General features: G+C 31.7%; 4 protein-coding genes across 4 annotated transcripts in view; 2 read left to right on the top strand and 2 right to left on the bottom strand.

Moving 5' to 3' along the window:
* The first annotated feature begins 14,281 nt into the window (after nt 1-14,281).
* Nucleotides 14,282-33,851, top strand: LOC134686338 (uncharacterized). Its single transcript, XM_063546010.1, has 6 exons — nt 14,282-14,416; nt 21,532-21,675; nt 25,064-25,210; nt 26,929-27,210; nt 30,360-30,503; nt 33,613-33,851. The coding sequence occupies exons 1-6, from the start codon at nt 14,296-14,298 to the stop codon at nt 33,657-33,659; spliced, it is 885 nt and encodes a 294-aa protein (XP_063402080.1). The 5' UTR covers nt 14,282-14,295; the 3' UTR covers nt 33,660-33,851.
* A 6,075-nt stretch (nt 33,852-39,926) lies between these two features.
* LOC134688004 (protein draper-like) lies at nt 39,927-48,717 on the bottom strand. Its single transcript, XM_063548470.1, has 5 exons — nt 48,649-48,717; nt 47,890-48,016; nt 46,159-46,284; nt 40,905-41,030; nt 39,927-40,378 (listed from the first exon to the last, which is right to left on the bottom strand). Exons 1-5 carry the CDS (start codon nt 48,715-48,717, stop codon nt 39,927-39,929), a joined length of 900 nt encoding a protein of 299 aa, XP_063404540.1.
* A 7,369-nt stretch (nt 48,718-56,086) lies between these two features.
* LOC134686337 (multiple epidermal growth factor-like domains protein 10) lies at nt 56,087-61,456 on the bottom strand. The gene is made up of 5 exons (XM_063546009.1): nt 61,087-61,456; nt 59,124-59,249; nt 58,734-58,859; nt 57,403-57,528; nt 56,087-56,658 (listed from the first exon to the last, which is right to left on the bottom strand). The coding sequence occupies exons 1-5, from the start codon at nt 61,427-61,429 to the stop codon at nt 56,207-56,209; spliced, it is 1,173 nt and encodes a 390-aa protein (XP_063402079.1). The 5' UTR covers nt 61,430-61,456; the 3' UTR covers nt 56,087-56,206.
* Nucleotides 61,457-67,894: 6,438 nt separating this feature from the next.
* Nucleotides 67,895-72,089, top strand: part of LOC134686336 (uncharacterized) — an 8,504-nt gene continuing 4,309 nt past the window's right edge. The window contains exons 1-3 of the mRNA XM_063546008.1: nt 67,895-68,074; nt 70,198-70,347; nt 70,921-71,076. Coding sequence (XP_063402078.1) covers nt 67,933-68,074; nt 70,198-70,347; nt 70,921-71,076 — 448 coding nt within the window. The 5' untranslated portion in view covers nt 67,895-67,932. The remainder of the gene's footprint in view (nt 68,075-70,197; nt 70,348-70,920; nt 71,077-72,089) is intronic.

Here is a 72,089-nt window from a genome sequence, read left to right as displayed (position 1 = left end):
CGCTCAGTTTTATTTTTTTTACCCCGATTTTGTTTTTTGTCCATGGATTTATGAGTTTTGAACAGCGGTATACTACTGTTGCCTTTATTTATATGCTTATGTGGACGATAAAGAATTGTGTGTGAGAGTTCAACTCTGTCTTTATCTTGATAAATAGTTTCACCTGCTCCGTTTCACAGAGAATATCGGATATGTTCCTTATGTCGTTACTACAATCCCATTCCCTAACACAAATGTGACCTACCAAATTAGACCATTTACCAGGTTTGTAATATCACGACCAACACTGCGGGTGCCACATGTGAAGCAGGATTTGCTTACCCTTCAGGAGCACCTGAAATCACTCCCGGTTTTTGATGGGAGTTTTGTTGCTCAGTCTTTAGTTTTCTATGATGTGTTTTGTCAGTTTATTTTTGATCTATGAATTCTAATGTCCCTGTCCCTCTGGTATCCTTCTCTTCTGCAACACATCATAACACTCAGTAAAATTCAGAGGGAAAGGGCTAAAACTCTGAGGATTCATATGAAGCATAGGCTTTCGATAAATACACTTAATTCAATTGTAGCAGTCAGCGATCTGATAAACTTACGGCATAACTGTAAAAAAAAATGACGCATGCACCACCAACAAGTTATGATGTCTATTACATCCAGACATTATATTAGAAAAATCTAATTATATACTAAGGCCACACCAATTTAATTTCTTGTTCGGATTTTTGGACTCCAAAATTTGGGGCGAGCTAGCGATTTGAAAATTTTAATAAAAAAATATTTAATTTGCAAATTCTTGAGGCGAAGCTTGAAAAGTAAAGGCGAGCGATTATATTTTTTTTTGTAAACATAAAATAGTAGGTTTTGACAATATTAAAACTTGATTTATCACTTGTACTTTGAAATTTCTTTAATTTCTGAAGTATTTTTCCCCTATTCACCAAGAAATAATAAAATCTGGTCTATGTATGTGTGACTGACAATGAGACAATTATCCATCCAAGTCATAATCAGTTTGGGGGCAACCCCTTAATGCTATAAATATCCCTTTTACATGTTTTATGAGGGATCAAAATAACAGTATAAGTTATAATATATTTGTTTGTACAAAAGGGCTCATATTTTCTCAAAGAACTATATATCTATCTGGTATTAAATGGTCAAAACATGTCCACGAATTTTGTAATATTCCTGGACTTTAACCTTGTTAAATTAACACATTTACTTTAACAGTTTTTAAGATTATTCTAAATTAGTGGACCCCTCTTTTAGAAAAAAGTTATTTAAAATATGATGTAACTCTCCTCTTTTTGAGTACAAAATTCTAAGTTTTCAAAGGTTTTGTAAAGAAGAACTTTACAAATCCTTGGTATTTCTATTTTCTTTTCTACATCAGTAAAATGACTCCTTGTCTGAGGGAGGGTTTTTCTCAACCTGATAATAACAAACACAGGTAAAAGTACAGCCTTTTACACAGGGCTTTGATACAGACCAAACTGCAAGCTATAAAGGACTTCAAAATTATTAGCGTACACAATTCGAACAGGAAAACCAACGATCTAATTTGTATATCCAAACGGGAAAATACCTATGAACGACATCAACAAACGATAACTGCTGAACGACAGGCCCCGGAATCAATCAGGACAGGTGCATAAACATGCAGCGGCTATGGATAGTTTTTTTTCGCCAGCATTCAATATAATTGAAGTTGAAAGCAAATCCTTCAGCAGCACTCCCACTTTGGATAAATAGGTTTCATGCTGAAACAAATATTCTCACAGATATTTACACAGTGTGGTGGGGTGCTTTTATGTTTAGAATCGTTATATACAGGTTAGACTGTGATTTAAAAAACAAATGTATTGTATATTGATATCTTTTAATAATATTTACAAAAAAAACGTGCGGGAAATGGACATGATTACATTTCCGGATGCGGGAAGCGGGAATAAAAAAAAAAAAAAAAAAAAAATCTGTTTTGAAAAAATAGGTGCGGGTGGGTCCGTCGAACAAGGAATCAAATTGGTGTGGCCTAAGATATATTTAAGAAAATGTGATGATATCATTTTTTTCATTAATATGAATCTTACTGTCAGCACAGGTTATTCCAATCCATCCAGGCAAACATGTACATTGTCCTGTCACGTGACTGCAAATACCGTTTTCATATTCACACTGCTCTTGACAGTCATTGCCAAAATATTGAATGTCACATGCTGCAAAGTAAGACTTTTCATGTTACAACCAGTAATAAAATCTGCAGTTTTTATTTTAAACATAACTATATAACTGAAATTGTCTTAAGGTTAATATGTTTGTGAATAATGATTTGTATGATTATGATATTCATTCGATATGCAGATAAAACTACAACATGTAATTAACATGTTGTATTACTGCAATATATAGCAACGAAACGAAAATAAAATCATCATTGATTTTCTTTGATAAGAAATAGTCAACAAACGCCTTACTTTTCAAGCGACAACAAATTATGAGTGATAGTATATAAAGTCATATCTTTGTTTAGAAATTGAAAATAAACTTCTAATTGTTTAGAATATCCGTTAAAGTATTGAGAAAATTGGTTAGCTTATTCTGTTGAAATGGTAAATAAATTTAACTTAATTTATATCACCAAGACATTTCAGATAAAAAGGAGTAAAGTCAGGAAAAATTTCGTAAAATTTATGATTATTTACAGAATCAAAGTTAAAAGTTTAGAAATTATAAACTTCTAACAGTTTAGAAGCTGTTTTTTTCATGGCAATATATATAGTGGTAAAAAGAATTCAAGTAGTTTGTAGTTTCAAATTTAAGATATTCATTGGTCATGTTGGTGCCGTTTATAGCTGACTGTGCGGATTGGGTGTTTTACACATTGTTGAAGGTTGTACAATGTCCTATAATTGTTAAACATTGTGTTCTTTTGGTTACTTAAGAAGAATTGTCTCAATGGCAAACATACCACATTTCTTGTTTTATATATATTGGAGCATTTACATGTACCTGTACCTAAACAACAATAAACAGCTGCAATGTACATGTTATTGTTTGCCAGTTGTATAGTGAATTTTGAAAGTTTTGTATGACGAATCTAAACTGTGATTTATACCCTCAACATCTAAAATACAAATGCCTTTTTTCGTTGCAGGTTTTTTTGCAAAGATTGAGATGTTTGTATTAAGAATGTTTACGCTTAGTTATCCATTGATAAGAAAGACTAGATAATCCCAATCGGAAAGATATCATTGTAATGTTCAAAGCGATTGATTTAGTTTTAAATCACTGGAGATATTGAGGAAATCAGCGGATGTGTCACAGAGAGAACGGAAATATCAATTAAATAGCGGTAGAAATAGAATAAAAAAGAAAAAATAATCATACGTGTACTGCAGTTGGTTCCGGTCCAACCAGGAAAACATGTACAGTTTCCAGATACGTGATGGCAATCAACATTCTCACAACTACATACTTGTTGACAATCGTTACCAAAATAACCAGTGGCACAGGCAGAAAAACCAAAGCGACTACAAAAATAATGTGATTTCCATATTTTGACAAAATGGTTATAGCATTTATATAAAGAAACTGCAAACCACTATATAAAATATAAAGCAGATCCAATTATCGTATTTTAAGTACCAAAAAATATATGTCTCATTAGAAATAATACTAGAATGAAAAAGTTGGAAATTTAAAATCAGATGTTTTAAGTAATGGTCTGACAACAATGTTCGAGGTTGATATATACATGTACCTTTGAAGCCTGTCATGCTCAGTACTTACTCTGGTTACATTCTCTACCTGTCCATCAAATCAAACAGTCACAATTTCCGGTCACATGGTCACACACGCCATGCTCACAGTCACATTGTTGCAGACAGTTAGCACCAAAATATGGATACTCACATGATGTATAATAAATTGTTTTTGAAAATGAAATACATATTGACGGATATTCAATCTGATTTACTAAGAAACAGTGTAATTAAAAGTAAAATAATTGTTGATCCGTAATGCTCTTCAACTTTGTTCTTTATTTTACCTTTTTAATTTGTTTTTATTCGAGCGTCATCGATAAGACTTTTGTAGACGAAACGCGCGTTGACACAAATACAAAATATCAATCTATCTATGACGAGTTTATTATACACGAACCACATTTATATATAAACGAAAGACAAGAAATCAAAACTTTTACCATAGCACAATAACACATGAATTTATGTATAAGTGTAACAGCCACTTTGTTCCGTCAGTTACTTTGTTCCGGTGGAACTTTTAAACTAGTTATTTCGTTCCGATGGAACATCCCAACTAGTTGTTTTATTCGGAGTGCAGTCCAAAAGTTCCGGAAAAAAGTAGCTAGTTGAAAAGTCCCGGAACAATGTAGCTAGTTGAATAGTTCTGACGGAACAACTAATTAGCAAAATTTAAGTTGTATTTCATAGCTCACATAAAACGGAATAAGTTGCATTTTCATGCAAATTTAGTATTCATAGTATCCTCAAGAGAGGGAAGAATACCCCCTGTTCATGTGGGTACTTTTAAAAATATCCATTTCAGATTAATGTATAACAATAAATTAGAATTTATTCCGTTATTTTACTTTGTATCAATTCTCCAAATGGAACTTTGTGACTGGTTGATAAGTTTCGTTGGAACTTTTGGGCTAGTTTGTTAGTTCTGTTTTTGACTAATGTGCCAAAGTGGAACTGTGTGACTAGTTGGTAAGTTCCTTTTGACTTTTGCAATCAGTATCTTGGTTCCCCTTTGAAAGGTTCCAATAAAATATGTTGTGCTTTTACTTTGCATCAATTCTCCAATGGAACTTTGTGACTGGTTGATAAGTTCCATTGGAACTTTTGGGCTAGCTTGTTAGTTCCGGTTTTGACTAATTTGGCAAAAAGAAACTTTCTAACTAGTTGATATGTTCCGTTGGAAGTTTTCAAATTGTCACTTTGTTCCGGTGGAACTTTTAAACCAGAGGAAGAACAAAGTAACTAGTTAATAAGTTCCTCCGGAACTTTTCGGCTAGTTATTTCTTTCCGCCTGGAACTTTCCAACGTCGGAACAAAAGAGCATTAACATTAGTACCGAGACATGTCTAATGAATATTACTAAACATAGACTATTAAAACAGTAACAGTATTAATTCAAAAAGACAAATAAAGAACTGTGAATAAAATCTTCACTTCAGTACCATCGTGTTTTTGTAAGTTTCAGGGAAAAAACCTCAGACATTTTTTTTTATTTAAGCATCGTTTATTTAATGCATTTACCAAGATAAACATATAATTTTGCGAAAAATAAAGTTCTTATATATCCTTTTGTAAAATCCACAGTAATTACCCAAAATGTTCAAAATCAGTTTCATTTAACTTTTTCACAAAGTATGTTACTGCTGTCCTAGGACATTGCAAACTGTGTTATTGAATTGAACACATTGTATACACATATAAAACCAGTGTATATGCCACACAAAATTAGATTCCATAGAATATTGCTAGGTGCTCCGAGCTTTCAATCGTGATGAATAAACAAATAATTCAACAGTTTAACAAAGCAGAAGCATAACTGATTGTAATATAGATATTATTATTGTTAACGTCTTTGATTTGTTGTAGTTTGTATTTTTACATTGCTGTAACATTGTAATTTTGATGACTAGAATAATCAGCTTTACTTATACAAATGTAATCATTGGTCCCTGTTTTATAATATCAATACCTAATTGATTGGGGCTTGACGCATCCTTTGTTAAAGTGAGATAATACATCAACTTTGGCTTCAAACAATATAGATTCGACAAACAAGCCATACTATAAAATTGAGACTGTAAATTTGAAACAACCCGTCGAAAGAGTAAAAAACAACAGAAGGCCACCAATGGGTCTTCAACTAAGCGAGAAAATCCCGCACCTGAATGCGTGCTTCAGCTGGTCCTTAAATAAAGATATGTACTAGTTCAGTGATAACGGAGGCAATACTAAACTCCAAAACATTAATGAACTTAATTAAAAAAATCATACAAGACTAACAACGGCAAGAGGCTCCTAACTTGGGAGAGGCCTTTAAATTTCAGCGGGGTAAAACATGGTTTGGGAGATCTCAATACCTCTATCCAATGTAAAAAAAAAACATGCACACACCGAAACGTACAGTAAAACTCAGTTTTAAAGAGTTCGATGTCAGAATAGCTAATAAAAGAAACTAAACAAATCAATATATTACTAAGGTAGCTGTATAGTTTGATGAAAATCCAAGTTGATTTGAAAAAAAAAATAAAAAAAATAAAGTGTAATATCTGATTTTGTCTGCACTGCAAATCTTACCTTTTGTACCTAGATTAATTTAATTCTTAAATCTAAGCAATGCACAAAACTACATATATGACCTGGGATTCAGTAAAATCAATATATTACTAATGCATAGTTTGATGAGAATCCAAGTTGATTTGAAAAAGTTATAAAAATAATTAAAGATGCCTATCTGAATTTAATCATATTTTTTTACCTATTAATTAAAATCTTTAATTTCACAGCAATTAACCAAACTACCAAATAAACTAGAATTTGGTAAGATCTATATTTAATTTAGTTAGATGGGCTGTTTTACACCAGTCACGACTGAATTTGAATGTCCAGACTAGTTGAAACAGGTCCAGACTGGTTGAGACTGAGTCGAGACTAGTCGAGACAAGTCGAGACTGGTCGAGCCTTGGTTGAGACTATTTCACAATACATTAAGATCATCAAGTACTGAATCAGACTAATTGAGTAAAGTTGAGACCAAGTAGAGAACAGTTTTAAGTACAGTTAAGTACTGTCGAGACAATGTCGAGATTTGTCGAGTACAATGTGTGCTCGACTTACCTGGTCGAGCACAAAATCTGGTCTTTTCAGACTCTGATCGGAATGTAATGTTGGCTTAACAGTTCATTCTTTTTTATTTTATTTAAGAATTGAATGATTCTTTTTGTAACTTTATTGAGGTGTAAAAGCGTTGACCAAAGTACATTTCGTATGAAGCGCGGTAGCGCTTCATTCTAAAAATGTGCGCACGGTCAATGATTTTACAACCCTTTGAAGAAACAAAAAGAAGCATTCAATAATTATTATTACATTGTTTAGCTAGGATCATGATAACACTATTTTTATCAAGTTTTTATTTAATTTTCCTGTGCAATTTATTGTGGGACCTCGTGTCATCATGAATGATACATTTTATTGTGTAATGCAATTGACTAAGGAATAACGCGAGATGCGCAGTTAGCCAATCAGAATAACGTATCATAATGAAACATACATCTAATATAATTATATATATATATATATATATATATGTGTTACGAATACCGATATCCATACGAAATTTCAACGAGTTACAAATTTATGAATCTGATGCGAAATATGATGCGAAATTGTAAACATGTGTTTAGTCCAATATGTACAAATGTTAAATCTTCAACTTCGTACTTTATTTGGCCTTTTTGATATTTTTTTATTCAAGCGTTACTGAAGAGTCCTTTGAAGACGCGCGTCTGGCGAAAATATAAAATTTCAATACTGGTATTTATATAAAAAAGAAGATGTGTTTGATTGTCAATGAGACAACTCTCCACAAGACCAAAAAATGACACAGAAATTAACAACTGTAGGTCAACGTACGACCTTCAACAATGAGAAAAGCCCATACCGCAAAGTCAGTTATAAATGGCCCCGAAATGACAATGTAAAACAATTCAAACTAGAAAACTAACGGCCTAATTTATGTTAATTTATGGTGAGTTCATTTATGCTGTTGGAACATAGAGTACGAGATTGATATTAGTATGCAATAGAAAATATTGGGTACACTATGTTTATGGTGATTTTGGATGAGAAATAGCCAAGGTAAGAAATGGTTTAGGTACAAAATGACTAGCTACCTTCAGTTTTACTGAAAATTAAGCTTGTTTGCTTTAACTTGATGATTATCGATGATATCACTCAATTATTTATTACCACTGACCAGTTAAAAGTAAAAACTTTAGCTGACCTGTATTCATGAAATATAAACATTAATCCCGTATACATCTTTTTGTGATGGGTCAATGTATAGATATAATGCGATCTTTTGATAAGATAAGATAAGAAACGAATTTTATTAATCTAATCAAGAACCGATAAGGGCATCATTTTACAACAATATTATGCAGAATATGATTGGAAAAAAACCTAAACAAAAACCTAATATCATACTATATCATTATGGACAGGATCAGAGCCTAACACAAACTGTGTCTTACATAACTATTATATAAAATCTCATAATAATAAAAATATCTTAGATATTTTGTTTACATCTGGATTTTATTTCTTAACCTTTAATAATGTAACTTTCTAGGCACATGAAAGTTGGTAAATGCTCATTCGGGATAATTATATACCTGACATTATTGCAGACGTAATACAATCTTATCTGTGTTCATCAAGTTAATTGAAAGGTATTTGTTTTTTCGAATTGAATAACGCCACAATGATTACCTTTAAAAGCTTGGATTAATAAACAAAGTATTTAAATAACTGCGCCTATTCAATCTTAATGAGTTGCATTTGTGAATAAAATACACTAATGTGAAATGGGACTGTACATTGTAAGTAAGTAGTGGCATAAAAATGTAATTTTCAGGCAAGGCAAATAGAGTTGTGTCGCTTTGGTTATGGTTTGAACTGTTATCATATATATATATTATCGGCTAGAGAAGAAATTCATTATTGAAGGTGAAACAACTTTTCTTCAAATATCTACTTTATTTTAAACGGGTAATCTTACAGGCAGATATATGGTACAGCCATGGGAACAAAAGTTCCCCAAACATATGCCAATTTAGTTATGGCGTATTTGGAAACTCAAATGTACGAAAGAACTAAGTTACAGTTCGGATGCCAATTCCATTAACACATTTAAGATAATTGGTAGCGTAACTTACTGTATATGGATAAAAATTGTGTTCAATTTGATTAGAAGAATTTGTTGTATTGTATCTAGTATCGAGATGCGAAATTAAAGACTTTAAGACTTACACGAAATACTATAAAAAGGCAGTTTTCAAATTCTTTAATTAGTACAGTAATCGAACATACAAACGCAATAGATATCATAGAACTACGAAAACCTAATTAGTTATCAATGGTACCTAAAACATGGCAATTAATACGAAAAATATATAATCATACATGGACGTGTCATCATACAAACTGAGAAATACAGAAGCGTATAACATTATTTATCAAAATATACCAACACTGACGAAAGATCACAGAATGAGAAAAGCCATTGCCAAACAGAAAATTTTTAAGTGTCAAAATAATTAAAGAAGTTACTCACCAGTGCAAAATTAAACAAATATTATATAATCCCTTCTATCAAAAAATGAGGACATTCAAATTGTGATATTTGTAAAAATGTTATGGAAGGAGACTATATGAATTTAAATAAGGAGAGATTTTCGCTATTCAGAACTCATTTACATGCGCATCGGGAAATTTAATTTATTCAATCAAGTGTTAGAGGTGCCAAAACGATTACATTGGCCAAACAGGAAACATTACGGCAGATAATTACAGTTCACTGTCAACACATCCGACATCCAGAAATTATGATGATTAACGTTAGTGAGCACATGGATTTATGCGCTACCAAAAATTACCAAAAAACTATGTTTTCCCATTCTACCAATGTGAAGACCAATATAATGAAGAAATGGGAAAAAAAAATTTACTAGTGTGGAAGAAGTGATCAATTTGAAGTATATATATGTGGAACTCAAATCTCTGGCGGTTTGCAAATCTATGGGAGATCCCTTATCTTTGGCAAACATGACGTCGCAAACACCAAACAAATCAAATCTATGGCAGATTTTGATTTTCTCTAAATCTATGGCAGATCTTAGAATTGCGCAATTTTCCGGGTAAAAGAGTAACATGTAATGTACTAATTGAATAACGCCAATCGATTGCGGAACCCATAGGTTTTAACACCAATTATAGATTAGTTTTTCAATTTGTAGAATGTAAATCAAAAACATATATTTTAACTCGGGGATTACAGATTTTTACAAACAAATACACAGAGAAATACTTTCCAATTACTCTCTAGAACAATTTGCCGATGGTTGGAAGGAAGATGTGACCTTTTATCCGAACGAGAGACAATATGTGCTGTACCTTCCAGGATAAAGAAAGGCGCGATTGTTTATCTCTTTCATCTAACTCTCTTTCATCTTGTAACAGTATTAAAACATTTGACTTTTCTACTCTATACACAAGTATGCCACATTCCAATTAAAAGACAAATTGAAAGAGTTGGTATTACTTTGCTTCATAAAAAAGAATGGCCAACGTAAATACAAGTATCTTGTCTTAGGGAAGGATAAATCCTACTTTGTAAAGAATCACTCAGATTCAAACAAAAAATTCTCTGAAACTGATATTATCAAGATGCTTGATTTCTTGATTGACAACATATTTGTTACGTTCGGAGGACGTATTTTTCAACAGACTGTCGGCATTCCAATGGGAACAAACTGTGCCCCTCTACTTGCCGACTTGTTTCTTTATTATTATGAGGCTGACTTCATGCAGGAACTTCTCAGGAAGAAAGATAAGAAGTTAGCATTAGCCTTTAACTCTACTTTCCGCTATATAGATGATGTTCTTTCACTAAACAATTCAAAGTTTGGTGACTATGTGGAACGCATCTATCCTATCGAACTAGAGATAAAGGATACTACAGATACAGTTAAGTCGGCTTCATATCTTTACTTACATCTTGGAATTGACAATGAGGGTCGGTTGAAAACAAAACTTTACGACAAAAGAGATGATTTTAGCTTTCCAATTGTGAACTTTCCATTTCTAAGTAGCAACATTCCAGCAGCACCTGCATACGGGGTATATATCTCCCAATTGATACAATAGTCCTGTGCTTGCATTTCCTATCATGATTTTCTTGATAGAGGGTTGCTGCTCACAAGGAAGCTATTAAACCAAGAGTTCCAAATGGTGAAGTTGAAATCTCCCCTTCGTAAATTTTACGGACGCCATTACGAGTTGGTTGACCGTTATGGAATAACCGTTTCACAAATGATATCGGATATGTTCCTTACGTCGTAACTACAATCCCCTTCCCTTTCATGAATGTGACCTATCGAATTAGACTATTTACCGGATTTGTAATCACATAAGCAACACGACGGGTGCACATTTGGAGCAGGATCTGCTTACCCTTCCGGAGCACCTGAGATCACCCTAGTTTTTGGTGGGGTTCGTGTTGTTTATTCTTTAGTTTTCTATGTTGTGTCATGTGTACTATTGTTTTTCTGTTTGTCTTTTTCATTTTTAGCCATGGCGTTGTCAGTTTGTTTTAGATTTATGAGTTTGACTGTCCCTTTGGTATCTTTCGTCCCTCTTTTATAGTAGTGGCTATTTTAGGAAATAAGTTATATTAAGTATTTAAGCGTACATTGCTGGCATGGTATATAAAGTGAGAGACGAAATTAGTATTTATGATGAGTTTATTTACAACCACGGGGTCGATGCCACTGCTAGTGGAGTAAATTCACCGTGGGTATCACCAGCCCAGTAGTCAGCACTTTTGTGCTGACATGAATTATCATTGGCATGGTCATATTTATAAATTAATTGTTAACAAAACTTTTTAATTTTTGAAATACTAAGGCTTATCTACCTCAGAAATAGATTACCTCAGCTGTATTTGGCAAACATTTTGGGAATTTTGGTCCTCCGTGCTAGTCAATTTCGTACTTTATTTGGCCTTTTTAATTTTTTTTTTAGATTCAAGTGGTAACTATGATGAGTCTATTTACAACCATTGGGTCGATGCCACTGCTGGTGGAGATTTATTTCCCCGAGGGTGTCACAAGCCCAGTAGTCAGCACTGAATTGTCATTGATATGATTATATTTATAAATTGACTGTTTACAAATTTTTGAATTTTTTGAAATACTAAGGCTTTTCTACCTCAGGCATAGATTACCTTAGCTGTATTGGGCAAAACTTTTAGGAATTTTGGTCCTCAATGCTCTTCAACTTCGTACTTTATTTGACCTTTTTAATTTTTTTGGATTCGAGCGTCACTGATGAGTCTTTTGAAGACGAAACGCGCGTCTGGCGTATATACTAACTTTAGTCCTGGTATCTATGATGAGTTTATTTACTGATGAGTCTTGTGTAGAAAATAAGCTGTCATGGCTAAAAAAGAATAACACTAACAGACAAAGTCTTGTTGCTGTTGGGATATACAAGTACCCGACCACGTCCATTCAGTGTAGTATTTGTGTTTGTATCCATATGATGAATTAAGCCTTTTGCAACTGATTTTTATAATTCGTTCTTATGTTGTACTGTTATACCACTGTTCCAGGTTAGAGGGACGGATCCCGCTGACATGTTTAACCCAGCGACATTTTGTATGTTTGTGTCTGTCCCAAGTCCGGAGCCTATTATTCAGTGGTTGTCGTTTGTTTATGTGTTCCATATTTATTTTTCGTTCATTTTTTTATTTAACAATTAGGCCACTATTATTTTTCATGTTTGAATTGTTTTACATTGTCATTTCGGAGACTTTTATAGCTGACTATGCAATATGGGCTTTGCTCATTGTCGAAGGCCGTATGATGACCTATAGTTGTTAATTTCTATGTCATTTGGTCTCATGTGGAGAGTTGTCTCATTGTAAATCATACCACATCTTCTTATTTATACAACAATACTACACAAGGCACAACATACACAACGATCAACACAAACCCTACAAAAAACTGTGAGTTATCTCAATTGCTCCAAAATTATAAGCACTTTGCACTTATAGCCACTCGTTACAGCTCTCCAATTATGACATAACGTCGATTTTGTTCCCGGCCAAAACACATCATTCGAGAAATACTTTAACGTGTGTTATGCTTGTGAAAGTTAAACAGAGGACCAAATTTGAGGGTCAAAATATTCTATCCATGATACTTGCCTATGACTTTATTTATTTGAGATATTGGTAAACAAAACCCACAATATTTTAGAAAGCACATTTTTGTTCTTACCTCACAATGATTTGAACTCATGCTATTGCGATATTGTGACAACACCGCATGCACTGTGTCCAGCGCTCTACACCACTCGGCCATCTAGACTAAACTAAAGAATTCAGCTATGTAGTTCGTCTAAAGTTTAGCCCCACAATGTTTGAACTTTTTCTTCTTCCATAAGCGGAATTTGAACACCTACTTCTGTCACATCTTGGCAAAACCGACTGAATTTTGTGAAGCGTTTTAGGCCACATGACCAAATAAGCTATATAAAAATATAGATTTCAGTAGTCGCCTGATGCATTTTCTCATCCACTTTATCTAGGACTTTAACCCAGTCTAGGAAGTATACTGGCAATTATATTTTGTACCTTAACAATCAGCTATATTTTTTCTGTAAATTTAATAATGTCAATCTATTCTAATTTTATTAAAACAGTGTTATGTTGTACAGACTTATAACATTTCTATCATTCTAAAGGTTCAAAGTTGACTCAGGTTTAGTATTTACAGCAGAGAGTACATAGATATGCATCCAAAAAGAATAATAATGGTGCGATATAAGCTGGTACAATCGGGAAGTTCACAAGTGACAAAAGTTAAGTTCTCACAACAGACTACGTGTAGAAGAGAAGGGAGGAAAGGCGACATTCAAAGTCATTAGTCGAAAATAAACTGAAAACGCCATGTCTAAAAAAGAAAAGACAAACAGACAAACACGAGTATACAAACCGCAACATAGAAACTAAAGACTGAGCAACAGGAACCGCACTAAACACTGGTAGTGATTGCAGGTGCTCCGGGAGTTTAATCAGATTCTGCTACACTTGAATATAAACATCATAAATGAAAACACTGAACGATTTAAACTGATATGACTACAAAAAAATCAGTTCGACGAGTTAAGTTGTTACAACAGAGGCTGCGTATTTATACAATTTTAACAATTAACACCGGTATAACTTGATTTTATTCTGTGATTTTTTTTCGTTACTGTTCAATAATTACACCTGACTGCGTATTTATACATCCCATATATTCGTTATTATAAAGACCTAATTTACACTTTGGTTTATATTGAAATACAATTAAGGTTACTCAATGTTTTGTTTTTTTTCTTTGTTCGATTCTGAGAACACGCAATAAGGAAGTAAATCACAGTTATTTAAAGACGTTCATTTTAAACCTTTTTAAAATCAGTTTAAACCATGGAGACACTAGTAGTTGGATGTCTAATTTCTGCTGTTGTCGTATTTATCCTGGACAGGTTTTATTTTAAGAATCAATCATATCTGAAATGGGTGGCGTTGGGATTTGTAGCAGCAGCAGGTAAAATAATTAAAATTTTAAATATATCGGCTGCCTTTATCAATACCTTGCTTCAAATATTTCAACTATTTTAAAAACTAATTAACGACAGGGGGTAAATAGAGTTTATAGACGATTTGTGTCTGCATTATCGACACGAGTTTCAATTCCGTGTATAATAATGGGTACGAGTCCTACATAATGTTTTGCCCAATATGTTTCGAAGAGCTACTTACTGTTTATTTGTCAGAATGTTAAAAAAAAACTATATCATGTGTAATGACAATTGCAGTAGGTTACACTCTACACTTTTTGTAAAATATTTCTTTTGTACCTAAATGATCAAAATGTTTCTTTTATGTGCCGTCATTCCTTAATGTAATATTCCTACTTAATGTTGGTCATGTTCCTTCATATCAATTTAAGATAAGGTTTCAATGTCCCTTTTTAATAGATAATCAACGATTGTTATGTTGTTAAAGAGAGAAAGCAATGTTAAACTTAATTCATCTCCAAGAACTAATATACCTCAGTGTGTGTTTTATCTTATTTAAAAATTCGCATTAAAGCTAAATATTATTGAAAATTATTTAATTTTCAAGTCTACATCTAAACAAGAAAGATAAAAAAAAAGCTACATTGCGCTTCGTAAATGACGACTGGAGAGGAAGAGGTTATACTATAATGTGACCTGGATTTAGGTTTGAAAATATTTGAATAATCTCTTATATGTAATTTTTATTGCAAAAATATATTACCTTTAACTGTTTCTTTTGTTCGAAATTTGAAATTTCAATAAACTTAATTTTCTAGGAATCTGTGTTATATTTAAATTATTTTTGAAAAGAACACGATCTGTTTGTTATTCAATTAAATACCTAACAAAATTGCTGACATGACTCAATTCTTGATGTATTCCTATTGACTTGAAGGGTAATTGTTTAGCAGAATGGAAATAATGAGACCCATTTTCCTCCTTTGATTATCATTATTAGGGCTAGAAATAATATAGCAAATTATTGTGGCTCTCATGTTTTTCTTATTTCCTTTGTCTATATGCCCTTTTGTTCCTCTTTGTTGACATTTTGTTATTTTTTATTTGATTGAGACTATAACACAATACTGGCTTCTGTACCTCTATTTCTGATATGTTTACCTTTTAAATATGTTTGTTCAATTCACACATTGTTGTCAATATGATGGAGTTTCATATGACTGTCATACAATGCAATTGTTTAGGTAGCTTTGAAACCCGGTGTAATCCACCATTTGTACACACGGAAATACCTGTATCAAATGTCAGGAATATAACATGTTTTCCATTCGTTTGATGTGTTTGAGCCTTTTTGGTTTTGCTATTAGTAAAACGAATTTCCTATTTTAATTTTCCTTGAAGTTCCGTATTTTGTTATTTTTCTTTTTACAAGAAGTATATACAACTACATACATAACCACCTGCTTCTATTGTTCATACAGTTTACTCCTGCACTCTTACGTTTCTATTGAGCGATCGAGAGGTCTTATATAGATAAAGATACATAAACATATAAGTACATCTGCTCGACGTAAATATTTTCATATGTGGTGATATAAAAACGAAGATGTGGTATGATTGCCAACGAGACAACTCTCCAGAAGACACCAAAATGACAAAGAAATTAACAACTTAAGGTCACTTTACGGGCTACAACAATGAGCAAGGCCCAAACTACATAGTCAGCTATAAATAGCCCCGAAAAGACAAATATAAAACAAATCAAACGAGAAAATTTACGGCCTAATTCATGTACAAAAAAATGAACGAACGAAAAACAAACATGTAACACATAACAAACGAAAACCACTGAATTACATGCTCCTGACTTTGGACAGGCATATACATACAGAATGTGGCGGGGTTAATCATGTAAGCGGGATCCCGACCTTCCCACTTTATCTTGGATAGTGGTGATACAGTACATCATAAGAATGAGTGTACTTTGAAAATTAAAGCTGGAGTTTTCATTAAGTTGGTTTTGTTGCTCCATATTGGTTTAGGCCTTTTATATAAATGCCAAAAATAACAAACGCCTTTGGAAATACACAATGACATTTGATATTGCATTTTTTATTCACAATTGTCCGAAGATTTTGAACATAACCAACAATAAATATCAAAGGAGGGTTATGCTCTATATGCTTTTGTTAAACAAAACAACATTTTTTTTCCAAATTGAAAATTTATACAAACAAGAAAATGAAGCAAACACGAAATAGGTTGAACGTTAATTCATATCTAAGAAAATATGACTGTAAAAGTAGTGGAAATTCCTCCACTAATTTATCTCTCTATTGATAGTTTCCTGACATTTTATCGTTTGTTCATTTTTTTGCGTTCCCAAAGAATTAATTGAGGTATACAAAACATTAGACATGCTTGTACTTCTTTTCTACTTTTGTGAGTATTTTTACAAAAAACAAAAAACCCACAAAAGCGGTAATTCAATACCCATCAAACGTTTAAATCGACAATATATTTATTGTACATATGAAGTGAAGTACATGTATTATCTATACAAATCAATATGCCTTTTGTTTCTTATTGCTTAAGTTTGAACTTTGATATTCATAGGAATGGGAAATATTTATAAGTATATGATAAGACGAAATTACTCTAGTATAGTAAAAAATATGTTTAAAAGAGAATTGGAACATCAAAAACGATTTCATATATCTAACAACCCAGAAGAGATACTCGAACATCTTCGATACCTGTGTAAACAAGGAAAACCACACGAGTAAGTTGAAACAAACACTAGTTTTTAACCTTCAACAGAAACACTCAAAGCAGAACATTTGAAGGCCAAGGATGTGAAAATATTCTCTTTCCGAACAAAGAATAACTCCTCAGATCTTTGTCAAAAGTTATTACATTACTTTTCTATTACCGTCAATAAAATGCTTCAAAATTTCCAAAAAAAAAATGTAACTTAAAACAATAGTGTTGCTCAACGTTTGTATAGTGGAAATTTAGAACTTTACCGAAACACCATTTACAGCATTTTTGGGGGAGTTTGCACCATTCAAGGACTATATATTATGTGCTATAGGTCTTCATTATTGTTACTTTCAAAAATTAAAATTTTCTTATTTAAAAAAAAGGATTATCTTAATAGTTTGCCTACAAGATTTTTATTTTTCAAATAAAGGAACAGTTAAATGCTAAACATTTTATTCTGGTTTTTTTTTATAAAACTATTCAGAGCCTCGTTGTCTTGTTATGAAACTCACCATGATACAGAATGAACTGCTTGCTTATATTCCTTTAAGAGTTATCGAAATAGTTGGTTAATCGAAGAAAAATAAAAAATAAAATTGTCAAGGATCTAGAAAATAGTTAAGAGATAGAAAAATAATAACTTTCATTTCCGAAGTCATCAGGAAATATAAGTCAGTGAATATAAAATCAATAATCAAAATTTCAAATTAAAGTGATGATCCTTTCCATTGGTGTCCTTTGATATTTAAATAGGTGAAGTCACATGGTATAAATCAAACACATTCAAAACACATGTATTTTGATTTTGTTATGATTGAAAAACTGTTACACTATTCATACTTACTCAATCAGGTGATCAACATTTCAAAAAATAAATTTAACACAGATACTTCACTACAAAAGTCAAAAAGTCTGAAAAGATCAGTTTTTGTCTGAATTTGCATGAATTTTTACTCGACATTCTTCATTTGTCTGAATAATTTAAAATAAATTCTTGACATAGTATGAATTTGTCTATTAAGGTTCTTGATTTTTCTTGACAAGTGTCTTGCCAGTATGAACATTGTCTTAAAGTTTCTCGACACTTCCTGTATCATCTGAGAAGAGTCTGGATTAGTCTCGACCAATTATTGACAGTCTTAAATTTGTCTCGATCTGTCTTGACATATTCTTGACATTCTTAATAATGTCTGAATATGTCTTGACACATTCTTGACATTCTAAATAATGTCTGAATATGTCTCGACACATTCTTGACAGTCTTAAATATGTCTTGACACTATCTCAACAGTATAAATTTCGCCTGAAATGTGTACAGACTTATTCTGCACTGTTTATGGCATTCTATTGCTGTTATATACTACTTTTTATTATGGCTAAACATTACTTTGAAGAATCAAGGATACATTTGGTATAGTAAGATACCCTTTTGGTACAACTAATTTGGAATACTTTGAATAATCCAACATGTAATTTTGATTTATTTTTATCAAATGTTTAATTAATTGTTTTCACTTGGAATATAAGTCGAAGTAACTGACAAACAGCATTTAGATTTTTGCCATTCGAAAAACTGCCAGTCAAATTTGCTTTACTAAAATAGGTGTCTTGTAGCTATAGTCAGTTTTAAAATGTGACCATGTGTCTCTTTTGGACTCCACAATTTATCTTTTGGGTTTGTGTGGCTAAAGAAAGAGGGGGAGGGGCTTTCGTGTAGGTCAAAGAATTTGTTCTCATCTTGATTCAAAAACCTTATTCATTTTTTAGAACAACCCAAAAACATTTTTAATTGAAATTTGAGTGTTGAATTTTATAAAAAAAAATATCAAAAATAGATATTTGTGATAACTCCTTCCTGAAAAGAATTTTTTTTTTTAGATCTATATTATGCATGTCTGTTTGAGATTCATCTCAGAAGAACAATGATTTCTGTAGAAATCATTGCTTGGAATCATTATAAATACTTTTTTTTAATTATTATTCCTAGAGTAGATAATAATAATCTTTTAATCTTGGGGAATTATTCAATTTGTATTTATGTTAAAATAATTAACTTCATAATTTTGATGAAAAAAATCCATTTTAATTAATTTGTTTTCATCAAAATGATGATTTTCATAATTTTCATCTATCAACAAACTTTTTAAATTGTAGTGGCATGGTTGGTCAACTGATAAGTTGTATGGCTGATTACAGGTAAATCAGTAATTTCTATTTGACAGTTACTCTGGGATGTGGAATACCTTAATTTATTGGGAACATCCTGTCCATGTGTAATACTTAATATATTTTCCATCAGATGACATTACACAAATGTTTCTTCTGTTAAATGAATGATTTGTATATCATCACAATTTGCTATTTATATAAACCACATGTTTGTCCAGTAATAATTTACCATATCAATATTGAATATTATGAATGTAGAATGAAATATGTCAACAGTATGATTGGTTTTAATTTAATTTATAAGATTTAGGAATCAAAATTTGTAATTTTTTTAGAAACCCACATTTAAATTGGTTTATATCAACACACCCACATTTAAATTATTTTATACATTAGATTTCATAGCCATATTTGCATTTGTAAAAATATATAGATACCCAAATTTTTAATTATTTTACATGCCCACTTTTTATTTTTGTTGTAAGAAGTGTAACTTGAAACAACAGTATATTATATAAAGAGAAATAAAGATTAAAGTTATACCATGAATATTGGTCCAGATTTGTAACAGTCAGAACTGTCAAGTAAATTTAAGACACAATTCAAAATGTTCAGAATATGTCAAGCCATACTGAGAAAAAATATGAATGTCGAGAATATGTCGAAAATTTCAAGACAGTATTCAAATGTCAAGAATTTGTCAAGAAATATTAAGACCATATTCAGAATGTCGAGAATATGTCGAGTAAATTTCATACAAATTTAATATAAATGAGAATTTGTCAAGAAAAATTAAGTCATACTTTTGGAGAATGTCAAGTAAAAGTTCATGCAAATCAAGACAAAACCTGGTCTTTTCAGACTTTTAAACTTTTGTAGTGCTTGAAGTTATAAGAATACTTGTTATTTGTGTTTCCCTCAGGTTTAGTTTGAAACCCGGATTTGTTTTTCTCTCAATCAATTTATGACTTTTTAACATCGGTATACTACTGTTATATTTATTTATGATATAATAATTGATTCAGTTAATTAAACGCTGATTTTCATAATTGCTACTTCTGATTTATTTTTTACTATCTGAACAATGTGATTTACATGAAAGAATTCTATGAAACATCTTAAAACTGGATCATTTTAAAAACGAAGTTCTGGTTTCCATAAAAGTCATGAGGTAAACAGTATTCCATTCTTCAATGTGTATATTCAAATATATTTCCAATTTACTAAGGGAATATGAACGTTATACTTTATTTTCTTCGAAAAATAATTTAATGAAATATTTACAGGATCTTTCATTTTATTTACCATTTTTTTTCAATATTGTCAAATTTATCTTACCTTCTATCCTAATTATTCATCTATTTGGAATTTCGTCTATAATACAACAACACTCTTTACAATGGTATTGTTAGTATACTTTTGATAACATTCTCCATATGAGAATAGTGTATCATTAATATCTACAATAAGATAAGTAATAAAAAATATACAACTGTCAGACTTTAAACTGAAAATGCAACGTGAATAATTTTACCCGGATATCATGCCAATTGTGATTTATCAATTTTCTCCTAAAAAAAAAGATAAACCCTCGTATCTTAAGTTTAAAACCTTTTCACCATTGTATAATAAACTCTATCTCCGCTGTAAAATTGCACTTATCTACTTTAGCCAGAACAAATCAATAACCGAATAGTTTGAACCCCAACAAAATTTCCAAAACAAGATTGTTATCTGTCAAAGCATTTTAGTTTTGTCAACATTGCACCTAAGTCCATCAGATTCTAAAAACTTATCAAACAACAAATGCTTATATTGATTTACGGACTTTTGCACACCATTCAGAACTAAGAAAATGTGCACATTTGAAATGTTGCAACCAATTTAAATTCATATTTTTATAAGTTAACTTAAGAGACAGTTTTGAAATAATGTGTTTTGTATTTATTTCGCAAGCATGAAACCAACTTACGAATGTGCATAGAATGCTGAATTGTTCTAAATGTCAATTATAACTAACATTCGTGATCCAGTGACACAGATCTAAAACTAGTTATTGTGTAAACTTTCTATATAACGACTGTTTGCCTTTTTCATCAAGTTTATAAAATGCTGTATGATATGATGTATAAATTTGAAAATATCAAAATGGAGCAATGTACAATTGTTTTAATAATAATAACTTCATTGTTTTTTTTTTTATTTACAGCATTAATACAACTTGTTCATACCATTCAAACACTTGTTATTGTGTGTCTTGTTGCTGCTGTTCTTGTTGTTATTCTGAAATTGTACGTCTTCACAGAAAACCAAGATATCATATGGATTGCCGTTGGATGTATAGTGGTAGCAGGTAAATTATGTGTTGACTTGATTTATCATTGATATGTTCATAATAATAAATTAACTGTTCACAAAACTTTGAATTATTGAAATACTAAGGCTTTTCTACCTCAGGAATAGATTACCTTAGCTGTAATTGGTAAAACTTTTAGGAATTTCTGGTCTTCAATGCTCTTCAACTTCGTAGTGTATTTGGCCTTTTAAACATTTTTTGATTACTGATGAGTCTTTTGTATACGAAACGCGCGTCTTGCTTTAATTTAACATTTTAATCCTGGTATCTATGATGAGTTTATTTACCAAAAAACTAAACTATTAGCATATCTAGAAATAGTTTCGAATGTGAAGTGACGACATGAGGTAAACAGAGTTGAAAAGAATGAAATAAACAGTTCATAAGTTTCATATGGAAGCGCTGTTCTAGATTAACCTTCATCAGGAGCGCTCAAAGCCAGATATTTGAATGTCAAGGATTGATAAGAATCAAACAGTTGCAGAGTAAACAAAATGATCAAAATCATGTAAGGCTAATTATGTCTCAGGAGTTTGAAACTTTCGTTTCTTTATAATTTCTAAATTTTTAAACGTACAATTCATGTGTACTATTGTTTGTCTGTTTGTCTTTTTCGTTTTTAACCATGGTGTTGTCAGTTTATTTTCGATTTATGAGTTTGACTGTCCCTCTGGTATCTTTGGTCCCTCTTTTAAGAAAGATATTATGTATACTGTGCAGTTGATACTTCAGGGACTGATAGTCTACTAGCATGTATACCGAATATTAGTACCTTGTCCTATAAAGCTACTACTGACAAACATACTTTACTAAATATGGACATCATTACATGGGTAATGTAAATAAACTCATCATAGATAACAGGATTAAAACTTTATATTTACGCCAGACGCGCGTTTTGTCTATAAAAGACTCATCAGTGACGCTCGAATCAAAAAATGTTTTTAAAAAAGGCCAAATAGAGTATGAAGTTGAAGAGTATCATATTTGTGTAATATGTTTATACGATTCTAATTCAAACAGTCAATAGTTGTGAATGAAGATAGTAATATATAATTAGAAGAAACTTTTACAAAATAATGTCGACATGACAAGTAGTATTGTATATGTGTTACATTAACTTATAAATACGGTAAACCAGATTTATTTTGCTCATGTAAACCACAATGACTATTTCAATTAGCCCTGGCAAATACTTATGTAAATACCAGTGGCTGTATATAAAAAATGTACAACTAGTATAAGATAATTAAAGGAAAAAACATATATATACATGTATGCACGCAATAATATTGCATTTAATTATTGTAATATTAGGATAATTTATAGAATGTAATTTTCTTACGAAATGAGTTTCACTTTAATCTGCCTTCTTTTTCTGAGAATTTAACGTACAATAAATAACAAATTGTTAAATGTTTTGAGAATCATTGTGATGTGTTTATTCATTATGAAAGCATAATGTAATCTTTTGATAATACATTACCTTTGATAACTATATTACCTAACATGAATGCAAACATGACAAAATCCTATCTGTGCTCCTCCATTTACTTTTAGGGAATTCTATTTGCAGAAATTAATTTATTGGCGCATAATTACTTTTGTTAAGTTTATTATTATGTCTAAATCTTGAATTTATTTAGAGAGATTATAAAATGAATTAATAACATCAACCTGACATTGTGAATATTATTTGTCGATGGCAACAGTTCTATGTATTTTATAAGTAAATAAAGCCATATCTATATTATTTATATGAAGCCATACTTATACATTTTTTACGAAGGTGAATTTATGGATTTTATTTAGTAACAACACAGTATTGAGTCGTTTTTTATTGCTATTCAGACAGATCACAAACTGAGGCCATTGTAGCATGTTGCGAAAAATAAAAATTGTAGCAACAGCTCTTTGTATATTTATCAGTAAATATATCTAAAGCATCAATGAAACTTATTTCGAATCTTATATAGATATAAGAAGATGTGGTATGAGTGCCCATGAGATAACTCTCCCTCTTAGTCTCAATTTTTAAATGTAAACTACTATAAGTCAAAGTACGACCTTCAGTACGAAGTTTTGTCTCACACCGAATGGATCCAAAAGTCAATTGTAAAACTATTCAAACAGAAAAAAAACAATAAAGAACCACATATAAATACAACTACCATTGAACCTCATGTTCCTGACTTTGGATAGGTGCAAAATAAATGCAACGGGTTTAAACGTTAAAATAGGCGCCAACCTTAATCTTTACTTACAACAATAGTGTAACATCACAACACAATACAAACACTATTAAATATCAATTGAAATTGCTTAACGTATTCAAAAGACATATAAACAACACGAAAGTGTCCATAATACACGGATTCCCCATTCGCACTATCATTTTCTATGGTCAGTGGACCGTTAAATTGGGGTCAAAAATCTAATTTGGTATTTAAAATGGGAAAGATCATATCAAAGGTAACATGTGTTATAAGTTTCAAGTTGATTGGACTTCAACTTCATCAAAAACTACTTTGACTAAAAACAATTATCAAAATAGTTAATCTGAAGCGAGATAGACGTACGAACGGGCGGACAAACGGACGGACAAACGCACGAACGGACGGACAAACGGACGGACGAACGCACGAACGGACGGACGCACAAACACAAAAATACAATGCCCCAAAATGGGGCAAAAAAAAGTGAACATACACTGAACGAATTAATTTGATCTATGACACAATGTTAATACAAAATTAATAAAAGTAAGGGGTTAGATGTAGAACAGTATCAGAAAGACAACCATATTCTTGGCCACAAAATGCCAGCAAATAAAATAACGTACACAGGTAAATAAAACTAATTGTGTTTTGACTAAAATTCATCATATAATGTACAATTGTACAAATAAAGTTTTTGCAACCAACATACTTACGCGAACAAGAGTATAATTTGTAGGTTTATATTTCTCGAAATTGGTCATATTCTAACGAACATTGTTTCTAACCTCGAGCATTTACCGAAATTCAAAGTGTAATTGCATTTTGTATATGCCTTCCCTGGTGGATATACTAAGCTGTGTGTCCTACTTTAGAAGATGTAATCAATATTCAAATGCTTATAGATGGGTTGATTGTGCAAGATTTCATTTTGTTAAAAACTTAAACCATCGCATGCGTTACAGATGTAGAAAGATTATACTAAGATGTATCACTACACGTTGTTTAAGAAACATATTATATTAATATGACATAAATTGTTTTTTATTGAAAATTAACTATGAAGAGATGCAATATGGAAGTGATGCACAGCTATTATAATACTTCCGTTACAAATACATTTTTAACGTATACGTAGTTAACTGCAATTCATATCTATGTATTTAAAGCATTGTTAATAGCAGTTTTAAACATGGGAGCAATGGCAGTTGCATGGCTTGTGGGTGCTGGTGGTGTTATTGGTCTGCAGTCTTATTTCTTAAACGGTTTACCACCATATCTCAGATGGTCAATCATTGGATGTGTAGCAGCAGCAGGTAAAATTACCAAAACCTGAAAGTTAAGAATATACTTAATTTTATCATTAAATACTTTTATTCAAAATGTGGCAACAATTGAAATGACAAATATACTCCATGAGGTATCAAGAAATGTAATGTAAATTAAAAAAAGCCTTTCCAAAATTTATTTTGGCATCACTAGCACTATGTTCCTGTCAATACAACTGTTTGTGGAAAAATAGCCGAGTGTACCTTCAATTTAGTAAAGATTACTTCTGAAACAACATCATGGCTTACATTTCAAAAAATCAGAAATGACACAGAAAACTATGATTCTAACTCACTCACTCAGGTAAATGGACTTGAGACGCGTTTGACTTCTTTGGCATATCACTCATACTCGTTTTACGTATGTTTACATCTTTGGTTTTTAAATATATGAATTTCAGTATGTCGATAAAGGTAAATCAAGAAATGAGTATCATAGGCATGAAATTAATTGATGAATGTATCATACGTACAATACTTAAAATTGTAAACGCTAGACGCCCGTTTCGATTACGATTACTAAAGACTCATCAGTGACGCTCGAATAACACAAAAATATAAAAGAGATTTTATGGTTCTGGTTCCGAATGTGTTGACAAAAACAGCCATGGTAATTTATTCCAGAGAAAAAAAAATCCTATATGCTCTAACGTAGGAGACTTTTTTTTAATTGGTCGATTTTACCCTGTGAAAACAAATTAATAAGCATACTGACTTTTTTCATTTTTCGATTTTTTGGCCATTGAATCAAAACATGAACATGACTTTCAAAAAGTTTTGAATTGTGTCTTCTAAATCTCAATTAGTTGTAAAACATGCTTGACAGCACACATGTACGACTACACACTAAAATATCATTACAAATTGTTCTGATTTATACTAAATCGAACCTTGTTTCATTGAAAATTCTTCTTACAAACACATCGTGTTGTGTTGTGGGAATTATGCTATATACTTTGAACAGATATACCAAATTTCTCTTGTAAATAAAACAACAGAAATCGTAATATGATTGCAACTAGGGACCAACTGGCGTAGAAGTAAGCAACTTTAGATCTTCATACATGCTTAATCAACATGATCAATGAGAAAAAACCAATGCAGCTTAGCAATTTATAATCATAAAGGATACGACAGGACAAAAATAAAACAACTAAAACAATGAAAATAACTACCTTATTTATGTTCAAAACATTAAAACATAAAAAATATGTTATACAATAACAACAGACGCCCACGAAATTACAGGCTTCTTACATACGACGGGTACGAATATGGATCATTTTCAGACAGCTTTTGAATTTTGACTTAAATCTATAATATTCATTTAAATTCTATGTAAGGCAAACTTCAGTTATAGCTACTACTAAGCAATGCGTCATACTTTTTAGTATTTAATCAATGTATAAATGTTAATATGAGTATACATAGTTCACGATTGTATCATATTTTGTGATTTTTTTTCGTGTACTTGTTTCAATATGAAAACAAGCGTAGGTCAGCATCTGTTACACTGATGTATATTTAAAATCATAATCAGATTTATTATGACGCTTTTTCTTTATAGTTTTCAATTCTACCAATTCTATCTCATGGAGTATCTTATTAAAGAAAAGTTAGGAAAACAAAAAATATGAAAGTGATGCAGAGAGTGCATTTAAATTACTCTCTTATCTATTCATATATTTATTTTTATTTATTTAAAGCATTATTTCAAGCAATTGTATCAATGGGACCACTTGGAGCTGTGTGTTTGCTTGGAGCTATAATTGGTGCCATCACGATATTGATACGCCTCAATTTAATACCAATTCCAACAGTTCTCTCATGGGTGGCCGATGCATTTGAATGGGTGGCTAATATATTGAAGGCAATTCCCTCACGGGTGGCCGATGCATTTAAGGAAATTTCTTCATGGGTGGCCAAAGCATATAAATGGTTAACCAATTCAAGTAAATCAGAGGTCAATGGAAGTAAACCAGCAGCAGGTAATATTATTAAATGAAATAGTTAAACATTCGCATTCTTTGAATATTTTTACTTCAATATGATTACTTCACCACAAGGGATAAACTTAGTCACCATTCAAAGCGAAATGGTCACGAAGTATCAATATTGACCCTTGTGATAGTAAACATCTGATGACCAAATATGTACAAAATAATCAAAAAAGGACAATAGTAGTATACTGCTATTCAAAGGTCATAAATCGATGGAGAGAAAACAAATCCGGGTAACAAACTAAAACGGCGGAAACACATCAACTATAAGAAAAAAAACAGAGGAACCTCAGGTACCCTGAAATGTAACAAAAGCAAATGTCAAAATACATAGAAATGAACTATTTTATGTTGAAACTGGTTGTATTGCTAGCCACACCTCCCGCTTAAAAGACAATGTTAAAAACATCGCTAAAATGACAACACTACGTTAAAGAAATACAGTACTTTATTACAATTATGATGTCAATATGTTGTCCTAACTGTGAAATCTGATAAAGCAATCGTATGTGTTTTTCTACATTTAGTTTTTGGTTTAAACGACTTTACCCACTTGCAAGGAATACCACGATTATTCGTGTATCTGGTCCATATTCATCTTTGTATAACAAGTTTGTAACGGTCGAAATGTAGACCAATGGTTTTCAGAAGATAACGAACCTTACAATGGCAAAAAATCAGACAATATGGCTACAATCGTTTTTTTTTTTTAAATATCTCACTTTCGAAGATATCATTAGTGTTAGAAAAAAAGGGTCTTGTCTATATATACGTTTGCATATTTAGGATCGCAATAATAGGTTGTAACATGATATTACAAAGTCTGTTTGTAAGACCAAATTAAGGTTTTCATGGTCCTACTTCTTCAACTGTCAGAATGACATGTTAATCAATTCAAGTTCCGAAATTTTGTGATTAATCCTGTATAGAATTCTGAGGCATACTTTATTCAATATAGAAAACTTTTCATCATACTTTATAAATACAATTGGTGCTATTTGAATTGTCCTTAACTTTTTCAATTTATACTCACATAATGATTCTTGATTGTTAACAAAAGTGTTTATTCTAAAGGAAACCAAAATTATATCATACGTAACGCAATGAATTGGATGCCATTGGGTCAAACTATTAAAAGCTAAAGATCTACATTAAAAATATAAATAAAACAACTGGTGATATTAGGTTTCAAGACTACATTACTACATGTCAGGACATAAATCATGCCGTTAGTTTTCTTGTTTTATATTTGTCATTGTCAGACCATCTATATAATGCTATGTAATATGGGTTTTGATCGTTGATGAAGAAATTTAGTTGATCTATAGTTACTCACATCTACGTTATTTTGATTTGTCCCTGATTGAGAGTTGTATAATTTAAAATTATATCACATTTTTTGTTATATTATAATGAAAGTAATTCTTTTAGTAAAGGCTACATTTGTACTTCTCACTTGTAAATTTTATTTAAAAAAATCAACGCTTTATTTTGTATGGATAAAATGATAGTCATTCATGCATGTTTTGATTGAAAGCATTTACATTTTACCACGATCATTTATCACATTTGCAAGTATAACAAAATAATTTAATTTTGGATGTAACGCGTCTTCTGATTGGATGACGTTGTTATGTTAATCAGCTCATATACATAATTTTGTCATGTGACCGTGACGTCATCAACGTGATTTTTTTATGGTTTACTCCGGTTTAAAATGGAATTTAGAATTAAATTATAAGAAATGAATGTAATATTTTTTCTGTCTATTCGAAATAACATAAAAAATGTGGCGCACACTTTAAAATATTCAATGTGTCCACATTTTTTATGTTATTTCTTCATAGACAGAAAAAATATTACAGTCATTCCTTAAATAAAACTAATGATGATTTAATACGATGAACTGAAAAATGATTTTTGATAAACTTAATAAACTATTGTCCATATAAGTACAGATGTTAAATATTTCTAAAACTATTACAATTAATTTTGAGGAAAAACCTGTTTTCTACTGTGGATTCATTCATTTCCATTAGAGCTCCAAATTTCGTGGATTGAGCAAAACTTGTATTTTGTGTGTGGTATTTGGTTTGGCAACATTATTCCAACAAACCAATAGGACATGTATCATTTGTTGAGCATTTATATTCATGTTACATCTGTAACAATCAAATACACGAAAACTGGTGTCCCATGAATAATGATATATCCACAGTATTTTCACGAACGAATAATACACCACCTCTACAAAAATATATTTGGTAACGGACAAATAAGAAATAACAAAACCCAGTTGTGAATATGATCATTTTGCCTACAAGGTCATTTGCAAAAAACCCTTTGGTCTTGAATATGCAAAGTATGACCTACCACTTTCAATATTTTTCAACATTCAATCTATTTATAAATCCTTATAGACTAGATAGATGAATCAAACGTACAAATTTCAATTTTGTTTTTATTAATATGCATTTCTCAACTAAAACTTGCAATGTCATAATTTGTTACAGATATAGAGGTATTATTATCAAGACATTTTATTTCACTGTTTATACATATTGATAGATCAATTAAGATTTGATTGGTTGAGACTATCCCACGTGTCATTGAACAAATCTTTATACTTCCCTCTGAGTATCATATTCCCCTCTCAGCATCATATTCCCCTCTCAAATGTCGGGACTACATCGTGCGACGTTACGCGCGGTTAATGTACATAACGTTTTGAACTTAATTTTGAAATAGTGATAACATAATCATTATCGTGTCTAAATTTATTTTAGACGTCAAAACAAAAGAACTCATAATTAACTTTTGATCCGTACAATTTATCAATGTGTATGTCGTGTTAAGTTATAAAATCAAGCTGATAAGAAAAATATGTATGCAAACTAATACTTTATTTTCAAGTAAACAAAGCATAGGCACAAAGCATAGACAGTGGAATAAAATATTCATTTTCCTTGGATTCAGGAGATATGAAGCTTTGTTCACCCTCGAAAATTATATTTCACGAAAGCAGGCACGGAAATATATATATGTATAATATCACATGTTGTTTTTGTATAATTCCAGTCTAAATTAGAAAAAAAATGAAAAAATGGCATACTTCTTTTTTTCCCATATATTTAAAGAATCGTCCGAAGCAATAAAAACCAATGGAGGTCTTTTGTTATTGTGTCTAATTGCTGCTGTTGTTGTTGTTATCACGATATGGTTCGTATTGAAAGATATACCAGTTTTGAAATGGGTGACATCAGGATGTATTGCAATAGCAGGTACGTTTTTCATAATTTGATAGTATAACCTTTGTTCATCAATATGGTGTTTCCGGTATATAAAAAAAAAAAATATTTTAAATCAATTCCAGTTTCAAAACTTGGACATATTCTATTATGTTTCATATATAATGTGCTAAATTCATTTAGTTTGTTCTTAATGTTTTCAATTTTAATAACATAACGATGCTTGAGTGTCAAAATATGTAGATTCTAAAAAGGTGCTACCAGTCAGGATTCTACTTCGTCAAAATTATCTCCCCATGACGCCAATTTATTTTCACAATCGTAGAAATGGAAGCCATTGTAGGGATGACGCGCTGCCAATTTTGCTCTTGAAAACTGATAAATTTATCCACATTGCACCATTACGATCCTTATATGTCAGTTGTATTTTAAAAGACAATTGTTTCAACTAGCTAATGAGCATCAGTTAATGATCTTGTCTGCATTGATTCAACTCAAAACTATTGTCTGATCGGTTGTCAGGTGGAATTTTCGAAAATTCATAAACATTTAAAAAAATTATAATTAAATATTTCGTGGAGGGGCAGACTTGATTTTTTTAGTGGTTGAAGACAATTAACCCTAGTTTTCACATACAAAAAAATATAATTTTTCGAAGATATGCATTTTCAATATCCAACTTGAAAGACTGTCGTCAAGCACTTTTAGTAAAAAAAATAGCTATTCGAACACACCTACTCTGTTTTTGTGATTCATTAGATAGGTATTTCACTTGACCCATATATTTCATCTTTTAGTACTGTGATTTTTTATGTTATAAAGTCAACCTGTTGCTTTGATATATAAAAACGATAGAATCTGAAGCGAGACGATGTATGAAATATTCTTGCATTGTTCGATATTAAGACATAATATTCAACTCAAACACGCCCTAACATTAAAAGGTGCACTCGATTTTCTCTTTTCGATACAATTGTTACCCATTTTTTGGAATTTTTTCTTGAGTCACACAATGGAAGGGCAGACATGAAAATTGCTGAACTAATAAATTGATATGTTTTCCTTCCGTGGTAATTTTAAAAAAAAATCGGAAGTTATTCATTTTCTACATCCAACTTGAAAGATACCCATGTCGTCGACTTGATATCTAATTGTTCTGCTTAACTATGTACTAGATAAATTGAAAACTTCTGCAAATGGTGTTTTTAAAATAAAACACTTCGTAATTGAGAAGAAATTTGTAGTTTTGTTTGTTTCTATTAACTTTTAAAATTTTTTGTCACCATAGTAAACATTACAGTAAGCATTTATCGCCTTCTCTAACAAAGAGCTTCGATTCTTTTGTTCTATTTTAACGGGGTCTCCGACTACAACTCAGTTTTCAGGATAAGGAAAAATATACTTCGTGAAATGAAAATTCCTAAAACTGCTATTAACATACATATTCATTTTTTAAGGTGATTTTTAAAGAATTACATAAATATTGTCAATATTGAAGGATGAAGTATGCCCTCACACTCAACCGTCAAACACAATCGTTTCTGTAAAACTATCATTAAATGGGCCTAAATATTCATCGCCATTCATCAGATCAAACTTTTTGGTTACCGTTTGTGTCTGTGAAAAAAAAATATATTTCTGACATTAAGGTCATTTCAAACAAATGTTATCAGATCGTCATATGGTTTACTCCATATAACCCTCAGTGCAGAGTAGATGGTTGATGGACAATTTTTATTATAATTAAAAGCCATATTCCTTATTGTTGAAATACATTTTTACTGCGATTTGTTTGATATGTCTGTATTAGAACTAAACTCTAAGGCTATTAAATATCAGAAAAAAATTATGTTTCGTGTGGATATAATGATGTTCATGCATACCGAATGGCATTTAAGGCAATCGTTTCTAAAACTATGCATTTCATCAGTTCCAAAAATTACAAAAGTAAAACATTATAAACTTTATTATATACCCATAGATTAAACTGTCAAATGCATTCAGTGAAATGACAAAAAAAGATCTAAACAAATCAATTAAAAAAAATCAGAAAGAAAACGATTGTTATTTTGTAGAAGAAGATTATATGAGCTCTCAATTCATTAAGCGAGTTTTGATAATTATTGTTGATTTTTGGTTAAATGGGACTATTTCACAAAACAAAACTTTTCATATAATTCAAATTACCTATACATAAAAAATTCACTTTAGAAAATAATAATATGGGTCGAAGAACTCGGTCCTTGTTCAGAAAGCAAAAAAGGAAAAATAACTACACTTTCCTGAATACAAATGTATTCATAATGTGTATACAATTGTACCGCGATTAATGGTGTCCAAAAATGCATTCAATATTTGTGTTTAATTCATCAACTTGCCTATTTAAAATGACATCGAGATACAATGGTATAGATTGGCATCAAGTGGTACCCACAAAAAAGAGAACATCTTAAGATCACTCAATACTTTCCATTGTCATAAATAGTACGTTAATTGAAAATAATATACTACAGGATAGTTGTCATTTCTTCTAATGAGATGTTCGGGTATGTAATTAGTATTTATCAGAGTTGGAGTGCGATATAAAATGTACCTTACAAAAATCTGAGATGATGGTCCATAAACCAGTGATGCACAAGCCCAGATTAAAAAAAACTCATCTGTTGCACTAGAATAATCAAAGCTTGAAGGCTTAGTAAAAAACGAAGTTAAACATCAAACTGACATGTCGAATGTTATATAAAATACAAAATTTTATTCAGTTAATAAAAAAAACCTACATTTATATGATAATATTGGAAAAGGAATGATCGGTGTTCCATGAAAATGAGAACATGATTTGACTACAAAAACAAATAAATGTCACTTTCAAACACACGTCTCTCTGTTAAAAGAGCATGGTGAATTACAATTCATGCACTAGACCTTACTCCAATTATTCTTTTTTTTTTCTTTTTGGACTATCATTTTTGATACAACACTCATTCAAAATAATTGAAATTATATTAAAAGGAAAAAGGGGACTTTATATTTTATTTAGCAAGTTTTTTGGAAGTAATAGCATTATAACGATTATGAAATATTTGTTTTGAGCCTGTTTGCTCTGTTTAATTATTTGTAACCTAGTTTTAATATTTTTCAGTGGCTTTCGTCATAATACGGGTGTCTCGCCATGGAGGACAAAATTAAAATGCACAGACGGAAAATCTTCATCTTGCTTTTGCTTTGTTATTATTGTTACTTTCGTTGACCGTGTTGGCTCCGTATTGTATGAAATAATACGTCATTCAATTAATTTTATTTTAAGAAGTTTAATAAAATTAGTATTACATCCAATAGTCAAACCACTTTTCGTTGATTGAAGTAAAAATGTTATTTTCATGGAGGTTTGATTTCGTTTTTAATTCAAGGTCTGCATATATTGCAAAATTAAAGAAATGTTGTATGATTGCCAGTCAGACAACCTTTCATCAAATGTCAACTGAAATGGGTGTAAGCTAATATATGCAACTGTACGGCCGTCAACAATGAGAAAAACCTTTACCGTATAATCGACTGTAAAAGCCTACGAAATGACCCTTGACACCATTTGCGAGTATGGTCTTGAGGCAACGATGATAGTCCGTCGGGAGGGGAAGATAAATGGCTGACCCGTGTTAAGAGAGAGTCATATATCTTGCACGTTAAAGACACCCTTGTAGATTTAGAAAAAGATTAGACTAATGCCGCTACACGGCAGCACTCGCACCCGAAAAGTGGAAAGGGATTAACATAAGTTGAAAAATTTGTTCCCAAATCCATTAAAACAAATATGTTTAAACTAAAGCCTACGAAATGAAAAATAATGAACCAATCCAATCGAGAAAACAAAGTAAACGGACTTATAAATAGCAAAATAATTTACGAAAATACAAATATGACAGACATAAATCGACGACAACCATTAAACTACAGTCTCTCCTCACTTAGAACAGGAACTTGAAGAATGTGGCGGAGATAAGATGTTTGTGATCGTCATATTTCATTCGTTTCAAAGGGGGAAAATGTCTTTCGCAGTTGATTTCAATTACATTAGATAAAACGCTGCACTAATTAGGATTTCATGTTCTTAACCTAGTAAGTGGAAAGTGTAAATTCTAAATGCACAATGTAATTTTTATCATGATGTCAAAATTTGATAAACATATATAGGTCACGGAAACCTTTTGCAGGCAACTGATAGATATTCAGAATTTGTATGGAATATACATAGGCAAACCAATTATGTGTGACTAGAAAGAAAATAAAGAGTATATTTTGTTGAAAAACACGAGAAGATATTTTATACACATTCCTTTATAAATATCATATTTTGTATCAGGTAAAAAAATCAGTGATGATGATCCCTAACCAATAAAGCATAAGTCAATTTAAAAAAAGCCCCATCAACATAAGACATTTAAGTTGCGCAGTGTAAGCCAAAGACGAAGTTGATAAGATCTTGCAACAGAAAGTTCCAAACGATCAGCTAATAAATAGCCTGTAATTCAGTGGTTGTCGTTTGTTTGTGTGTTACATATTTGTTTTTCGTTCATATTTTTTTACTTAAATAAGGATTATATTATAAGGCTAACAATGCCTTAGATTTTGAGTTACTTAATATTTAACATTTCAGCAGAAATGTCATGAAAATGAATGAAACAATGTTATTCCATGTCTACAAGTTCTGACCGCTGAATGATGATACCCTCGGGTACGAAGTGTCAATCTGCAGTGGTTTCAACCTAGTTGTAAATCATCATTTAATTTAGATACCTGCCGTATAATTTAGTACGCCAACATAGGACCAATACATTGTACGTAGATAAAAAGTAATAAAAATACTAAAATCTTAAAAGACTTAGCAATATATCCCTTATATAGGATAAACTGATATTTTGAATAATTTTCGGAAAATGAACATATCCGTAATTTAAACATTAATAATTAAAGAATTGTTGTTCTTGTAATGACTAGACCAAATTAAAATCGAATTATTGACTGTTTTTTGGTTTGCTGAATGTCCAGTGACACATATTTCTGTGAGTTTTGAACATGTTCATGAAACATCAAAATGTTGAAATTTCTAAATCGAAAAATACTCTTTCGAAAAAATTTCTTTATATATAATGCAAACTGCAATGATACAAATACTCTACCTATTTTTTTTAACAAAGCAAAATTTACACTAAAAGAACTCAAAATATAAATGCGCTTTCCTAATTGTCTTAAGGATGTACTGAAAAAATATTAAAAAATAAAGCTTTAGTTTCAACCGAATTTTGACTTTTGTTAAGAACACCGTTTGCATATTGGGACAAGTCCTAAACATTTGTCAAATATCAGTCTTGATAAAAAAAATAAGCCATGATACTTATTTATAAATGTCAAGCTTTGATGCTGTTTTTATGTTAATTCAAAAGATATTGTAAGATTTCAAAAAATCATTAGCCCAAAGAGAAAAGAAAGAAGTAAAATCACAATTGGAATTTGTCTTTTTTGATATTTTTTTTTATATAATTTACTGAACGACTTTAGAAACTCAACACTAGATTATTCTTTTTAATTCCCATTTAAAAATATACAATTTTTTGTAAACAAACTTATGAACAGAAAGTTCTTTCATAACTTCAATGTTTTAAAAAATAATGCAGTTCGAAAGTTGTATGTTTAAATATTGCGCTATTCACTGAAACCCTGGATTTCGTCTTACCAATAAATGTGTCACCGTCAAAAGCAACGACTGTTTGTAACAAACGCCAAAGTTATTGTCAGAAAGGTCAACCAATTCTGTTCAGCACGTTTTTGTTTCTGTTTTGCACCTTCTTTCGCCGTTGTTCCACTCATTACAATGGGTTTTGGCAATTATGCGGTTGAAACTTTATGGCTCTGAATGACTTTTCTGCAGTCGATTCGTTAGCAGTTCAGTTATTGGGAAACATTTATGGCATAAATCTGTGCAAAATTTCATTTGTAAATTTTGTTAGCAGTTCACGTTGCAACCGTAGATCTGTCTCGCAAATGACGTTGTGTAATCAAATTCTATTGACGTTGCATTATCACTACATGTTGATCTGGTCATTGATGGTCTTCAACAAATCCTGTCTACCGGTATCATTGTCGGAAGGACAGTAAGACGAGTTCCTAACGTCAAATTGTATTGTTGCAGCACGTTCATGTTTTCCTGTTTGAAGTATTCTAATGGGTTGATTCAGTTTTTTATTCCTCAGACTTGGTAATATGGAGATGCAGCATTTTTTAAATGACTTACAGTGACTTGACTGTTAGTGTTGCTGTCCACCAATTGCAATTAATTCAAAATTTTGACCAAATTGCTATTTGTTTTATTAAACCAAATTGTTCAACTGGTCAGAAATTTGAACAAATTGTTCAGTCAAATCATGAAAGTGCAAGGTGATAAAATAAAACATACTTACAATCCTATAAGACTTTAACTTCACTGTATTGATGTAGTTACTAAATCTGTCTATCAATCTGTATAGTTATATTATAGCCATTACCATTCTAAAGGTGAACATTTTTATTTTGAATTGCTATAAAATTGTCCAAACTAAGCTATCATAAAGTTTTTCTTTCGAAAAGTATTCTATATTCATGAGAATCACACATTATGTGAATAAAAACATTTCATATTCAGTAAAAAATGTGTGAAATTGAAATATGTTTGTAGGAAGTTTCCATGGGGGAGATAATCGTTTTTTGGTTTCAAAAAGTCTTTATTGAAAAGAAAAATATTTTGGGTTATCTCCCCAAGGAAACTTATCAATAGCATATTGTTATTTCACACATAATTTACTAAATAGATGATGCATTATTTTAAATGATATATGATTCTTATAAATATAAATTCCTTTTCGAAAGAAAAACTATATAAACGCTTAGTTTGGACATTTTTATAGCAATTCAAAATAAAACAGTTCACCTTTAGCATGGTAATGGCTATAATATAACTATACAGATTAATAGACTGATTTAGTAACTATATCAATACAGTGGAGTTAAAGTCTTATAGGATTGTAAGTATGTTTTATTTTATCACCTTGCACTTTCACGTTTAGACTGAACATTTTGTTCAAATTTCTGACCATTTGAACAATTTGGTTTAATAAAACAAATTGCAATTTGGTCAACATTTTGAATGAGTTGCAATTGGTGGACAGCAACACTAACAGTCAAGTCACTGTAACTGTGGCCAAGGATTAAACGAACTGTTTCACAGAGTAAAAAAATGAAAAAAAATATCTTATTGTCTCGAAATTTCGCTATCTTAAATTCGTGCGATCTCAACAATCCGGTATGTTTAATAACCACAGGTAAGTTAGATGTTGATTTTTTCGAAAGAGAAAGAAGTATGATGAGCATGGATAGTAGTTGTATGAGGATCAAACATGATTTTTTTTTTAAATCTACAAAAGGAGTGTTGCGTTTTTAAAGTCAGTCAGTATATATATGAAATAATTGCCGAAATACCATAATCGTTTTTCATATGATTATAGAAATTTATCAGATAATAAAAAGGAAAACATGTTTATTTTATTACATAGATTACACCGATTTTTTTTACAAAGAATGGGACAAAATCTCCCATGAGCGATGATGTTAAAATCTTTGTATAACTGCTGGGTATTTTCCGTTTGGATGAAATTTAAATGCAGCATAGTACTATTATTGATCAAACGATTTGTCTACAAAAATTGCAGTCAACAATCATTTAAAGAAATTTAGAGTTCGGCGGAAGCTCAAGACCTATGAAAATAACATTAAGATTGATGAAAGCCCAAAAACACACCAAACTTCAGAAGTCGGAGAATTTGAAAAAAAAGAATGATTAAATCTTATGCTTTCGTATACACATTTCACATCCATTGGTTTCCAAAAGGATGGTTTTCAAAAGATTTTTTTTTTAAATACTTTAAATAAGTTTTTATTGCATGCAGCTGTAGACCTGATGCTTCAAAATACTGTCATTTACAAAAAAGTGATATGTAGACTGTTAATAGACTTTTAATACTATCCCAACTAATATTTTCATCTTAAAATTTGTTGAAATCATGTTTAACTTTGGGACAAAATGTTCAATTTAGGAGCAATTATACATTGTATATCATTTTCGGATTCAGGTATTACTAATGACAACTTTTACAAGGTAATACGTTGTTAAATCTTTTACCACATTTGTCACCTTAATTATTAAACATGCTTACTAAACTATCCTTTAAAATGTAGACGGTGCTATATCAAAAATACCGAACTCCGAGGGAAACTCTAAACGGAAAGTCGATAAGCAAATGACAAAATAAAAATCTAAAACATATCAAACGAACAGATACCAACTGTCATATTCCTGAGTTGATCAAATCGTTCTGTTAGATATCCCTGAACACTCTTTTATTTGATATTCTAGCTGTTATTAGTCTTTACTAATAAGGAATATTTGACGCATTAAATAGAAATACAATTTTAATCAAATAGTTTATTTTGAGAAGGAGAACAGGACAACAGCGTCAATTCACTCACCTTTCTTTTACATAAACGCACGTGCTGTTAAGAATAGAAATACAATAAATACAATATGAATACATGCATTATAAATTTAGGAGATTTATCTCCCATCAAATGTAGGTAAGTAGCAGATTTTATTTACAGTTAGCAAATGTACATTAAAGCAAGTAATTACATGCAAATATAAATCAAATCAAACTTAATGTTCTGACACAGTTTTTGCCACATTTACAATATACAGAATGTTCAACAGAGATTTTGAAGATTTGAGGTCAAGTTACAGTAAATGGGCTATGTCACAGATTTCAGTAAAATTTTGTATATAATTACAATATGACAATCGAAAAAATGATGAATTTATCTTAATTATCATTTGATATATTCCTGATTGAATTAAACTTATAAAATTTATCTTAAAAAAACTTCATGTTGTTGATATATAAATTTCCGCTTTAACAGTGCAAAATAAAGATAGGGTTACTGTCTTCGTTTTGTAAAAAAATCCCACATTACGTCGAAATAATCGTAACGTCATCGCACTTGAGACCGTAAAACGTTGATTTTTAGTTTTTCATTACCAACAAGGTTGATTACTAGAAATAAACGAATGTAGTGACCATATGAATATTTTATATCACTAAAACGGAAATTAATGTGTCAAAAAGATATAGTTTTTTAAGAAAAATCTATAGAGAAGAATAAGAGATTTGATGTTTTTCAGCCAAATTTGTATGTGCTTTTTACACAAATATTCACTCATATTGAAAGAAATCAATCTGTAAAATTTCAGATAATAACAGAGATGAATGCATTATTTATTCGATTTTCATATATACTTCAACGATTGAATAAAAAAAAATGAATAAAGAAATAATTAAGAAATCAAAGAAAACATTAGATTTCAAATATATGCAATTATCCATAGACTTCTGAATACATCTGATCTCCGTCAGGACGAGTTTTTAAATAAATATGTGAACGTTTCTTTGATCCACGTAGAGGTTCATACTGATGTAAATTTATGTTAGTTGTGTTTTCACACCCAGTGTTTTGTTTTATAATAATATCGTAGTCAGACATTTCTTCGTAATCGTCAGAGGTACGTAGATTTTCGTACTGCTCCGTTATTTGTTCATGTTCATTGTTAATGCTGGAATTGCCTGTATCTATATACTCGTAGTGTTGAGATGTGTCCTCCGTATTTGTAGGTGCTGGTGGTGTAATTCTCGTTGTTGTATGTGATGCTTGATTCCTGATACGACGTAACTTTATACAAATGACTGCCAAACATATGAGCATCAGAATCAAAACCACAAAACCTCCAAATTTCGTCGTATACAAGTTTCCATAACGCGAATTGCTAACAACTAAAAATGAAAAAAATATTTGTTTCAGTGATCCTGGAGAGTATATGCATTTATTTAAGCATACGCGAAAAAAAAAAAAAAAGTAATACCACTAAAATTAGCTGCCTAAATTGATATTGTGTCTCTGGTATATAGGAAATTGTCGCGTTAGTAATCAAATACTTACTCTTACTTACAAAAAGAATTTGAAAAAATGAAATAGTTTTAAAGATAAGAAAAGTTTGATATATTAGAAAAACCTATACTTGTTGAACAAACTCTGAGTAAAAAAAGTCAAGGTAGTATGGGAAATCTTGAATGACAACTTCACTTTAAGATTAAAAAAATTAATTTGTTATTATAAACATTCAAAGACATGATTAATTTAAGATAAATTTTCATAGTTGGGTCTATTGGTATAATTATTGTTTTCATGATTAATATACTCTAACGGGACGTTAAAAATGTGTTAATTTCGTCTCAAAAGAAACTTACTGCAAGAACTTCAATTATCTATTCTAAAGTAGTCTTAAGGAAGATATCTTACTTTCATCACAAGGTAAACCGTTCCAGCCTACTTCACACGTACAGTTTCCACTTTCATTATCACAGTATCCGTTTTGACACGAGCATTTTGCAAGACATCCAAGTCCGAAATATCCATACTTGCAAGCTGGTTGAAGTAAAATGATAGAAAAACAATTAAAATAGAATTTACTTCCAATTATATTGACATGACATATAATATTTAAATTAATGTATATTGTGTGTCCCGAGTATTATGATTCGAGATTTTTTACTTAGTTGACTACTTATAGTATATCAAACTTTATAAGCTTTAGCACGTGCTACTTTATCTAGAAATGGAGAGATTGCTGGATTATAGTACAGTATTTTTTTCTTCGATACACACCGTGTTTCAGCACTATTTTGATCATATTTGTGTTTTGACACCTCATCAAATTCAAAGATAAACGTTTTAAAATAAAAACCAATTGACAGTTCGATGCACAGTTCATTGAACATTGAAATCAAGCCCTTTTTTAACATATGAGTTGTTTTCGGTCCTTAATTCACTATTAGCTGTTTTCAACGAAATGACCAAAACTGATATAAGAACACTGGATTATAGTATTTTTTATTTTTTATTATCAATTATAGATTCGTTGAGATGACCAATGTTAAACCGTTTATCGCTGTTTCACCCATGCCGACGTTGTCAATGTCATGTCAATTTCATTAGTTATACTATTCATGCGGACAAACTTATACCTATAGTATACATTTCACATACAGTCGTCTCAGAAAAAAAATCCCTATATACCTTGATATTACATAAAGGTATATAGGGGAAAAAAATTCTGAGACGAGTGCCTGTGATACATATCTCCCTATGAATGAACGAAAGAATGATTTATTATAGTGCAACCTGTATATATACAATAGATACATATCAATACAATATTACATTACAGCCAGCCAGATAGGCTTACGATGCACTGACAAATTAAAGTTCAAAATTTTGAAAAATAGATAACACACAGTTTTGAACGAATGTCTAAATTATTGGAAAATTCAACAGTTCAAGTAAAATAGTTAAATAATTTCTCTTCTGATACGATCACAGTCCAAGATAAAGTTCGCTATACTTTTGTTGTTGTTAGATAACAGTTCATTTAAGGCAGCATTTGGAGGAAGTTCATTTATGCGTAGAGGATAAGCAGGGTCTGGTGATATTGAAGTAAATAGTTTATTTCTCAAAACAGAGTAACGATCACAGTACAGGATGAAGTGTTGCTCATCTTCAATAGATCCAGTATTGCACATTTTACAAACTCGTTGTTCGATTGGAATGTTTCTATAGCGTCCTCGCTCGACTTCTAGTGGGAAAGTACCACAGCGAATTCTAGCGATTGCAGATCTTTGTGTCCTTGTTAAATGCTTTTGTACGTATGGCTCGGCAAAAAAATCGGTTTTTAAATGTTTATATGTCCTCAACTTTGGCATACTGTTTATTTCGTTAAACCACTTGTCTTTGAAGTCTGCTACAAGTTTACGTTTTACAGAGTCTAGTATGAATCTTGTTGAGCTAGCGGAGTCGTTTTCAGTTAGGTGTAAAAGATTTCATCTGTCCAGAAGAGTTTTTGCGCTGTTAAACCATGTGTTTCGGTAACGTCTCGACAGTTCACGATCCCAAACAAACACTTTTCGGCAAATCCTATGACCAGGCATGTTCATAAGACGACACCATAGGCGGACAACGTTACATTGATTGTGAATGAAAACTGGATGCCATCCCATGTCTGCTAATATTGGTGGAATTGGTGTTGTTTTGCCGACGCCAAAAAAAGTTCTGATTGCTCTATAATGTAAGCGTTCGATATTGTCATATTGCTTTGCTCCCCATACACCGGATGCATAGTCAAGTACAGGAATAACAGTGTTTTCATAAATTTTCGTGAATATGTCGTAGTCCATATTAACCACATTAAAGAATTTAGATATCAAAGATCCCAATGATCTACTACCTGCACTAACGAGTTCACTGACAGAGACATTATAATCAATATGCTCGGATAATGTGAGTCCCAAGTAACGATATTTATTTACAAATGCAACTATGTTGTCCCCTAGTCGAAACGTAAATTGAGTTCTGTCCTTTGTAGTCTTTCGAATATGCATAATTTTTGTCTTTTCTGTGTTAACGTTCATTAATTGTGTCTTTGTCCAATCGTTTAGAGCATTGAGCTGATTTTGTAGTCCGTCAACAGTTCCCGAAATAAGAATTAGATCGTCAGCGTATAGCAAGCAGCTGATCATATCGTCACCGATTAATGCGTCACAAGAGAGTCCGTTAATGAGTGGTACCAATTCATCAATAAACAATGCAAAAAGTGTGGGCGCGAGATTATCCCCTTGACGGACACCGGAATCAACGGAAAACCATTCAGTAAACATCGTAGGCGATAATCGTACTGCACTTTGTAGCTTTGAGTAGAGACACCTAATTACTTTGTACATATTTCCATACACACCCACGGCTAAAAGTTTATTCCAGAGTATAGTATGATTCACGGAATCAAACGCCTTGCTGAAGTCAACAAAGCACAAAAAAGTGTCTATGTTCTGCAGTTTCCTGTTTCTCAATATTGTACACAGTGAAAAGATATGGTCCAGACATGATCTAAGCCCCCTAAATCCGTTTTGTTCCTCACTGAGAAGGTTATTGTTTTCGAGATGATTGATGAGCCTTTCATTCAAAATCTGACTAAATGTTATTGCGACAGTTGACATGAGACTTATGCTTTGGTAATCCATCGGATTGCGGAAATCCTTGCCTTTTTTTAGCAGAGGACATATAATGCTTCGACACCAAGGATCTGGAACAATTCCATAGCTAAAACACACATTGAACAGTTCGTGAAGAGTTTTCGACAGTACATCGCTTTTAAGTATTTCATTAGGTAAATTGTCTATTCCTACTGCTTTGCCATTTTTTAAACTCATTAGCGCACGTTTCGTTTCATCAAGAGAAATAGGTTCGTTCAATTCAGATGTTCTCGTGTTGTCAGCATATGTTTGATTAACAGGGAGGTTTTCATATTCACGCTCTAGTTGTGAATTAAGGTTTTGCAGTTGCTCAATAAATTCAGAATCAACTTTTGTATTGTCACTTGAGAACAGTTTGGAATACTCCTCTTTCCATCGTTGTAAAATTTCGGAGGGATCATGAGACACTGACCCATCGTCCATGTTGACACTGTCAATGTTTGTCGATTTTTTTCCTGGACCTAGTTTATTGATTTCACGCCAAAATTCTTTTGGATTGATCTGATTGATTGATTTTATTCGATTTAGTCTTTGAGCTGTATATTTCCGTTCTTCTTGTCGTAAACGTTTGTCAAATTTTCTACACTTTATTTTAAATATCTCCCTGCGTTTTGTTTATGTTCGACGGTCACCCTGATAACTCAACTAGTCCTTTTCGGCAATATTTACCTCACGTAGTAGATTTCGTAATTCGTTGTTCCAGTACGGTTTTGTGTTACGGCGTTTACGTTTGTGTGTGCTTTGTCCAGAATCTTTGTAGTCAAGAACATTGTCCATTTCGTCATGAATTGCATTCATTAGCGTTTCATAGATTGAGTTAATCCTTTGTTTAATGTTATGACGATCGAGTAGTGAATCGACAGCTTTGTCTAAACAGCGCACACATCGTTCGCTCTTGAATATATCATTTGGTATCTTTGTGACGTCATATTTTCGCCTCACAGATTGTACACAGTTGTTTTCATAAATTGGCGTTTTCGCTACCTGTGGACTTGAATAATTTCGATACTCCGAATAATCGAATGAACACTGTAATACTGAGTGATCTGGAACTCTTGAGTTGGGATGTACTTCAATGTTGTGATCGATCAGCAAGTCTGACACAAGTTTTACCTCGAAATCGTAAAATTTTGTGAACGAAGCATGCGGAGTAATCATGTAGTCAACGACAGATTTACCAATAGGCGAAACGTACGTAAAAATGTCTTTTGTACTGTCTCCTCCTCCGTTTAACAGAGAGCAGTTTAAGAACTCCAACAGAAATACACCAAACGCATTTTTTACAGAATCAATATAGCATCGATCTGGTAAAGTACAGATAGAGTCAGTCCGATCTTGCGAGTTTCCTATGCGCCCATTAAAGTCACCACAAATTAGGACTGGATTACAGCTACTATAAAGATACACTTGCGATAGAAGATGGTCGTAAAATTCCTGAGCAATGTTGCCCCTACTTGACCGTTCCGGTTGCAGGTAACACACACAAACAGATAAAGCATAAAGTTTTGGTCATGTTTACATTTAAAATTAATCCAAAGAATATCATCTCTACTATTGTCAAGAATATCGACGTCAAAGTTGTCAAGTATACAGTTCTTAATCAAAAATCATATTCCACCACTACCCCTCCACGCTTTGTTCGAAAGAATTCGCCTATTACAACCTATCCACTTATAACCATCTAGTTCGATAGCTTCATTGTCTTTCAGATGGGTCTCAGAAATGCCATACACATCACAATTCAAAGAAGTTAAAATGTTTTCCCTTAAAAGTCTGCCATTGTCATTTTGTCGTTTAACGTACCAGCCGTTGCAGTTCCAACTACCAATTGTCAGTTTTGCATCGGTCTTATTTGACTGGCATGCATATTATTCTGATTTTTCAACAACACGACCACCCCGGAATTCCAAATTTGGAATCGATTTAATGATTCGCCGAAGGTTCGCCTCTTGCATTCGTTCATGACGTGAACGGTCCGTTTCAATGTATAAGGTTTTGTAATCTTCCGTATCTTTTAGCTTCCGTTTGTTCCGAAGAACATCGATGCGTTCTTTTCCATCAGAGAAAGTTACGAGAACGGTTTTTGATTGATTAGAATTGTTAGTTGTACCGTTATTTTTTTTTATGTTTAACGCAGGCACACATCCACTTGCACATATACAAGTACATATGCAGAAATGAAAAACAAAAGAAAGAATATGGTGTGTTTATTCTAGCCATGAGATCTCTTGCCCGGAATTCAATACAACAGACCAACCAAACTAAGCTAAATTCACCGATATAACAAAAAAAAAAGAAAATTAAAAGATTTTTAGTTTAGTAGTGACGGTATTGGTTATAAATACAAAACGTGATTACTGTTAATAAAAGCATATAACTCGACAAAAGGGAACCTATACGACCTATATATAAGCCTATACGCACTAGGGAAAATTTTTCATTTTATCAATGATAAGAAAATCGAGACTTACTATCATTACAAGTACTTCCAGTCCATCCAGGCTGACAGGTGCAATTTCCGGTCACGTGATTGCATTTACCATTTTCACATTCACAGTTTTCTTTGCAGTCAACACCAAAATATTGATAGTTACATGCTACAAAAAAGATTTTTTATGCAGTTTGTTTTTAAACTTACCAGTTAAATGCGCATCTGGCGCAGGGAAATTTGTACCGATAATGTTATTAATACCGTCATGTTCTTATGATTACCACCGTTACTAAAATTGTCTGTAAAATCAATGCATAAACAACTGCTGTCTTTTAGCCTGTATTTTGTTAATTCAGAATTGCATGTTTGGAACTATCAATACTACAATGCTATTTATGTATCTACATGTGTATGTATTAAAACATCTTCATTTAATACTATTAATAGATGCGTAGAAATTTGAATTTAAGTGTGTTCTGTTATTCCTTTAAGCCACTTTATGGTGATTTAGTTTTGTCCCGAGGGTATCACCAGCCCGATAATATGGTAATTTTTATATATTAACTGTTTGCAAACGTATTCATTATTATTCATTATTTGAAATACTTATCCCAGGCATATAGTACCTTAGCCGTATTTGGCACAACTTTTCGGAAATTTAGGTCCTCAATGCTCTCCATCTTTGTACTTGTTTGGCTTTAAAACTATTTTGATCTGAGCGTCACTGTTGAGTTTTATGTAGTCGAAGCACTCGTCTGACGTATAATGTTACAAGCTTTATTGTCTATCGATTTATGAGTTTTGAACATCGGTATACTACTGTTGACTTTATTTATACCTTTAATAATTATAAGCTCCTTGCGGTTGTCATGTATTTTTGCATCACTGTCTTCTATAATATTGATGATTCCTGATAAACGCTATTCCGAAAAAAGGCTTCAGTCGCAACTGATTAGTGTGTTATTTTGTCAAAATAAAATGAATTCATCAGGCGGACAATTGAACTTTGCAGTGTAACATTGTAATACCAGGACATTGTACAGTGGATACATTATTAAACCTTGGATTCCAATTTTCATGTCTTCTGTGATAGGGGTGAAGCACGAATTCAATGTTTTAGGACTTGTATGTATCCTGGAAAATTAGTACCATCGAAAATAAATGAATTCACAGTTATACTAGTTCTGTAACGAAAACGTGAAATGAAAACTGAGTAACACAACCAAAACTGACAGATAAATATTGAATTTTTTGTTTAATTTGAATAAAAAACACAGACATGCATACGTTTCTTGCAATCTCGTCCAGTCCAACCAGTATAACATGCACAGCTACCAGTAATGTGATCTTAATAACCATTCTCACAACTGCACTCTTGTTGACATTTGTTACCAAAATATCCCTTTGCACAAGCTGAAATTATGTAATAAAGGTCGTCAAGTATTCAAGGATAAATACATCATTGGCTTTTACAATTTTTAAATATATAAAGACATGTTTAGAAAAGCATTTCAAACCAAACGAATTATTTAAGGTTTGTTCAGCTTAGAGATGGTATCCTTGCAAAAATCATAGATATACATTCGGTACATTATATATTTAGTTAGGACAGGTATTTAGTCAATCAAAGGAGTGACCCCGATATAATTGAGTATTAAACACATATATATTTTTGCTAATTTTTTTAAGGATAACTTTTAATCGGTCCGAAAGGCTTTGACAAATACAGCTATCATAATCTAACATTAAATAAAAAAAATATATATTATACGTTTTTTGCAGTTTCTTCCAGTCCAACCAGTATAACATGCACATTTTCCAGTTATATGATCACCAAATGCCATTTTCACAGCTACATACTTGTTGGCAATTGTTACCAAAATATACATTTGTGCAGGCTGAAATTATTAAATATTTATGATTATATAATCTTTAATCACTGTATATATAATTAGGCGATGTTAACATCTTAGAATTTACATAAACCTTTATATAAAATAGACAAATATAGTCATCAAGTCTTGAATAATATTTTCATTTTTATAAAATACTATTCAACTATCACAATGAAAAACATATTGCTATCAATAAATATATTATAAGAATTTTGCTATTGAAAGTCTGCCTCAAATCAAATAATAATAAAAATGTGCACTTCTCTCTCTCTCTGTAAAATTAATATCTAAAATTCTGTACTTGATTTCACATGTGTCAAATGTTTGAGGTGTTTATTCACGTGACATTGTGTGTATCCAAAACGTTATTCTTATAAACATGACACTATTAGTTTTTTTTTTTATCGAAGAACAAGTTCGGAAATACATTTGAAATAGGTGTTTTGGCAAAGTCTACACTCATTCCTTTATAAAATTTGTACTTCGTTGAACATTTGAATTCGTGGTTCTCTTGTACCCACGAAATCCACGAAAATTGGTATCTAACGAATATTAATGAATTCACAGTAGTGCTACTCGATCAGTCGCATTGCTCGCAGAAATAAAAACTGTATAAAAGTTTTATAAAATTTTACCTTCTTTGCAGCAGTCACCCATCCATCCAGATGGACATGTACAATTGTTAATGCCAAATATACCACCATTGTAACATTCCTTGTTACAAGCAGAAGTTTGCCATAAATCCTCATGCGCTATACGACACCTTGTGTGTATGCAATGAGCATAGCTTTCTTTCTTTGGGCAACACACAACCCTTTGTCTTTCCCTGATTCCTCCTCCGCAGGATTGCGAACAACCGCCCCACTGCATCCATGAGCCAAAGCTACAAATATTACATGTCTGCCCGTTCTGTATCATAAACAGAGATATTAATGAAGAACTATAAAGATACAACACACAAGAAACTAAATCGTGCATCTGTTATGACTACATAAGTAGAGTGATACGAGCCAGTCTGACTGAAGCTTATTGAAAGTCCTCCTTTATGGAAACATGATATTTTTTATTTCCCTAACTTCAAATTAGGTTATTGCAGCATTGACACAATATTAACAAATGATTTAACAGCGTTATTTATAATTTCAATGGAATATAAAGGAAACAAAAAACGATCAAAGGCCATTATTCTACAACATCGATCATTGTTTTGAACTTAACAATCATTTGGATTGATTGATTTGTTATTATTATTGTAGCATGAATTTCATTTTAAATAGATTTTGTCTCCTCTCTGGGAAGCTTTGAATTATGTGATATGTGTAAGAATAACATATTTTTCATATGAGCGTCACTGATGAGTCTTGTGTAGACGAAACGTGCGTCTGGCGTAGTTAATTATAACCCTGGTACCTTTGATGACTAATTTCAATTACACGTGAAATTGCTTGTAGATACATGTTTAAAACGATCTTCTAAAAACTGCATTAAAGACAAGTGGTATCAAGTTTTGATTCGCCCAAACTTGATATAAGATTTTTTTGACAATAATATTAAAAAAAGGTCAGTTTCAATACTTTCTATTCGACATCAAATTAATGGAGTATTCTTTTTGTAACTAAATCATTTATAAAAAGGATTGAACGATACCAGAGGAACAGTAAAACTCATAAATCGAAAATAAAGAAAAAGACAAACAGAAAAATAATAATTCACAAGAAACAACATAGAAAATTTAAGACTGAGCAACACGAACCCCATCAAAAACTGGAGGTGATCGCAGGTGCTCCGGAAGGTTCAGTAGATCCTGCTACACATGTGGTATTCTTGTGAGCAGCAACCCTCTATCAAGGAAAGCATGATAGGAAATACAAGACTCGAAATACACTATCAATTGGGAGACATATATTCCGTATGCAGGTGCTGCTGGCCTAATGCTACAATGAAATGGAAAGTTCCCAATCGGGAAGCTGAAATCATTTCGTTTGTCGCTTAGTTTTGTTTTCAACAGACCCTCATTGTCAATTTCTAGATGTAAGACAAGATATGAGGCAGACTTTACTGTATCTGTTGTATGCTTCCTCTCTAGTTCGAAGGGATAAATGCGTTCCAAAGTCATCAAAGAGGTAGAGCAATTTTGTCGTGAATTATTTACATTCGATAAGATAGGTAAATCATGTTTTAAATAGCCAGATAAATGCTACTTATAGTACATGAACATACGTCACATTATTTATTTTTATACCTTGAACAGGTATTCCTACAAAAAACAAGGCCAAGACTATTGATTTTGTTATATTGACTTTGTATAATTGTTAACACCCTTAATGCGCATAAGGTACCGTACCACGTAACTTGTCAACAAGCCAAAAGATATCGAACAAATTCAAATGGGATGCTGTTTTTTTTATTTTGAATATATGTATATCTGTGTTTGTCCTAGTCTTTTAAGGTTTTATCGTGTTTAAGATAAGATTAGATAATAATTGTTTTAACCGTAGAACATCTTACATTAGTTGGTCAAAGAACAAATTGTATTACTAACACAAATAGTATGGCCTTTTTTTTGCATTTTAACAAATCGGCCCTTCGTTGTGATACAGATGCAATAGCTTCTTGATGCTTTACCTACAATAACGATTTGTAGTGTAGTTGATTTGTTCTGTGATATTGTTTTATTTCCTGATGACTTAATTACCGGTGCAGGGACGGTGGTAAAAATGTCAGTACTAGTATCTACATAGTTTGAATTTGCGACAAAATTGCTATTGACTGCATTTGTTACATGATTATATAATATCATGTTCAAAAAAGGTTTCGAAAAATTGTTTGCGTTGATTTAAAACTTGTATACAATGGTTTCATTTTAAGTTATGTGTATATTACACACGCAGCATTTGGGCTTCATTGCTATATAATAATTTTTCGTGTTATTGGTTATGTACAGGCACCTACATCAGTTTTACGACAGTTGTTCCTTGCATATATGTAATAAATGTAAACACATGAATAGAAAGTAAGTCAAGAGTATGGACAGTCATAGGAATGCACACAATATGCGATACATTAATTTTTCTTTAACAAAAAGTTATACTAGCATACCATATAGCCAAAATGAACCAGAATGACTCTACAAATTAAGCCAACATTCGAAAAAATATGATAGCAACATTAAAATTTAATATAACAACACAAAGCATGCAAAAGCCTAACTGAGATTCGTTCCGTGTCTTTAAAACAATCTTTTGTTAGTAGTTCTATGCTTTACTCATGGAGCCACGGAGATATATCAGTACCATTTAGCGATGTTACAATTTTTTCATAAAAAAGTTGTTTTTTATGTAATAAGGACACACCAAACCAATTCCATTTTGAATTTGTTTGGGTTTGAAATGTCCTTCTTGGGAATTCCCTTTTTTTCTCACCCCAAAACACCCTAAATTTCCCATATTGGTCTTTCTGAGGGTTACAGTAATTATTTATCACACATATCATAAAATATGTAAATCGAGATATTGATCAAAAAGCAATTGTATTTTTTTATAGTAAATTCTATTCTGTCTGCACTTTTGAAATTGGCCCTTCTTTGAAAAAAAAATCACGTCAAATTTGCCCTACCTCTTTTGAAATTTTGAAATTTTGAATTTACAAATTCCCCTGAAATAGTTTGAATCATCATGATTCAAAATAGTTGTGTCATGTGTTTGTATTATCTGTCAATTTTGCTGGTGTGTGTGTTGTGACTTTTATGTTCCTTTAAAGACCACGTCATTATGTTATTGTTCTATTATGTGTCATTATGTTATTGTTTTATTATATGTCACTATGTTATTGTTCAATTAATTGTCAGTATGTTATTGTTCCATTATGAGTTTGAAAATACTTTGAACAATAAATGATAAAATTATCTTACTCGCGTTGTAGTTTTAACATATGTGGATTCTTATAAATTCTATAGAACCTCTGGATACTTTTAAATCTCGGTCTTGTTCTGAAAGTAATTCTAAAATAATTTTTGATTTTTAACACTGTATACCAACATTCTCCATGTGAAATTATATTTGTTTTATATATACCTTGAACGTCAAAATTTCTTCTTATATGACCTTTACGTATTCTGACGTCAACACGCAAAGCAATGAATGTGGGTTTTTTAATTTGATGGATGCTTTTTGTAAATGGGTGTTTGTTTTCAGATTGTAACACAGTGATGACTGCAGAACCAATATTTTGACTATTTTACATTTTATGTCTGTTTTGTTCCCGCCTCGCTGTAAATATAACGGAATTTGATGAAGCTGTCATACAAGTGAGAGGTTTAGCGCTATAAAACCAGGTTCAATTCACCATTTTTTACATAATAAAAAACCTGTACCAAGTCATGAATGTGACAGTTGTTATCCATTCGGCTGATGAGTTTGAGCTTTTGATTTTGACGTTTGATTAAGACTTGTATCTAGAAATTGATTTTGAGGGTTGTTTGTAAACAAAACTTTACGACAAAAAAGATTTAAAAACATCTTCAAGAGTTGGTTGACCTTTGTAGATGATATCGGTTATGTTCCTTATGTCGTAACTGCAATCCTGTTCCCTTTTCAAAATTATGACCTACCAAATAAGACAATTTACGGACTTTGTAATAACATGAGCAACACGTCGGGTGCCACATGTGAAGCAGCACCTGAATCCACCCGTAGTTGTCGGAGGGGTTTGTCAATATAATGGAATTCGATACAACTATCGTACAAGTGAGAGGTTTAGCGTTATAAAACCAGGTTCAATCCACCATTTTCTACATTTAAAAATGCCCGTAACAAGTCAGGAATATGACAGTTGTCCATTCGTGGATGTGTTTTATTATTTGATTTTGCCATTTGATTAGGGACTTTCCGTTCCAAAGTTTCCTCGAAGTTCAATATTTTTGTGATTTTTATTTTTTTCATATCGCAATGAAATTAATGATGTGTATTTTTAGCTCAAGTAATAAATAAAGGCAACAGTAGTATAGTTCAGTTGTTGTTGTTGGTTCGTGACTGTCATTATTTGTTTTCGTAAACTGTGCTGTTAGGGTGTTAGTTTACAACTTTTTTCATGTTGATGTCTTTTGTAAGCGACTTTACAGTATGGGCTACATTGAAGACCTGTTGGTGACCTTCTGCTGTTGTGTTTTTTTATTTTGGTCGGGTTGTTGTCTCTTTGACACATTCCCCATTTCCATTCTCAATTTTATTCCATTTTGAATGGCTGTACGGTTGCCTATACTTGCTTATATTCGATTCGTTTCATCTTTGACAATTATACCACATCCCCTTAATTCTATGTAAAAGTCAGTAACAATAAGTTTGACTCAAATGACCGGTACGAGACACTTCAAATAACAAACATAAAAACAATAGAAACATAGAACACCGAAATAACAGTACTCGCAGTTACTAAAAGTTAGTCCATTGGAAAATATCAATAATAATACTGTGTTCTCTAAGAGCTTAGCTTTTACCGGAAAGAATCTAACGATTTCAGTGTAAAGACGAAATTAAAATTTTGCTATGATTTCCCATTTATTATGATAGCTCTTCAGGTACAGCCTAATTTACCAGCTTAAAATCTTTTTTATCTGTAAATAAAAAAAAAATCAACTTGTGTTAACGAAATACCTGACTTAATAAGTAATCAGTTGATAATAACATGAATACATTCATAGAAATTCAAAACGAGAGACACGGGCATACAAAACACCTCAAGTTATGAAGTATACACATCGTAAGAACGGACCAACGGAACATCAATTGCACGGTGGTATTAGCCATGTGTCCATTTAAAAAAAGCTTTAACGAACTTCTGTATGATTTATATCTCGATCTTTGTCTGAAATTATTTGAATCAAAACCTTTTCTTTTCCAACCCTTTATAACACCATTCCCCATGGAAAATTGAAAATTCGTCTGAATCAAATAGTTCACAATGCTTATCAATATACAAATGTTCCACTGAACTATAAAAATATGTTTTCAATAAGAAATTCCAGCAAATTGATCACTTGTTCCGCTGGGTATATATGTAGGTCTCTAAAGTGCAATGGAACGCCAAAGTACGATGGTCTACGCTAAAGTCCGATGCCTTCATATTCTAATGTGCGATAGTTCTTGAAAGTATAGACGTACGAAAAGTAGTTAGATTATGACGTTGACAGTCGTTTATACAAACCAAAAATGAACATGCCGAAAGGTAATATAATTATTGGAAGCGAACAGATGCATATTAATGTTTACGTTTGCGTTAAAATATTGTCGATTTTATTGAAGAGTATAAACCTCGATAATTAAAGTTACACGTTTTCAAGCGTAAGTAATAAATTGTCCATTAAAACATTAGTGTGTACATTGTAGTAAAATATAACATGTATTAATAATCGCTACGAAAAAGGAGAAAGCCCGAACAACAACCCATTTCTCACGCATTTCAATTAAAGCTTGTACAAATGAATTTTATTTATTTCGACAATGACCGAATTTTGTATTTGCAACTGACAAGGGGATTCCATTACATTAATAGGCTGTGTAAACGGCAAGCTTCGTCCATTATCCAATACGTCCCTCGTCCTGAATATGAATGAAATATTTGCCACTGGAAGCCCAAATTGTTAAAAAATAATTTTAAGGAAATATTGTATTTTGAGATCCTAAATAACCTTTTCAGCAATGTTTACTAGGTCAGTCTTCTAAATTTAGATAAGTCACATAAGACTAAAAGCCTATCGCATTTTATTTTATGTAATAGCAAACTAGATTTTGCAATAAGACTTGTATATAACAATAGTGCCCTTGAACCTTCTCTATTGTTCCATCGCACTTTCGCAAACAAACAACCATCGTACTTTAGCGAGAGACACCATCGTACTTTAGCGTAGACCATCGCACTTTAGCGTGACCATCGCACTTCAGAGTACCATCGCACTTTAGAGTCCTACATATATATTAAAAAAAAGACGTGGTATGATTGTCAATGAGACAACTCTCCACAAAAGACTTCATGACACAAAAATTAAAGGCCTAATTTGTGTACAAAAAATGAAGGAAAAATAAAAAGGTAACACATAAACACACGATAACCCTTAAATTACTGGCTTCTGACTTGGTACAGGCACATACGTACATAACGTGTCGGGGTTAAACATGTTAGCGGGATGCAAACCCAAAGTCTGGAATGTGACAGTTGTTATCCTTTTTGTCAATGTGTTTGAGCTTTTGATTTTGCCAATTGATTGGGAACTTTTCGTGTTGAATTTTTCACGGAGTTCAGTATTTTTGTGATTTTATTTTTCATCATACATATACAGTTGAGAGATTGAGCTAGATGTAAATAAAGGCAACAGTAGTATACCGCTGTTCAAAACTCATAAATCCATGGACAAAAAACAAAATCGGGGTAACAAACTAAAACCGAGGGAAACGCATTAAATATAAGAGGATAAAAACGACATAACACCGAAACATAACACACACAGAAACGGACCAAGCATCAGACAAAACACCACGAGAATAACAAATATAACATGAAAACCAAATACATGAATTTGGGATAGACAAGTACAGTGCCACGTCTTATCTCAATATCTCATAAATAAGAGAAAACACAAACGACTCAACGTTAAAATGCAACACACACTTAAACGAACAATACTATAACAATGGCCATCTTCCTGACTTGGTACAGGACACTTTTAAAGGGGTTAAAAGTGGTGGGTTGAACCTGGTTTTATGCCATACCAAACCTCGCACTTTAATGGCAAAGTTAAATATAACATTGAGATGACAACTTTGTAAGGTTTATGACATTTGTTATCCTTTCGTGTGAGCTTTTGATTTGCCATTTGATTACAGACTTTCCATTTTGAATTTTCCTCGGACTTCAGTAGTTTGATCATTTTACTTTTTGCATTGAAAATAGTTGATTAAATAGATATCCTCCATAAAAGATGGTGTATAAAAAATAAAAAGAATGTTAAGCATTTTCAGTACAAAGAGTATAAACTACACGTAATTTAATCACTGGAATAATTTTCACCATTACAAAACAAATATACAAAATTAACAATGATGTATAAACATTTTTTATATGTGAACACATGATAAGTGATTGGACAGTTAACACTGTCTGAAATTTCAATACAACCGATGAAATGTTATGAATTTACGATTATCCATAAATCTCTGTATACATTGAATCATCATAGGAAGGATTGTCAGAATATATATGAATAGGCGAGATTTTATTTGCCCCTCGTAGTGGTTCGTATTGATTCAAAAGTTCGTTCATTGAGTTTTCGCATCCAACATTTGGTTTCAAAATAATATCGTAGTTTGAAACGTGTTCGTAACTTCCAGACGTTAGTAAACTTTCGTATTTGTCCAAAGGGTTTCCATTGATGATATTTTCTGCTGCGTCTATATACTCGTGATAAGGAGATGATTCCGCTACATTTGTATAAGCTGTTTGTGTGTTCCTGATTGTAGTTTGTGATTCTTCTATCTTTCGACGACAAAATTTCATACAAATCAATGACGTACAAATGAGTATGAGAATTAAACCAACAACGCACCCAGTTGCAGTCGATATAAACAATGTTCCAAAAGGAGCACTTTTAACCTCTATAATATAGATAAAGATATATTTTTTTATTAATGGTGGAGCGCTAAAATAAAAATTAAACCAACAACAGTTTACCTACACGCACGCGAGTTCCCGGTTGTGTTGTAGTGCTTTCTGATTTTCTGATATAAAATAGATTTTTTGGTATCATAACAGGTCTCCATATGTATATCGTCGTCAGAATTTTCGTATGTTCTTGTTTGATAAATTGCATACCGTATACAAAGTTATAAAATAAATGACAAACTGTGAAACAAACCAAACAAACAAAACAAAGTCTTAGTTGGGTTCGTGTTTCTTTGTATTTAGTTTTCTATGAAGTGTTTTGTGTACTACTATTTGTCTGTTTGTCTTTCCCCTTTTTAGCCATGGTGTTGTTAGTTTTTTTTCGATCTATATCTTTTAATGTCCCTCTGGTATCTTGTGCTCCTCTCCTGCAACCCATCATAAAAACACACAGTAGAATTCAGAGGGAAAAGGCTTACTTTTAAGTTTCATGAGAAGCATACGCTTTAGATAAATGCACTAATTTCGATCATAGGTGAATATAATGTAAGAGAAATTTGTAGTAGTCAGCGATCTTACGAACTTACGGCATAACTTTAAAAATATGACGCATGCGCACAAAAGTAAAAACAAAATGTATACGACATCCAAACATTATATTGAAAAATCTCATTATATACTAAGATATATTGAAAAAAATGTGATGATATCATTTTTTTCATTATTATGAATCTTACTGTCAGCACAGGTTATTCCAATCCATCCAGGCAAACAGGTACATTGTCCTGTCACATGACTGCAATTTCCATTTTTACATTCACACTTCTCTTGACAGCCATTGCCAAAATATGGAATGTCACAGGCTGCAAAGTAAGACTTTTCCTGTTACAACCAGTCATAAAATCAGCAGTTTTTATTTTAAACATAACTACAATACTGAAATTGTCTAAAGGTTTGTATATTTTTGAATAATGATTTTTATGATTATGAAATTCATTCGATATGCAGATAAAACTGCAACATATAATTAACATTTTGTATTATTGCAATATTAAGAAACGAAACGAAATATAATTCATCATTGTTTAAAGATTTTCTTTGATGAGAAACAGTCGAAAAACGCCTTACTTTTCTAGCGACAACAAATTATGAGTTATAGTATATAACATCATATCTCTGTTCAGAAAATAAAAATTGAAATTAAACTTCAAATTGTTCAGAATATCCATGCAAGTATTAGGAAAATTGTGTAGCTAATTCAATTGATGATGTAAATAAATTTAAATAAAATTCAAAATATATAAATATATAAACAACAGCGTATACATAAGCCACTCTAAAAAGTTTTACGATTGACTGATCGGATATTTTATTGAGACAAATAGTCAAAGAGACATCATCCCGATCAAAGAGCAAATAACAGCCGAAAGTCACTAATTGATCATTAATGCAGCGAGAAAATCCCTTACCCGGAGACGTGCTTCAGCTGGTCATTAAACAAAAATGTATACTAGTCCAGTGATAATGGACGTCATACTTTTGAGGTGAATGTTCCTTATGTCGAAAATAAAATCACGTTAACTTTTAATATTTAATCTGATTTCTTGAAACACATACAAATAAAAGACATATATATATAAACGTATTAAATGTGTTATATCGACCGATATAAAAGGTTAATTTCAGTTTATACATAAAACACTCAAAAAAGAGTAATGAAAAACTGATTTAAACATATGACATAAAACATGTAAAGAAGTAATTTATATACATTCATTAAACATATAAATCAATTTCTTTTTAATAATATATCATGGCAGATTTTGGCAGTATAAAATTGCACATCATCATTATTGAACATAAATATGAGTTATTCATCGTCAAGCATATCATACAAATGAAATAATTCTCAAAAAGACAAGCACGATTAAAAAAGCTATCATGTAAATCTGCATATATCATGTATATTGGACAAAGCAATAAAACATGTTTTTCATTTTCAATATCATTGAAAGGAAATATTAACTAAATCATGGTAGAAATAGAAAAGAAATATAGAAATGCATACGTGTACTGCAGTTGGTTCCTGTCCAACCAGGAAAACATGTACAATTTCCAGAAACGTGATCGCAATCACCATTCTCACAACTACATACATTTTGACAATCGTTACCAAAATAACCATCGGCACAGGCTGAAAAATAGACTATGAAAATGATGTGTGTTGTATAATTTGACAAAATGGTGATAACATTTGTGTATAGAAACTACAAACCACTATATACATTACATTGCACGTACAATTATCAAAAAAACTAGTACAAAAATAAAATATCTCATTTGAAATAATAGTAGAATGTTTTTTTTTTACTTTTTTAATCAAATGTTAACATAATGGTTTGATAAAAATGTTCGAGGTTAGTATATACTATTGACGCCCGTCATGAGCGGTACTTACTCTGGTTACATTCTCTACCTGTCCATCCAATCAAACAGTCACATTTCCCGGTCACATGGTCACAAACGCCATGCTCACAGTCACATTGTTGCAGACAGTTATCTCCAAAATATGGAAACTCACAGGCTGTGTAAAAATCATTTGAAAAATTAAATACATGTTCGCGGATATTTAATCTGATTTCCTAAAATAATTTTGATACTTGATGCTCTTCAACTTCGTTCTTTATTTGACCTTTCTTAATTTGCCTCACTGATAAGACAAAACGCGTGTCTGACACAAATATAAATTTTTAATCCAGGTATCTATGATGAGTTTATTTAACACAAATTACATTTTTATAAACGTGAGACAAGAATACACAAATGTTATCATAGTACAATAACACGATGACTATCTGTATAAGAATATAACACATAAGTTTAGATTCCATAGAATTTTGGTAGGTGATCTGTGCTTTCAATCGAGACGAATAAACAAATCAATCAATAGTGTAATTAAACAGAGGCAGTGATTGTAGTGTAAATATTATTCTTGTGATTTCTTTGATTTGTTGTCAATTCCTTTTTTACATTGCTGTAACATTGCAGTCTTGAAGACAAGAATAATCAGCTTTATTTATACAAGTGTAATCATTCAATCTCCCATACAGACAGAGTTATCGTCCTTTCCTCCTCAATCTCCCATATTGAGGAGGAAAGGACGATAACTCTGTCTGTATGGGAGATTGGTAATCATTGCTACCATTTGTTTTTAATATCATTATACATTAGATGGGTACTTGATCCGCCCTTTGTTCCAGTGAGGTAATAAATCAACCGTAAAGGTTTGAAAAACAAATTAGCTATACTATAAAATGGAGAATGGAAATTGGGAATGTGTCAAAGAGACAACAACCCGACCAAAGAGTAAAAGCAATCGAAGGCCACCAATTGGTCTTGAGCACAGCGAGAATATCCGCAACCGAAGGCGTGCTTCAGATGTCATCTAAACAAAAATGTATACTAGTTCAGTGAGAATGGAGGCCATACTAAACTCCAAAACTGATACATGAACTAAAATTAAAATCCATACAAAACTTACAAAGATCAGGCTTGTGACTTCGGACAGGCACAACAATGCAGAGGGGTTTAACATGTTCTAAGATCTCAGCCCTCACTGTATACATGTAGCCAATGTAGAAAAAACAAGCAAACAGTAATACATACAGTTAAACTCAATTTAAAAGAAGTCGGAGTCCGATGCGATGTCAGAAGACTCAACAAGAGAAACTAAGTTAAATGCCATTAATACATGAATTAACAACATATTACTAGCAGTTACTGACATGCAAGCTCCAAACCTCAAAATCTAGTTGCGAATATTAATATTTTGGGAAAAAATTTCCCTTATCAAACGTGTAGTTTAACTAAACCTTTGAATGCCTTACCACTGACATGAAAATATATACTAAATAAATTTGTACGCATTGTTCAGAATAAACGGATGGTAGCAGCTGCTAGGAACTGTTTTTAACACAATATATAATTTTATGTCAGGAAAAAAAAAAAAAGTAGACCTAGGTAGAAATAAGAAGATGTGGTATCGGTGCCAATGAGACAACTCTCCATTCTAGTCACAGTTTATATTTTATAAAATAAATCGTTTTAAGACGAAATACGGTCTTTAACACGGAGTCTTGACTCACACCGAACAGTAAGCTATAAAGTAAGGTGTATATATATAAGTTAACAAAAAAAACATACAAGGCAATGTATTTTCCATACGTAATACAATTGGTAAATTGTACCAAGGTAAATAATTGCAAAATTGGTCTAATAATTACAGAGTTTTCCGCAAAATAAATCCCCCCTTGACTGCATGCTAATAACACGATATTTTTTAACATTCCGATTGGTCAGATCTTTTAATCATTGACATTTCCTTTGCAAAAGAATGTTTTTTAAAGTTGTTAAGATAATACCTTTGTTGCAGCAGTAACCTTGCCATCCAGCTGAACATTTACACTTATTACGTTCAAACACCCCACCATTGTAACAGTCCTGGTTACAAGCAGAAGATTGCCAAATATCACTCTGTGCTTTACGACAACGTTTATTAATGCAATGATCATAGCTTTGTCTTCCGGGACAACAAACAATCCGTTGCCTGCTTTTGTCTCCTCCTCCGCATGTTTGCGAACAACCACCCCATTGCATCCAAGGACCAAAGCTACAAATTGTACATGGTTGTCCATATTGTATTAAGAACAAGAGAATAAAGAAAAAACAATTTAACAACAGCATACAAGAGCTTTTAACATACATTTTGTTCACTACATCAATAGTGTGATACATGTCACTATGACTTGAGATTATTTTAATTCTATCATATATACGTGAGTTGTATTATCAATTTCCTAAACTTTAAATTAGTTTCGCAAATTGACCTTTTTCCTCATGGTCATGTAAATAAATGATTCAACACTCATTTTCATCAATACAATAACAAATTCGGAAATAAAAATATGGTCAAGTGTTCTTAACACGATACAAATATAGTTTTTGACAATTGTTTTAAATAAGGAATCATTATGTTTAATTGCTTTGTCTTTGTTACTAAAGTATGAATAAATTTCACAATAAGTGTCATTTCCTATTGTGGAAAAAAATATGTGAATAACTTTAATTGATACTAAATATAAATATCATCAATACAATTCCGTTTTCTTTCCATCTGGAACCTCTGAGATCAACCCTTTTATTTTCGAGGGCATTGTATGTGCGTGTTTCTCAATCTTGTATTTTTTTAAGGTTTAAGTTTAACGACAAGTCTCGTTTTTGCCGAGAAGTTCTCAGTTTATTTTCTAGACTAATGATTTGAATGTTCCTTTGGTATCTTTAGGTGTAGTACCATCAAATCATAGTACGTCACATCTGATTGCAAACGAAAAAGGGTAAAAATAATCTCTAAAATTTGAAAGTTGAATACAATTAGTCCTACATTTCATTGTGTAAAAACAAATCATAAAAATATATTCAGGGGGTTTCAAGCATCATTCGTGTTTATTTTAAACTTGAGGTGACATTGTAACTGAAGCTTTTAAACAGGATGAAAGAAGTGGAAATTTGATTGGTAAACTTCCTGTGATTGTTTTTATCGTATACGGAATAAAATATAATTTTTCTGTGGTACTGGACAGGATAAAATTCATTCAGGTCAAATATTTTATTTTTTTTGGATCAAATATAAATTCTGCGTATTTTATGAAAATAAAAGGTGCAAATTTAACAAAGATTCATATGTGAACAAAAGTGGTGATGTTTCATGATAAAATCTTTATTTAACAGAGTTTGAATCACACGTCGAAACAGAGTTTCTATTAAACACCAATCTCCGAATTGGAAAAATAGAGGCTCTAAAAAGTAAATTCACAAAAAAAAATGAACCTAGAGGAAAATCTAATCGGAAAGTCCACAATCACATGGCAAAATCAAATAACAAAAAACATAAAAAAAACGAATGGACAAGAACTGTCATGTTCCTGACTTGATACATGCATTTTCAAATGTAGAAAATGGTGGATTAACCCTGGTTTTATAGCGCTAAATCTCTCACTTTGACGATAGTCTCATCAAATTTCGTTATATTTACAATGATGCGTTAACTAAACAGACATAATAAATAAATAAAATAAAGAGCTTGGTCTATGTGCTTATTAAACAAAGGATACACAGATGGATTCATGACAAAATCTTGTTTTGGCAATAGCGATGTGTTTGTAGATCTTACTTTACTGAACATTCTTGCTGCTTACAACTATCTATAAAGAACTTGGCCCAGTTATTACAGTGGATAATATTTTGTAAAAATTAACAAAATTTATGAAAATTGTTAAAATTGACTCTAAAAGAGTCTGAGGGGTCAATTGACCATTTTGGTTATGTTGACTTATTTTAGGTCTTACTTTGCTGTACATTATTGCATTCTTCCCTGTGTACTATATTTCACCTTGACGGCCATCTTCGTTCGCTGGCAGGGAAATCGGATACAATTTAAAAACTAGTTACCCTAATGATGATTGTAGACAAGTTCGGTCAAATTTGTCTTAGTACCAAAAAAAAATGCAGTTTCGGAGAAGAACATTTTTGTAAAAGATTACAAAAATTTATGACAATTTGATTACAAAATAAAAATAAAAGGCTATAACTCCTTAAGGGTCAACTGACCATTTTGGTCATGTCGACTTACTTGTAGATCTTACTTTTCTGAACATTATTGCTGTTCACAGTTGATCTCTATATAGGGTATTACCAGCCCAGTAGCCAGTACTTCGGTACTGGCATGAAAATACGATTTTTTTTTAGTTATTAAAACTTGCTGTTACAAAATGTTAGAAATTATTATATATTAAGGAATGTATCTCCCTCATGCAAAGCTCTGATTCCTTTCACGGATTTGGCTATACTTTTTGGACCTTTTGGATTATAGCTCTTCGTCTTTTATATAAGCTTCGGATTTCAAATATTTTGGCCACGAGCATCACAGAAGAGACATGAATTGTCGAAATGCGCATCTGGTGCATGAAAATTGGTACCGTTTATGTTATTATAATAATATTCAAGATGATAACCAAAATACGGCAAAATTTCATTAAAATTACCAACTAAGGGGCAGAAACCTAACAACTGGTTGTCCGATTCATCTGAAAATTTGAGAGCAGCTAGATCTTGACCTGATAAATAGTGTTACGACTGTCAGATTTGCTCTAAATGCTTTGGTTTCAGATATATAAGCCAAAATCTACATTGTACCCCTTTGTTCTATTGTTAGTCATGGCGGCAACCTTGGTTGGTTTGCCAGGTCACCGAACACATTTTTAAAAACTAGATACCATGATGTTGTTGTGGCCACGTTTAGTTAAATTGGGCCTAATAGTTTCAGAGGAGTAGATTTTTGTAAAGATTAACGACGGATGACGAACGCCAAGTGATGAGAGAAGCTCACTTTGTCCGTCGGCCCAGGCGAGCTAAAATGTGTTATACCGATTTCGATACACCCGATTATGACTGAATAAGGTTTAAACTATTAAACATGTTTGACCATCTAAATGCATTAACAAAACAAAAATATGCGTATGCGTAGCGTCAGTGTTTCCTTAGAAACTTCAGATTTGGTATAATAAATTCATATATTTACTGTTGACTGGATTATACAAAGTATCTCAGATAAATTAAGGCTGTCGTAGCCTACTGACGTTTTTAACAATTACATCGTCCTATTAAAATGGTAAGTACATGCATTAATATGATTTCATAACTACCGATATGAACTTCAAAATATTGTTTTTCAAAAAGGTATCGTAAAAAAAAGTAGAATCACAAAAATACTGAACTTAGAGGAAAATCGATTCGGAAAGTCCATAATGACATGGCAAAATTAAAATACAAAATGCATTAATAACGAATAGACAAGAACTGTCATATTCCTGACTTGGTACATGCATCTTCAAATGTAGAAAATTGTGGATTAAACCTGGTTCTATATCGCTAAACCTCTCACTTTGAAGACAGTGTCATCAAATTCCGTTATATTTACAACGATGCGTTAACTAAACAGACACAATAAATAAAATAGTCAAAATATGGGTACAGCAGTCATCATCGTGTAACAATTTTAAAAGGATCAATTTAACAGAACACAAAAACATCTATCCACAAACACATTCATTGATTTGCGTGTCTGATGTCATAAATTTTATACGTCACATATATTTGTCGTTCAATGTGCATACAAACAATTTTATAAAATAGTCCAAAAGTTGTATATAGAATTTATAAGAATCCACGAATAGCTAATTCCATTACGCGATTGAAGGATTTTGACGTTCATGGTTCAACGCATTTTGTAATTCATAATATAAATATATCATAATGACATTAAATAGAACAATATCATACTGACGGGATCTTATAAAGTACAAGTTATAAGAACCAAAGAAACACAAAAAGTTGCATATGCAAAACACACCACCACAAAATGAAAGACAATACAAACACATTGACGGGATGTATAAGTACCGAGTCACGTCAAATATAGCATAATACAATCCAACAGAAAAAGTAATATTATTAATAGAACAAATACAAATGAAAGAACAATAAAACACGTTGTTAAGATGATAAACAACATCAGTACGCAGAATCTATACATCAAGACCATCATGTATTATTTGTAAAGTTGAAACGGAATATTTATCAACAAGGTCTTAGTACCTTCTGACGAGACGTTCTTTGACATACCCCTGGTTCATCAACCTTCTACTCAGACACTGATGACGTTGACAAAGTAAGATATATTAATACTGAATGTTAATTTGATATAAGATTGCCTTTCATAATCAACGTTGTTGACTAGGGTGTATAAAATTTATTTTTGCAAAAGAATTCATAACTACTTGAAGACAATGTTCGTGAAGTTCCTGTAAACGCTGAGTGACAGTCTCCTCAGAGGAGCAAATCTGCTTTACTATGAGAGCTTGACTGTACGGGATACTTTTTGTACAGTGATTGGAGTGACAGCTTTGGGGAGAAAAGAACTGATGTTGATATCACACCGACCTTTATAGATTTAGTTGTGTCTAAGAATGATATTTTTTAGAGTTGGAAATTTTATATGTAAATTATATTGACAAGAGGGCTAATGTTTGCATGTCTGATATAATCATCCAATTTTGGTGGGATTCAATCCATTTCATGTCAACATTATCAATGAAACGAAACTCAGACAGGGGTTTGGATAAAAATAATGCAATTACTTGTTTCTCTAATTTGCCCATGCAAATATTGTCGTAAGACGGTGCAATTTCCGTCTGCTTTCGATGTTTCGTTTATCTGAATCTGTAAATTTGCGGAGGCAAGTTTTTTTTTAATAAACGCCATACTTATATCAAATTGTACACAAGAAACTAAAATTTGAATTATACAAGACTAACAAAGGCCAGAGGCTCCTGACTTGGGACAGTCGCAAAAATGCGACGGGGTTGAACATGTTTATGAAATCTCAACCCTCCCCCTTATATCTCTAGCCAATGTAGAAAAGTAAATGCATAACTATAACATCTTCATGCCTTATATATCATGTACTGTAGTACGCCGCTAGATTAAAACTGACGTGAAAAGGTAACACATGGCAAGCGAAGCTCTTTTTTTGAGAGCCCAGGTGGTCGTGTGGTCTAGCGGGACGGCTGCAGTGCAGGCGATTTGGTGTCACGATATCACAGTAGCATGGGTTCGAATCCCGGCGAGGGAAGAACCAAAAATTTGCGAAAGCAAATTTACAGATCTAACATTGTTGGGTTGATGTTTAGACGAGTTGTATATAAATATTGTTTGGTTGATGTTTAGACGAGTTGTATATATATATATGAATATATACAACTCGTCTAAACATCAACCCAACAATGTTAGATCTGTAAATTTACAGATCTAACATTGTTGGGTTGATGTTTGGACGAGTTGTATATATATATAATGTTAGATCTGTAAATTTGCTTTCGCAAATTTTTGGTTCTTCCCTCGCCGGGATTCGAACCCATGCTACTATATATATATGAAAAGAAGTTAACCCGTGTCATGCCAACAACTGGTTTTTGAATAAATGTGTTTAGTTCCGATGCATAGACCCTATAAGCGAATCAATAGTAACGCCAAAATATGCAATCTTTTATCAACCCACCATTTTTTTCCTTAAAAAAATTACCTGAACCAAGTCAGGAATATGGCCATTGTTATATTATAGTTCGTTTCTGTGTGTATTACATTTTAACGTTGTGTCGTTTGTTTCCTCTTATTTTTGAGTGTAAATTCACATTGCGATAAGACGTGTCACGGTACTTGTCTATCCAAAATTCATGTATTTGGTTTTGATGTTATACATGTGTTATATTTGTTATTCTCGTGGGATTTTGTCTGATGCTCGGTCCGCTTCTGTGTTTGTTACATTTTAGTGTTATGTCGTTGTTCTCCTCTTATATTTAATGCGTTTCTCTTGGTATTAGTTTGTTACCCTGATTTTGTTTTTTTTTCCATGGATTTATGAGTTTTGAACAGCGGTATACTACTGTTGCCTTTATTAATGACCTGACAAAAGTATAGTTACAATATCCCTTCTTAATAAGTTTATTTAAAGGTTTTGTTCGTTTCTAAGGTGGAAACTGACATATTTGTGCTTTATAAAAAATACTTCCATAAAACATTAGATGTAAAATACCTGAACATATAAGAAGTCTGTATGTTGAGCTATATTTACGAATGATGTCCTTATACCGATGATAAAATTTAGTAAATGTTTTGACTAGTTTGTGATATCGAAAGCCCTGGTGTAATATTTTTGAGTGAAACATACATTTCTCTAGTTAAAATCTGAAACATTGTTACATACACGAGCGAATCGTACAAGTTGAGATATATAAACACCAAAAGATGTCGACAAGCGAACGTCATCATCTAAAAATCGATAATTAACGATAGGAAATGAAAAATCATCTCTTTTATAATAAGTTTTAGTATTAAGCTTTCCGTTTGCGATAATAGATATTAAGATCGAGGAAAGGGCAGTGGTCATTATTAGTATAAGCTTTATTTAAAGTTAGTGCAACAGGATAATGTATATATATTTTTTATTATCAAGATTTAATTTGTGAATTGGTTTATTCTAAAATACAATCAAAGTGACTTTATATATTTTGATTCTGAGAAGACGCAACAAGGAAGTGAATCATAGTTATTTAAAGACGTTCATTTAAAACATTTTGAACGCAGTTTTAAGCATGGAGACGTTAGTAGTTGCATGTCTTATTGCTGCTGTTGGTGTGTTTATCCTGGACATGGTTTCCCCAAAGGAGAGGGTTTCCTCAAAGGAGCAACCAAATGATCTGAAATGGGTAGCGGTGGGATGTATAGCAGCAGCAGGTAAAACAACTTAAAATTTTAAGATTTGACATGTATCGACTGCTTTCATCAATATGTTGATAATCGTTTTAAAAACAACGTTACGATATATGGTAAATAGAGTTGATGTTTTTGTTTTGTCAAAAAGTCATGCTTTCGAATTCTCGATTCCAATTTTATATAATTTCTGCGAAATATACTTTAACCAATACAGAGATTTTCATTTAGATATTGTTTTATCCCCCCTTTGTTTTAATATGCACAATTATGACAACCAAATGATGATTGCTTTGAAATACAAAATACAATTCAGCGAATTAAATACCTAAATATACACAAAATATTATGGTGGATATTACTAAGTATTAATTCAAAACCTTACACTAACGATACACAACAAACTGTTTAATTTTCTAGGAATCTGTTTGATATGTAAATTAATTTTTTTTAAAACAGGATGTCATGATCATTTAATTAAATACCAACTACAATTGCAGACATGACCGAATCTTTTATGCATTTATCAGGTAATTTTAAAGGTATTTGTTTAAAGACAATACACTAAGAGATCATGATTACATTTTCTGACTTCCATCTAAATGACTGCAATATGAAGACATTAAGAATATCCTTGACACTTTTTGTATATATATATTATTTTGAATAAAACGTCGATAAAAAAGAAGCGAAAACAAAATAGCTTTACTTTTATATGTGAAGCTGAAATTTATATATTTACTGTAAAAATGTGGAATTTCTTTCACCAACCCTAATCTTCATTATTTTTACATTATATATTACTAATTGCATGACATGTTATTGTGTGCAAATTTGTTAAGCCTTGGCCAACGAAATATTTATGGGAACAAAAGTTAAAAAGTTAAACATGCTTGGGATTTTTTACTATTTTTGTTACATACTCATTTTGCGGTAAATAATAATAAAAAAAAAGCCTATACGTTTTACATGTACACATGAAGTGATGAAATCATATTATTCCCAGAGGGACTGTATTACTACTAATGTAGGTCTACATGCAGAAGTATCGATTAAGCCCTTTCAAAACAACACTTAAACCAATGTACTCATCTGTGTTGTCAGATAATTCTGAGAACTCTTAAAACCAATTTCTTTTGTATTCATTTCTTATTTTCAAAAGTCTTGAATGTATAATAAAACTCAAGGTATGGTAGCTGTGTGTATATGCTAAGTAATGTGTCATGTTACGAAACAATGATTCAATTTACGAATGATATAGACAGTTCAATTATTGGAATGTTAATTTTATTTGTATTTATTTAAGAATTGAATGTTTCCTTTTGTAAATTCGTTGGGGTGTACAAGCGTTCACCGAAGTACATTTTGTATTTAGTGCGAAAACGCTTCATTCTTACAATGTGCCCACGGTCAACGCTTTTCCAACCCTATGAAATTACTAAAAGAAGCATGCAATACCTATAAATACAATGTTTTTCGCTATGATGATGAAAAATCGTAGCGGCTACGTATCTGCTATCAATATCTATATAGAATTATAGGATAGCTACACGTTCAATACTGTAAATTCAGAAATTATTGCGAGGTTTTTATTATTGCGAATAATGCGACAGAGTTGTAAACACAATAAATAAAACTCGCATTTTGTAATATTTTAACTGAATAAAGCATGACTTTTCACCAAATCGTTAAAATTAAAATCGCATTTAAGTTGGAATTGACAAAATCGCAATTATAAATGCACGCGATAATTTCTGAATTTACAGTAGTCATAAATCTACGTAGCCCTGTGTAGCCGCTACGCAGCCCTGTCCATTTTTTTGCGATAGTTAGCACGTATTATCGTGAATGTTAAACTTCATTGGGATGTGAAGGTGAATTTTAGTCTGACGCAGAAGCGTCATCATCCAATCAAAATAACGATTTTTTTCGGAATCATACATCTAATGTAATTATTTAAAATAAAACAAAACTGTTATACGCAATCACCTGTTTACACAGATATAAAGGTAAGTTATTGTGTTTAACTTAATACAACACTTGTGATGCATCAGGTGGTTCGTTTAATGCTATATGTCATTCGGAAAAGACACACCAGGAGATTAATACACTTTATTCTAATACTGGTTTTTTTCATTTATTTACAGCATTGTTCAAGTTTGTTCATACCATGGAAACAATAATGATTTTGTGTCTACTTGCTGCTTTTGTTCTTGTTTTCATAAACTTGTTTTACCTTAAAGAGAATAAAAATGTGTATCTACATTGGATTGCCATTGGATGTATAGCCGTAGCAGGTAAATTACAAACATTTAAACCGTAAGCATACCGTCCCTGGGCTTTCAAAAAAATAGTAAATCGCTGATTTTCAACACCTAAAAACTCAAACACAGGCTTTGAAAATTTGGTTGAAATGTTTACCTCAAACAGTTAGACTTTGAACATTGCTTGTTATTAAGAATTGAACGATGGACAGTTAGTGCCTTATCTAATATTCTTAGACATAAAGATATATCAAAGATTCAAATGTACGTCGATTGTCACCTGTTCTCAAATGAAGACAGAAATTATCATTATACACATGTTTTCTTTGGATGAAGTTGTTAGTGTAGATTAATACACAAGGGAAAAAATATAACCCAAGACGAAGTCGTGAATGACATACGAAATTGGCATAAAGCATAATAAAAAGAATTATTACAACTCGTTTGCTTTAGAAAACTTTTTCCCATTAATGTAACCTTAGACTATATTCAAGTTAAATTATGAAAGATACAATATGGCAATGATGTATTGAAATGATCATGTTGGTCTAGTATTTCTACATTGTAATACATTGTTGGAGGCAATTTATATTTATATTTTCATAGCACTGTTAAAGGCAGTTTTAACCATGGGAACATTTGTAGTTTTGTGGTTTATGTTTGCTGCTTGTGTCGTCAGCGTGCTGACCTACCTGCTGTCTAATCTCTTAAAAGAAGTACCTAATCTGAAATGGTTACCTATAGGATTTTTAGCAGCAGCAGGTAAAAATTATCAAAATCTGATAGCTTCAGATAATCATTTAAACTTAATAAAAATGTGGCAACAATTTTTAAAACCCGTTAACCACGAAAGGTCAAAGAGATGGAAAAGGTGATGCGAAAACTATTAAAGAATAAGTAAAGACAAACTTATACCGCTATAATAAAAACAACATACAATAGTAAAAAAACACCATATACATGTATATCGAAAGAAAATTTTATTGTGTTTATACATTCCTGGCGTTCAGCGATTTTGATTGCGCAATTATCTTAAATGTAAATCAAGGACTAACGAAATCCTTTATCAATTTATATTTTGAATTCACTAGCATTTGGTAAATACTACTGCTGGTGGACTGTTATTTATCGAAGTTTATTATCACATCAATAATGAGTGCTCTTGTAACGATATCATTTTTAGCTCGTTTATATTTCATGAAATTATACTCTTATCTAAGGATCTAACTCACTCAGGCAAGTTCACATATGCATCGATGTACTTGAGTATTTGTATTGGTCCTTTTTGGTCATATAGCTCACTATCTTTAAACATATTATTTCTTCATTGGCTTTCAAATCTTTCATTGTTTGTGATGAAGATCAATCGGAAATGAACCCCGAACGCATGAAAAAAAAGAAAAATACGATAACAGGCTGAACATTTTATACGCCATACTAGCGTTCCGTCTACAAAAGACTCACAATTAAAGCTTAAATGAAAAAAAAATAAAAAGTGGAATAAAGTACGAAGTTGAAAAGTACTAAAGGACATAGTTTCGAACGCGTTTTGCAAATAACATTTAAGGTTATATTAAATGTTTATTTAACGCATCATGTAAATGTAACGGAATTTGATGAGACTGTTATTAAATGGAGAGGGTTAGCGCTATAGAACCAGGTTTAATCCACCATTGTCTACATTTGAAAATGCCTGTACCAAGTCAGGAATATGACAGTTCTTGTCCATTTGTTTTTGATGCGTTTTGTTTTTTGATTTTGCCATGTGATTATGG

The sequence above is a fragment of the Mytilus trossulus genome, chromosome 10 (genome assembly GCF_036588685.1).
Source record: "Mytilus trossulus isolate FHL-02 chromosome 10, PNRI_Mtr1.1.1.hap1, whole genome shotgun sequence".
Taxonomy (NCBI): Eukaryota; Metazoa; Mollusca; class Bivalvia; order Mytilida; family Mytilidae; genus Mytilus; species Mytilus trossulus.
This window is presented reverse-complemented; position numbering and strand designations above follow the sequence as displayed.

Bases quoted from the DNA above. Each gene is read 5' to 3' on its own strand.
- LOC134686338 (XM_063546010.1), top strand. From the start codon at position 14,296: ATGGAGACACTAGTAGTTGGATGTCTAATTTCTGCTGTTGTCGTATTT. The intron at 14,417-21,531 runs GTAAAATAATTA...TTTTATTTACAG, and splicing joins GGGATTTGTAGCAGCAGCAG to CATTAATACAACTTGTTCAT. The intron at 27,211-30,359 runs GTAATATTATTA...ATATATTTAAAG, and splicing joins TGGAAGTAAACCAGCAGCAG to AATCGTCCGAAGCAATAAAA.
- LOC134686337 (XM_063546009.1), bottom strand. From the start codon at position 61,429: ATGTATGTTAAAAGCTCTTGTATGCTGTTGTTAAATTGTTTTTTCTTT. The intron at 58,860-59,123 runs GTAAGTACCGCT...TCTATTTTTCAG, and splicing joins AGGTAGAGAATGTAACCAGA to CCTGTGCCGATGGTTATTTT. The intron at 57,529-58,733 runs GTATGCATTTCT...CTTACTTTGCAG, and splicing joins AGGAACCAACTGCAGTACAC to CCTGTGACATTCCATATTTT.
- LOC134688004 (XM_063548470.1), bottom strand. From the start codon at position 48,717: ATGGTGGTATATTTGGCATTAACAATTGTACATGTCCATCTGGATGGA. The intron at 46,285-47,889 runs GTATAATATATA...TCTTTTTTGTAG, and splicing joins TGGAAGAAACTGCAAAAAAC to CATGTAACTATCAATATTTT. The intron at 40,379-40,904 runs GTAAGATATCTT...TTTCATTTTTAG, and splicing joins CGGTTTACCTTGTGATGAAA to TTGTTAGCAATTCGCGTTAT.